The 70732-nt window shown below is 44.8% G+C and overlaps 3 protein-coding genes across 4 annotated transcripts in view; 1 reads left to right on the top strand and 2 right to left on the bottom strand.

The window, feature by feature from the left end:
• Positions 1 to 4797, top strand: part of GPR83 (G protein-coupled receptor 83) — a 5055-nt gene extending 258 nt beyond the window's left edge. The window contains exons 1-4 of the mRNA XM_052671233.1: positions 1 to 698; positions 1041 to 1166; positions 2118 to 2251; positions 2628 to 4797. The exon at positions 1 to 698 is cut by the window's left edge and continues 258 nt beyond it. Of these exons, the coding sequence (XP_052527193.1) occupies positions 312 to 698; positions 1041 to 1166; positions 2118 to 2251; positions 2628 to 3252 (1272 nt within the window). The 5' untranslated portion in view covers positions 1 to 311 and the 3' untranslated portion in view covers positions 3253 to 4797. The remainder of the gene's footprint in view (positions 699 to 1040; positions 1167 to 2117; positions 2252 to 2627) is intronic.
• Positions 4798 to 13306: 8509 nt separating this feature from the next.
• On the bottom strand, positions 13307 to 35742 carry PANX1 (pannexin 1). Of its 2 annotated transcripts, none has more exons than XM_052670097.1 (5): positions 35528 to 35742; positions 27332 to 27471; positions 19299 to 19522; positions 17726 to 18396; positions 13307 to 15882 (listed from the first exon to the last, which is right to left on the bottom strand). In XM_052670097.1, exons 1-5 carry the CDS (start codon positions 35706 to 35708, stop codon positions 15797 to 15799), a joined length of 1302 nt encoding a protein of 433 aa, XP_052526057.1. In that variant the 5' UTR covers positions 35709 to 35742; the 3' UTR covers positions 13307 to 15796. The 2 variants fall into 2 exon arrangements, with proteins under 2 accessions (XP_052526057.1, XP_052526065.1); XM_052670105.1 differs by lacking the exon at positions 35528 to 35742 and adding an exon at positions 34098 to 34248.
• A 3029-nt stretch (positions 35743 to 38771) lies between these two features.
• HEPHL1 (hephaestin like 1) lies at positions 38772 to 69448 on the bottom strand. Its single transcript, XM_052670585.1, has 20 exons — positions 69063 to 69448; positions 60480 to 60724; positions 59355 to 59567; positions 57505 to 57684; positions 56034 to 56288; positions 55055 to 55223; positions 54227 to 54366; positions 53923 to 54054; positions 51661 to 51872; positions 51075 to 51225; positions 49780 to 49992; positions 48415 to 48628; positions 47157 to 47296; positions 46182 to 46322; positions 43764 to 43870; positions 43128 to 43350; positions 42316 to 42455; positions 41574 to 41733; positions 40470 to 40550; positions 38772 to 40392 (listed from the first exon to the last, which is right to left on the bottom strand). Exons 1-20 carry the CDS (start codon positions 69230 to 69232, stop codon positions 40190 to 40192), a joined length of 3489 nt encoding a protein of 1162 aa, XP_052526545.1. The 5' UTR covers positions 69233 to 69448; the 3' UTR covers positions 38772 to 40189.
• Positions 69449 to 70732: the final 1284 nt, after the last annotated feature.

The raw sequence follows: 70732 nt of genomic DNA, 5'->3' as shown, positions 1-70732 counted from the left end.
TGCAGCTGTGATTGTCTTGGAGTGACGCCTGAGGGGAGTGTAATTGTGCAGAACTGCAGCACGTCAGAGCAGAAATAATGCTATGCAGCCCAATGGGCAGGAATGCTGGCTGGGAGCTTGTGCGAAGACACAGAGCTCCTCTGGAGGAGAAAAGTGATGAGGAGCTGAGCGGGAGAGAGAGGAGCCCCGCTCCCCTGGCTATGCCAGTGCATCACTGGCAGCAACGTGTGCCCCTGTAGAGCCACTGCTGCCCGGCCACAGCACTGCCCTGAGTTATTTCCCCTGGGGAAGCACGCAGCAGCCTGCCAGAGATGTTCTCCTGTTTCGTTTGGCTCTCCCTCCCCTACTTCGTGAACACCTTCCCGACCTCAGGAAAGTTCCCCCTCAACAGAAGTCTTGAGGAGATGTTGGAAATCCCAAACATCTCGGGGTTCTTTCCATGGGATAACGACACGCTGGCCGACTGGCAGAGCTTTGTGGGCAGGAGCCGGCACGGAGCAGACTCGCAGCATGTGGCGGCCAAAGCTCTGCTCATCGCGGCGTATTCCATCATCATCATCTTCTCCCTCTTCGGCAACGTCCTGGTCTGCCACGTCATCATCAAGAGCAAACGCCTGCGTTCCGCCACCAGTCTGTTCATCGTCAACCTGGCCGTGGCTGACATCATGATCACGCTTCTCAACACGCCTTTTACACTGGTAAGATGGGGGCAGAGGCCTTTCTTGCTGGGGGGGCTGTGTCTGCAGCTCGGTGCATTGGGGTGACCTGCTGGGACACGGAGAATGTGCCATAAAGACACTGAAGTAGTTTTAGTAGCCTCAGCAGTCTGGCAACGATTCAAGGCAGAAAGAAACTGCAATTTTAAGGCATTTTTACACAGCAGAAGTAGTCTTGTGCCGGAGGTGGAATCATAGGTGTTAGAAGGGACCTCTGGAGCTCATCTGGTGCATCCCCCTGCTAAGGCAGGTTCCCCACGGGAGATTGCTCATTTAATAAGCATGTGGTTACAGGCACAAGTGCTAATGTCATTCTGATTCCAGGCTCGTTTTGTGAACAGCACGTGGATATTTGGGAAGGGGATGTGCCATGTCAGTAGGTTCGCGCAGTACTGCTCGCTCCACGTTTCTGCTCTGACCCTCACAGCCATTGCCGTGGACAGGCACCAGGTGAGAACTCACTGGAGCACAGAGCAGGAAAGCTTGGAAGGGTGTGATTAAAATGAGAGAGTGTGATCCCATGTCCTTCCCTTCTCAGCTCTCAGATTAATGTAAGATGCATGAAGGGCTGACAGTGTGGTGGAGCAGCTCTTTGCTGTTAGATGAGAACAGCTCCACACCTGCAGTGAGGTGGGACGTGTGCACTCCCATCTGGGGACAGGAACTCTGCAGATGGTCATCCAGTCGCACTCAGGCCAAGATGAAGTCATAATGTCTGATAGGAATTCACACAGGCAGCTGTCCCCTGTGGGAGGCTTCTTTGGCCCCAGTGCTGTGGGTGTGGGGATGTCCTGCTTGGTGTCAGGCAGCCCTGGGACATTTCACTCCACGTGAGATGCAGAGGGTTGGTGTTTGTCATGAGCAGGGCAGAGCTGCTGCTGCTGCTGCTGCTGCTAGAGGGATCAGGTCTGGGAGCAGTCACGTGTTACCAGGTTGGATTCACCCCAAACACACACAAAGCAGGCTGCTGGTGGTGATATTTTTCACTTGCTAACATCTAGCTGTTCCCATTATCAGAAATATTCCGAGGAGCTCTTGCTACTTCACAACCCCATGGACCTCTGGTCACTGAGGCAAACTATGCCTCCATCCTTAATTTGCTTTTAAGCAAACAGAATCTGGGAATGAATACGTGTGTAAAGCCCACTGATGCCCTGTTTTTGTCACTCAGACTAAAATAACAATGTTCGAGGGTTGGACTGGGATCTGCCTTTCCTTACTCCTGGGTTATTTCAGATACTCATGTGCAACTTGTAGGCAGTGAGAGCTGAGAGGAGGCAGCATGGTTTGCATGCTGAATGTCCGTGCCTAGTAATAGATATAAGAATGGAAGCCTGCAAAAAATTGATACAATTATTTCCTGAAATGACACGAGCCTGAATGTTAGTTTGTTTTGAACAGGTCATAATGCACCCTCTGAAACCTCGCTTACCTATGGCAAAAGGCATTATCTACGTCTCTGTAATTTGGGTCATGGCAGCTTGTTTTTCCCTCCCACATGCTATCTACCAAAAACTCTTTACTTTTGAATACAGGTAAGGATGATTTTCCTATGTTGGTGTATTTTCCTCTAGTCTCACTGGAGGCCAAGTTCCCGATGGCTACGCATTGGAATTTTCTATTGAAAGCCCTGAACACACATTGAGGTTACCCAGAAAGGGGGCTAGTTTGTAATTTACATCAATTTCCATTTGTGATGGCTGACATCCTCTTCTATTTTATTTTATTTTTTTAATATTTATTCTATCACCCTAATCATACAAATTAGAACACGAAGTTCAGGAACTGTCCTTCTATTTAGGACACTTCTATTAATAGTCGTTCTATTTCTATACGTTGGCATTTGGGTGGGCTTTGAGGTCCCTTCCAACCCAAACTGTTCTGAGGTTCTGGCTATTTCTCCCTTTGCAGTGAGGAAGTCACTCGGTGCCTGTGCATCCCAGATTTCCCCGAGCCAGCTGACCTCTTCTGGAAGTACCTCGACTTAACGACCTTCGTTTTGCTCTACGTCCTGCCGCTGCTGATCATCTCCGCTGCCTACACGACAGTGGCCAAGAAGCTCTGGCTGCGCAATGTCATTGGGGATGTCACCACCGAGCAGTACTTCGCCCTTCGCAAAAAAAATAAGAAGACTATAAAGATGTTGATGCTCGTTGTCATCCTCTTTGCCATCTGCTGGTTTCCCTTAAATTGCTACGTCGTCCTGCTCTCCAGCCAAACCATCCGCTCCAACAATGCCCTTTACTTCGCCTTTCACTGGCTTGCAATGAGCAGCACCTGCTACAACCCCTTCATCTACTGCTGGCTCAATGACAGCTTCCGGGCAGAACTGAAGGCTTTGCTCAACATCTGCAGAAAACCTCCAAGCCTTGCAGAACAGAGGCTTCCCTCCACGGTCCCTTCCTACCGAGTGGCGTGGCCTGAAAACAGCCTCTTCAAGAGGCTGCAAGTCTCTCATGTCCCTGCCTCAGCCTCCATCAGCCACTTAGGAAAGATGGACATCTCTGCAGTTGAGCCCATAGTAGCTGTGAGCTAAATGGTGGCCCTGGGAGATGGATACAGACCACACATAGATTTGACTGGATCTAGGCAAGTGGGAGGATATGGAATCCTGGCCTAAGCAGAGACTGTGCCAACTCCTGTGGTTGTACTGAAAAGCCCAGCTCAACAGCTGGTAGTGTGAAACTGATGTTAATGGCATGGAGACTCCAAAGGGAAGAAAGCAAAGCCTTGCCAGGAATGAGCTTGCTTTCTGTGTTGGTCAAGCTGACTTTGGGTCTGCTGGCAGGAGGGATTCTCTGCATGTGTCTCTATTATTTGCATGACCGAGTCTTTACCGCTGGGTCCATTTTTGTGCTTTGCTGGTATTTAAACACTCAAGCAGCAGTCTGACATTAAGCCTCCATCCTTTTAGTCTCTCAGTAGCAGCACACAGACAACACAGACAAGTAGATATACAGAGACAGAGGTTGCTGGTTTTAATTTTTTTCTCCCATTTGTGAAAATATTTTCAGAGAGGTGGAAGGATTATAAACAGCCATTGGAAATTAGAGCTGTCTTTTACATCACAAGCACTCTTCCTAAGGTAGGGTTGAAGAAAATGTGATGGCTATTTGTGTAAATAGATTGGCAAACAACAACCTGTTAGCTCTGCGTCAGTTGCCAGCGCTAAATCACACAGAACTGTACCTTCATGAAACAGGCATGAATATTCATAAAGCTTTAATTCAAATAGAGACCTAAAGCCTGAGAACTTTAAACATATTGTCCATGATTGGAGCACTGATGGTTAATTTGAGTTGGGATTGGGACCTATTAATCAGAGAATCATAGAATGGTTTGTGTTGGAAGGAACCTTGAAAGGCCATTGAGTCCAACTCCTCTGCAGTGAGGAGAAACACCTACAGCTTCATTTGGTGCTCAGAGCCCCATCCAGCCTGGATGAGGTGCTTTTGTTCAGAGCATCTCTATGCTGTTACCAGGTGGTGACTGAAGAATCCTGCAGTGTGACTTCTTACCTTATTAGTGTTGCTCTCTTCCCCTGTAAAGCACCTGGGAATTTCTCAGATCAGACACGTGGGATATTTCATCCCAGCTAAGATGTTCCCAGTGATGATCCCAACTGAGCTCACTGGAACCAGTTCATAAATAAACTTCTGTAATGATATCTGTGATAGCAAGTAACAAAAGAGGAAGATTTTTGCAAGATAACATTTAGTGCATTTAAAGATTGGTGAGATGTGTCTTTCATGAACAGCCATTAAGAAATTGATATGACTGCAGCTCTCTGGTGTAGATTGCGGAACTTAATGTTCTTAGCAAAAAAATATTAGAATCTGAACAAGACAAACAAAAGAGCATTCAAAAAAACATTGCCTTGAATTGCACAGGGAAACAGTCACTTTTCCTGTGCTGCAGCAATTAGCCCTTGATGTCACATGGCAGTGCCTGTTCCAAGTTCAGCTTATGATGGCCAGCAGAGAAGTGAGAAAAAGCTTTGTTATTAATGACTAAAAGTAGAAAGAAAAAAAAAAGGAGAGAGAAAAAATACTATTCCCCAGTGTCCTCTAATAAAACTTACTCTGAAATCATTTTAAGTCTTGTGTGGGTTTTTCACACCCAAGTGCTTCAGGGGCTGTTGCCATTCTTTATCATAGAATCCTTAATGTTGGAAAAGACCTCTAAGATCACCATGTCCAACCACCATCCCATCCCACTGTGGCCACACACCACATCCCTCAGTGCCACGTCTCCATGTTTCTTGAGCTCCTCCAGGGGCAGTAAATCCCCACCTCCCTGGGCAGCCTGTGCCAGTGCCTCACCACACTTTCTGAGAAGAAATTTTTCCCATTCACTCCATTAGTGCTCGCGACAAAAGGTCCCCAATTTGCAGAGCCCTTCAGCCACCCTTCACATCCTGTGGCAGCAGATTCAGATAAATAAAGCTTTGGGTATCACTAAGTCTGGTATTTGGCAGGGACAGGGGGACGTGTCAGTGGGCATGGTGGGGAAGGGTTGGCAGTTGGACTAGATGATCTTAAAGGTCTTTTCCATCATTAATGATTCTATGACCCTTCGTCCTCTAGACTTGCTGAAGGTCCAGAGCTCCATCTGAGGGAGCTTCTGCTGTGAGAGGAATTGCAGGTTTAGTCTTGATCAGAGCTGATGAGCAGTGATGAGTGGACAAGCAGTAGAGCGATGCAAGTGATGCTCTGCCACCCTTGTGCTTAAATGCAGCTTTGCCAAGCTGGAACTGTTTGGGCTGAGTCGTGTTTTATGTCAGAAGTCTCTTCTTCCCATTCACTAAGTATAATGGAGTTAGCTCCTTCCCTGACAGGGACTCTGGCGGGTCTGAGCAGGGCTCCCACAGCTACAGGATTCTGTGTGGAAAACCCTTCTTCAGGCTCTGTCTATGCCCTTCTGGGTCCAGGCGCAGAGAGGCTGTAAGAAGCACCGGTGCTGATTTCATTACAAAGTCTTGGAGGGACAGACCTGGCAAAAAGAAAAGTGGGTTGGGCAGATGATGGCCAGTGAACCTGAACAGCCTGATCTGGGCCTGAGCTGGTGCGCAGGTCCAGCAATTTTGGAAAGAGAGAACCTAAGCAGACAGGGAAGGAGCAAGCACACAGGTGAAGCTCTAGAAACTATGCCCTTCTAAACTGTACGTAATACACTGAGCTACAAAGTCCTTTATGTGCTACAGGGCAATTTCTGATCAGCATTGTCTTCATTTTCCTTATATCTGATTTGGGATTCTAGATGAACATCTTGCATTCATTGCTGCTGCTGAAATCAGCAGGGGTTGTGCTCTGAGCACATGAAGTACGGTAGAATGCAAAGTATTCCAGAAACATTGTGTCCTGGGCAATTTGAATCAGGCTTCTAGGCTTCATGAGGAATATCATACCTCGGTTCTGTTGCAGATCAGAAGGTTCTTTTAAAATGTAAATGAAGTCATGAATAAAGTCATTACACAGCATTCATGTGCTCCCTGGATGAGTGTGGAGAGACAGTCTGAGTTATGAGAAAATAAGATAAATGTGCAATGTGGAGATTATCTTTCATTTTTTCCTTTGTGCACTTTTGCCTGCTGCAGCTATGCTTTGTGCTGTATGTTGGTTTTATTTATGGGCAATGCTTTGGAATAACCATAGAATCACAGAATGGCCTGGGTTGAAAAGGACCTCAAAGTTTCAAGCCCCCTGCCCTGGGCACAGTTGCCAAGCACTAGACCAGGCTGCCCAGAGCCACATCCAGCATGGAACCATCAGAGAGATGGTTTGGTAGCTGGCTTTTGATGGGCAGATTATCAAGAGGAAGCCTGACAGGGACTCTGGTGTGAGAAGAGGTGGTTGCTCTGGGCACCATGAGGATGCTCTTGGAAGGCTCTTCTTCTCCATTGGTAATGTAAAGCATCATAGTCCGTTGTGGGGCATTATGGAAGGTCTTGTAGCTTTATCTGACTTTCTAAGCAAGTTGATTTTTCCCAGTTCCACATACATTCCCAAGTGCTATGTTCAGGTGACCTGGCCAGGATCTCTCCTGTGGCACATTGCTCCAGAGATGCTGCCTACAGGCTCCTTGCTATACTTCTTGGGTGCCTTTTGGTTGACAAGAACTAGATTTCCTAACTCATGCAAAGCCACACCTGCTTTCTTCCCTTGTTTTCAGTATTTTTCTAGTTACCAAATGTCCTCCTGTTGGGGTGAAGGAGGAGAAATGCTACATGTGACATGCTATGACCCTCTGGCCATTCTGCTGTGGTCCTGTGGCCAACTGAACACTGGTCTTCCCCTGGCAGCTACCCTGTGCTGGGGCCATGTCTCTACCCCAAGGTAAGAGCTCTGACTGTTGTCAGTCATGTCTTTGGTTATCCGTAGAGATCTTTCTTTAAAGTCTGGCTCTATTTCCTTTGGAGCTTTCAGACATGTTCATTCCTACATCATTCCATATCCATCTCCATATTTGCACTGTAAGTCTCTACAGGCTCATTTTTAAAGCTGTTTTAATCCACATTTGTGCAGTGTCAGTTTGTGGTTCACCACATCCACCAAGCCTTGGAGAAGTCTATAAGAAAACCCCTCTGCTTCTTACAAGATCAATCACAGCCAAGGGGCAAGACCAGGCTGGAAAGGGCCATGGACATAGCAGGGGGTTGGAATTGGATGACTCAAACCATTCTGTTATTGTATGATTATAGGATCATTTTTTGACTAGAGAATGCATCTGTAAAATGAATCAATTAAGGTCACACAGGTAAAGTTAGTGCTGGCATCTCTGGGTGGGTAGGAAGGGCAACTGATATCATCTACCTGGACTTGTGAAATGGTCTTGTACTACATCTTATCTCTAAATTGGAGAGATATGGATTTGAAGGCTGGACAATTTGCTGGATAAATAGTTGGTTGGATGTCACAGCCAGAGGGCTGTCATCAATGGCTATATGGCTGTATGTCCGGGTGGGGGCTGGCTGTGAGTGGTGTTCCCAGAGGACCACCTTGGAACCAGTGCTCTTCAGTGTAGAATCAAAGAATCATACAATCCTTAGAGTTGGATCTTTATCAATGACATACACAGTGGGAGGGAGTGCTCCCTCAGCAGGTTTGCTGATGACACCAACCTGAGTGGTGCAGTTGATACAATAGAAGGAGGGGACGACGTCCAGAGGGACCTGGGCAGACTCAAGAAGTGAGAACATGAGAACCTCATAAGGTTCAGCAAGGCTTTGAGGAAGGTATTGTGGTTGTGTTGGGCAATCCCAGATATATGAGAGAAGAACTCCCTGAGAGAAGCCCTACAGAGAAAGAATCGGGGATTCTAGTGGACAAAAAAATGGACATGAACCAGCAGCGTGCGCTTGCAGCCCAGAAGGTCAACTGTGTTCTGGGCTGCGTCAACAGAGGGGTGGCAGCAGGGAGAGACAGAGGGATTGTTCCCATCTACTCAGCCCTTGAGATGCCCCATCTGCAGTACTGTGCCAGGCCTGGCGCCCCAGTACAGGAAATATGTGGAGCAGTTGGAGCCCATCCAGAGGAGGGCCACAAAGATGATCAAAAGCCTGGAGCGCCTCTCCAATGGAGACGGGGCTTGTTCAGCTTGGAGAAGAGAAGGCTGCGGGGAGACTTCATTGCGGCCTTCCAGTACTTGAAAGGAGCATACAAGCAGGAGGGACTGACTTTTTACACAGTGTAATGGTGATAGAGACGAGGGGAATGGCTTCTGACTAAGAGAGGAGATTTAGATTAGATGTTAGGAAGGAATTCTTTACTCAGATGGTGGTGAGGCCCTGGCTCAGCTGCCCTGAGAACTTTGAGTGGCTGCCTCTGCAATTTTCATTATTTCTGAAGATTGCTATTTGTATTCAAAAGCAAAATCATTCCTACTGGCAATACTTTTTCTTTCTTCTTGTAACTCCTAAAAATATTCCAGGACAGCTGGCCTATGAAAATTATCTTAAGATCTGTGAATTCATAAGTATTAATTCACTCTTTCTAACAGTAATTTATTAATTTCCTTCACGTAGAATTAGGCAGAGACCTTGAAAGGGACCAAAGATGATGCCAGCCTGTGTCTGGCAGCTTGTGCTGTTCTGAACAGTTCTCAGGGGAGAATAAAGCCTTTCTTGCACTTGATGTCATGTGAGGTTTTCCCCTTCCAGCTTTCATTCTTACTTCTGTCCCTCTCCTCTCTGTCCTTAAGGCAATCAAGGGAAATGTCTGCTGAATGGGGACTTCAAGGCAGCACTTTATTGTCACAATCCCAAATGATACAAGAATTACTCAAGATTCTGTGCCACTGCTGGACCTTCTCATTTTCTTCCTGCTCCAACTGCAGCAGGACATGGTGCTGCTCAGCATCGGTGCTCTGAAGGCAGAACATTCCCCACCTTCCTAAGCATTTAAGCTGAACTGATGCAAGTGAATGTGATGATGACTTTTTCAAAGCGCAGAATATTCACAAAGCCTGTGATAGGTATAAGGAAGCCAAGACTCTTGAATCACAGAATCACAGAATTGTAGGAGTTGGAAGAACCTCTGGAGATCATGGAGTCCATCCTTCTCACTACATTAGGTTCCCTACAGCAGGTTGCCCTGGAAAGTTTGACCCCAGAACATCGCTAGGGAAAATGTTACAGATTTCCCCTGTATGAAATGAATTTCAGCTTCTTTTGGCATTCTGTCTGACTGCAGGGCAGCCCTTCCTGGTGCAGGAAGTGCGTGTGTTCTCCTCTCTATTGATGGAGAGCAGAAGAGGACTGCTAAAAACAGCAATTGGAACCTGGGGAACATTAATGCTATTATCTCAGAAATGGCATCAAGTGCTATCTTCAAACTGTCTTTACTTCCACTTCTCTTACAGAAAAAATACCACAAGTTTCCAGAGACTTGAAAATCTCGTGTTTCTGGTGATTAGAAACCACCTCCTAATATCTTTAATGAATGCCTTTAGCTAGCTACTACTAGCTAACACAGATGTGACTTTTATCTCGGGATCTCAAAGCACTTCCCAAAGGTTGATCCCCTTGTCCACATTTCTGTGCCACACCATCCTTCAGTTACTGAGGACCTTAAGCATTTGCACTGAGCCATACCAGATAAGTTTCAATGCTGTTTTCTGTGCTCATTTGGGTACTGCAAGCACAGCCATCACTCTGGCCACACAATCCACTGGCAGGTCTTCCTGCTGAAGTTAGTCTGTAATGGACTTAGAAGAAGCAGTAAGTATCTACTTTAAGCACCTGGCTAGTAGAAATATGTCATAAGAGTCTCAGGAATATCTGATCCCTCAAAACACACTGACCTGTCTCTGGCACACAGATAAAGCCCCAGAAAAGCAGATCCTACTGTTCCCCAGGAGACTGACTCTGTTACTCAGAGGTGCTTTTTTCATCAACCTTTTGAGGGCAGGTGGCTAAGCACAGCAGCCCCTTCTTCTGACAGTTTGGTAGCCTGCAGCCGAGCCACTAGCTGGGATGCTTGTGCCAACGGAGGCATGAATCACTAAAACAGCTCTCAGAGGCCTGTCTGCAAGAACTTGTCCCAGCCTTGGTAGCTGTCACCTCCCCAAAGCCCCCCGTGCATTGTGACTTACAGTCAGAATGGCTGAGGTCAGATGGACCTCTGTGTCCATCTTGTCCAACCTCAGCTCCAGCAGGGACACCGAGAGCAGGGTGCCCAGTGCCATGTCAAAGAAGCTTTGGAAGATCTTCAGGAAGGGAGACTTTCAAAATCCCTCTGGGTATGGTTCTGGACAACTCATAACTTGCTCTTGTCATTTGCTCTCTTATTTACCCATCTTCTTTGTTATACTCATGGGAATGAAGCCAAGATTCTCACACGTGTTCCCCTACAGCCCTGCTGTTGAAGCCTAGCAGAAGGGCAGCTCATGTTCCTGCCAGGGGCACAACAGGGTGGGTAGATGGAGGTGAGGTGGCAGGGGCAGTTAATACTTTGTCTTTGCTGCTCCAGATGCCCAATCTTATGTCATAGAGTCATAGAATTACCGAATTGGAAAAGACCGCCAAGATTAACTAGTCCAACCATCCACCTACCACCAATATTGCCACACTAACCACCTTCCTTAGTATCACATATAGATGGACCTGGATGAAGTGCTGCTGATCTGAAACGAAACAGCAGTTGTGGGAAGCATTTCCTACAGCTGTTTTTGGCATTAGGCACCACACATATTTCCCTGCCCTCCACTGACTGACTTTATTAGGCTGTTTTCTGAAGACTTACTTTAATCCTCTGCCTATGGTTGCTGCATATTAATGAAACAGTGTTTGTCAAGGCTGACAAGTCATACAATTCTTCCGCCTCTCTCTTCTCTCAAGTGGGCAGAGGTTGCTGTTACCTACATCTGTCCCCTTCAAAAATTCAGCAGCAAATCAGGCCTGCACTAGCAAACAGTAAATTGACCACAGAATACTACTAAAGGATTAGAAAAAAGCATTTGGATTTAGCCAGGCTGTGGTTTGGGTACTGAGAGTGTGGGACCACCTCATGCCTCAGCCTTACAAATACTCTCACTGCCATCAAACCTCATCACTCTTGGACAGAAGTTCCTACTTCCGAAGTGCCAAAATCCCATCACTAGGTAACTTGTATTTTCTGTAACAACAAGCAATCAAAGAAACAAAGCTCTACAAATACTAAGCATTCAGTGCTTTTGCGTGTCTAAATTCTAAATTTCCTTTAGTTTGCATTCAGCTCTGGACGTGTTTGGTTGTGCTCTTTGGCAGCTGGTGTGTCTATGCACACTGTGCACTGAGCTGCCCTGCGGAGTTCATAAAAGAGAACAAAACAGGCACTGAAACAGAGTCTTTCTCCAGATAGCAGTGAAACCCACTTTGTCTGTTTTAAGAGAAGGCTGGAATTACAGTGAGAGCATTCACTGGACCTCGGTCTGAAAGGCTGCTGAAAGACTACAGTTCTGTGCTTCTGTGATGCTGCAGTTCTGTGCACCTCCTGCTGCTTGGCTCACACCTAGTGTTGTCCTACTGGTAGCCACTGTTGACCACTGTGACAGAAAGAATACCAGGGTAGACTGTGTTCATCGTGACTGTCCGTTCAATGCTCTCCGTAAGGCCTGGCTGCTGAGACATGGGCTGCAAGACCTGTGGTTGGTAAAAGTGCTCTTGGTCTAGAACCAATTCAGTTCAGGACATTTTTCTTCCTCATACCATGCTAAATCCATAGGGAAAAAAAAGGCTTATTGCTCTCTTTGTTTCACTTAGATGAATAATTCATCATCCCCTGAGCTGGCCATGGATTGAACAATAAGCTCATACATACAATAGAAAAGATAAAATAATCCAGGAGATGATTAGGTGTGAGGAAAACACTCGTGTAGTGATGACAACAATTCACTGAAGGGAATGAACTCTAAATTCATTAAAAGTGGAATTACAAACTCCCTTAAGTTGGCCCTATGGCACAGCCTTTTCAAATCAGACTCCAGGCCTGGACATATGCGTGGCATCAAAACTCCTGAAGAAAGTCCTGCTGAAAAACCACTCACCATTCTCAGTAAGAGAAACAAATCATGTACCTAAAATCCATCCTTTGTTCTGGAAGTGACTGATAAGAAGTTTTAAAACACCCTAAGAAGCTAAGGGCTACTGAGTGGTGTCAGAAGGCACAAAGAGGAGCTGGTGAGCAACTCTCCCACTTCAGGAGAATTATTTGATATCAAAATGATGTAGAGAGAACACTCAAAGGATGGCAGAAAGCAAACTTAAATTTCAACTTCTAACTTCCTAATATTTTTTTAAAAAGACAGATGGACGTAAATGTTTCTAGAAAGAATGTAGTGATGAACACACTAAAGATGGGCCCTTAATATCTAAATAGGAATATTGCTCATCTTTCCAAGAAAGTAAAATACAGTGGGAGCAGTGCTACTAAATTAAAGTAGAACTGAACAGGCAGTTGCTGCAATGCATCTTACAACAACCAGATGCACCTGAAGAGGGACATGTTCTGTGGACATGGCCAGTGGGCAAGGTGGTCATGGGTGGAATGTTGGACTAGATGATCTTAGAGGTCTCTTCCAACCTTGATGATCCTACGATTCTAAGAGCTCAAGCGTGCTGAGAAAGCGGCCAATTTTTAGACAGTAAATTGCTACACAGAGTAGCTATCTTGTGCTGATGTTTCATTGACAGTTTTTTACAGTTAAATAGATTCTGAACCAAAATTATCAAAGCAAAATTTTCTACGAGAACAAAACGAAATGAACACTTTAACTGCCGTGCAAAGAGTTTGCGCAGGTTGTGGCACTGGGCTGCTCATACTGCACTGAGGTTGGTCAGATGTTCTTTAAGTTCTTTACTATGAGAGTGGTGAGGTGCTGGAACAGCTGCCCAGAGAGGCTGTGGATGCCCTGTCCCTGGAGGTGTTCAAGGCCAGGTTGGATGGAGCCCTGGGCAGCCTGGTCTAGTATTAAGTGGGGAGGTTGGTGGCCCTGCATGTGGCAGGGGGTTGCAGCTTGATGATCCTTGAGGTCCCTTCCAACCCAAGCCATTCTATGGTTCTGATTCTGATTCTATGAGACGCTGACATAGAATCCTCAGCCATTTACACTGCTGTAGTTCACAAATTAATTTTATTTAAATAACCAAGAATGGATACATGCTTTGTTGAAAACCTTGGAAGACAACAAGAGACTCACTGCAGTAAGTCATACTATTAAACACAAAAAGAGTTAGTACAAGGTACCGTTCATAAACATGAAACACATTACCTTCAGGAGCTTCATGTTTTAAAGACTAAGAGCTCATTACTTATACTACACAGTTCAAACACACCCTCATCACTAAACCTTAGTATTGCACTACTGCTTCTCTGAAAACATCCAAAGCACAAGGGGTAGACAACCAAAGGAGTTTCTCTGAATGACGGCAGCGCAGGGATCTGCACTGGGATCAGCAAAGCAGTCAGTAGCTCATGGCCATCTGTGAGCTCATCTTAGTCCTTCAGGAGTATTTGCACGCTTTTCTCTCTGAAACGCAGACTTGGCAGAGGCGGTGACATCAGGGAACCTTATGGAAGGCATCCATGAGATTGCCCCTGAGAATACAATTGATGTGGATGGACCTGGTTGTGCCAATCCACGTTAGGTTGCGCATCCAACCAACACACCACACTGCTGCAGATGGTGCACCTGCAGTACCCACACACAACAGGCATCAGCACAGCCAGAGACAGTTCAGAAAAGGTCAGAGTGGTTGTGGGTTTGCTGGGAGAAATAAGCAGCAGCTCAGGCCGTACCCAACATACACCCATTTCTTGCCAGTAATGCTGTACACATTAGGACTGCAGCTGTGCTACAATCCTATATAAAGAGTTAGCACAATATTATGACTTCAAGACTTCCTTTCAAATAAAGTTCCTCTTAGCTGGAAATCATATCATAACCAACCTGTTCTTGTAAAACCAACACAATGTGTGTTATAGCAGCACTTGGGATCCACTTGTCTAGCAAGAGCAGCCAATTCAAGCAGGTGCATTATCTCTTTGAAATCTGCTGCAGCACATCAACAGTTCATTGCAAAGGCTGTAACACTGATTCTTCTTTTATTCCTCATTCTCAGCACAGAGAATGCTAGCAGGCAAGAACAAAAGACATCGATGAACTGGAAAATGGAAGGCAATAGCAAATAGCAATAACAGGCCTTAAAAAGACAACCAAAGGAGGTGACAGACAAGAGACTTCAATTACAACAACACAGACAATGCACAGAACGAGTGCACTCATAGCATCTGTGAAAGATATGCACTGTCACCATGACCATCACACCCCCACCCACCTAACCCTGTGCCCAAAATTCAAGACAGAGTTCATATTTATGTTAACAGAAGGTAAAGGACCTGAGCAGAGCAGGATGACAATGCTAGATTCCCCAAACCATACAGTAACAAGCAGGGACACTTTTCCAATTAACAAATACTCCTCTTTCCTTTGTCCAAACCACTTCGGCTTCTTATCTTTAATTTCAATTCAGTCATGGGACATGAGGGGGGAGCAACCTTTCTTTGTGTGCACATCCCTGTCACCTTGCCTATGGGGAGCTTAGTTCTGCTAAGGCACGCAGCTGCCACTCCAGTACAATAAGAATGTCTTCTCAGGTGGGTTTTGGAAAACAGCACAGACAGTTTTGCATCTGATACCACAAACACATTGAAACCCGTCCCAAATATACAAACACAAAAAAGATTTTCTAGAGATCATTACAAAATGGAGCCAACTTCTCTGATCTTCAGTCTAAACTCCCAGAAGGATATGTTAGTCCCAGAAGGAAACAACTGACAACAGAAATGAGCCCAACATTTAGCTTATGTATCATTACAGTTTGTATAAAAAATGTTAAGACATTATTTTATGAATACATTGAAAAATCAAAATCCCTAAAATCTGCAGTACCCCCTTACACTGTGACTGCAGATCCTTTTTCCATCAGTGCCTAGAGAATAATCCCACACTTCACTGCTCAGATGACTCAAGACATCTTGGGCTGAACAGAGCAACCCCTATTTTTCCACAGCAAAGACCAGTGACCAGCCACCACCTGGTACATGCTTAACCAGATTCAACAAACAAACAAACAAACAACCCCTTCAATAGGGGAGAAAGCCCTCACGTGCCTCATTGAGATGGCCAAGCCCAGTGGAGCAGCATGTCACAACACAGCACAGCCATCTCTTTTTGACGTGTGCAGGGCTGTTTCCCACCTCTATACAGAATAGTGCCCTTTTCCAATGCTGGCTTCGTGTGCATTGAGTGCATTTCACTTGTACTCACAATGGGGGTTTCTTTTTTTGTACTTCTTGGTTCTTGCGGCTTTTTTTTTCTTTTTTTCCTTAAAGAAATAATGAAAGTCTACAGCAGGGTTTTTCGGGTATGTGACGACGCCTGTTATTCAACAAGCAGTCTGTAAACTGGTCTGTCCTCTGAGGAGCTGTCAGGTTCCCAGGACAGTTGAAGAGCAGAGCAGCACCTTGTGTTCAGCACAGTGAAGGCAGAGGAAAGCCCTCTTGCAGCAGCACGAAGCTCCTGCATGTGGTGGCTGGAAGGCATCAGCATGAAGAGTCAATAAGTCTTTGGCGAAGCTTTTTATCTTCTTTCTGGCCCAAGTGGTCACTTGCATCACGGTCTGGCAAAACTAAGCAGAAAGTTAACTTTTAGAAGTGACAAGCCATCAAATCACTCAACATTCTTGTTTGCAGAACTGCAGCAATGCAAAGATGGGGCAAAAAGAACAGAGGCAAGCTCTAATCAGTGTTGCCCAGTGCCAGGACAAGAGGCAATGGGCACAAACTACAACACAGGATGTTTGTTCACTCTGAACAGGAAAATTTCTCTGCTGTGCAGGTGATGGAGCATTGGCACAGGCTGCCCAGTGGCTGTGGGCTCTCCTCCTTGGAGATCTCCAAAAGCCACCTGGACACGGCTCTGGGGACCCTGCTCTGGGTGCCCCTGCTGGAGCAGGGGTTGGGCCCATGGATCCTCTTCTAACATCAGCCATTCTGTGATTCTATGATGCCCCATCCTCTTATCCCAGACCCTGGCCAGCATCTACTCCTGTGCATTTCAAAGTCAACATCTACCACAACTTTGTTAACATTAATCAATTAAATTAAAGCTAATTAAAACAAGACATCACTAGCGACAGATGAAAAGATGGGGAGAAATGGGAGAATCCATCAGTCAGAACAAAAGGGCTCTGCCAGCCAGAGTGGGTCACCACGTAGCAGCCTCTCTCTGTAACATGTTTTAACATATCTTCAAGCATCAGTTTGATCCGCTCTAAACACAAGGAAACTTGAAGCCTCTGAAGTGTTTTTGTGAAATGAAAATAGTTTCAAAAGTTCTGCTTTTCAGTAAAAGTGAGTCAGATTTTCCTTAGCTTCTTCAGGTCATTAAGCAGACACCTCAACCTTGGGCTCCTAAACCCTGGTAGCAAAACGACCCACCTGTATCTTCAAGAAGGGTCACATTTAAAAGGAAAAGTACGTTCTACCAGAAGTACTCCAACTTCCTCCTCTGGAACTAAGTGTTCCTTGTACAGGTTGAAATAATCTTCACTGTTCCTTCTTATTTCCCCTGTTGTATAAATCCACTTCTCCAAACCTCAGCCCAAGAAGTGCTTGACCAAAGCACAGAGGAACAGTTACCCTGTGGATGCTGCTGCTTCTTTTTTTGTATTAAATGCGGGGGCAAGGTAAACTGAAAAGAAAGTAGACTTCAGGTTTTTGTGCTGCTGAATGTTTCAAAGCATCTTCACTTCTACAAGTGAAGGACTTTGTGAGGAGGCAGACCATGGGTCTGAACTGTTTCACTGGGAGGTAGGTGCTGGTGTCCTGCTGCTTCTGCAAGGACATCTGTGACAGTGGCCAAGTTTACATTAAATGGGAAGAAGGATTTGCCACCCTTTTTGCCTCTCTCTGGATATCTGGCTTCTCTTCAATAACTTGGCACTGGATTAGAATCACATTTAAAATACACTACATTAAAAAACAAACAAACAAAAAAACCCTTTTATTTTAGCACAGAATATAACCCCACATCTTCTATAACAATTGCTCAGAGCCAGTCACGACTAGACGATGATGGGACTATTCAGAGCACAAGTGCACCAATCCAGATCCTGATTCACCATTTTGGCAAAAACCACTTTGCAGATGATCTGCCTTTCTCTCTGCTTAATGAACAAAACACACTCGCTGGCCTCACTTCCTTCTTTTGTCAGTTTCTATTCCTCTGCCAGCAGCTTTTCTGAATATTTTTTTACATTAATCTAAATCTTTTGCTATACTGCACTCATCACATGTAGATGAAGTCGTAGCAGTTATACTGCAGACGACACAGAAAAGTGTAAGCAGGTCCATTTTCTTGTAGAACACATGAAAGTGTTTTTGATAGAATACACACCTAGGTGTGACTGGCTTTGTTTGGTTTGGGCTTTTTTCCTTGTTCTCTTTTAAAGAAAGCTTAGGCCAGCTTACCTTGTAGCTCTGTTGCATCTTTTTCCAACTCTTCCACAGCTGTTTCCTCCGGCTTCCCTGGCACAGCCGTCCTTGGCTTCCCATCAACAGCATCTGTCTTAATTGTGCCAAGGTTTATCAAAAGTTGCATGACATCAAACTTCTCGGAAACCGCAATGTTCTCCAGCACTTTGAGGCATTTATATGATTTCAGTTCGCTCACGTTTTCCTCAAGAAAGAGGATGTAAAGGCTTAAGTCATCTAAGCTCTTGGACTTCAGCTTCAGAACGTCGAAAGTCGGCAGGATTTCGTACACTTTGAGAATGCCCGAATTCCAGCGGAAGGGAACAAACATCGCGTACACCACCAGCGGCATCACGAGCAGATAGACGATCAGGTTAATGTAGCTGAGCACCTTGAAGACACCAACAGCAATCAGCTTGCACTGAACCACTTCTGGAACAGTTGTGTCGTTCTTTAAGATCCCTGTTTTGATGGTGCAGAGAAACTCGTCGCTCAAAGAGGAGAGGCTGATGTAGTAGCCCAGGTAGAGGCAGGCAATGAAAATAATCACGAGAGTGAGCAAACGGCAGAAAATGTATTTGATGATTAAGCATTTGGAATTCTTCTTTGTCTTCAAGTACTGCTCCACAATCGGGTATTTAAAGTGGCTTTCGGAGATTTCCCACAAGCTACAAGAGAGAGAAGAAAAAAACTGAGTCACACAGACTGGATGACGCACCTATCTTAAATTTCTGATCAGCCTTATCCTTGAAAGCAGACACGAGGTTGGGTTTTCTCCTATTGGGGTGAGTCAGCAGTAGATCTATTACAGCCAGTGAAAAGCTACCAGCAGTTACATGAAGAATAATGACAATCTTACACAGAAAAGCCACTTAAGAGCTCAGACGTTGGAAAACAGAAAAAGGGTATTTCCCTTACAGCAAAAAAAACTTTCTTGTTCCTTGCAATATGAAACAGGCATAATGTGTACATCCACAAGGCAAAACACACTCTCAGGAACTCACTCAGTTTACAGTGCACTCCTTTGCCTTTCCCTTGCCAAGGCAGCGCGCCGCTTTGCTCAGAAGGTTTGCTTTTTTGCTTATGTTGTTTGATTTTCTTTCTTTCTTTGGTGGGGGCTGTGGTGTAGGTTTTGTTTATTGGTTTTGCTATTGTGTTTGTTTTTTAATTTGCTTTACCCAGAAACTCTGCAGATCTAAAAGGGCAGGAGACAAGGAACAGGCTCTGCCTCACATTGACAAGTGAGAACTGCAGCTCCTCCTATTTTCTTATCTCAGTGGGTAAAACTAATTAACGCCTGTTACAATGAAAAAAAGAAAAACAGGACAATTAATAATTGGAAATTATTGGAAATCAAACGTTTTCTTTGTTCAAAAAAAAAAAAAAAAATTGCAAGTTCCAGCTCCAAGTTCTCACTGTAATGATTTCCAATGTCTTTTTATTTAATCAATTTAAAAAGGTGTTGAGCCACTACTGAATCTTTCACAACAAATATCTCAGTGAGGGCAGGTGCCACATCTGCTCAGAGCTTAAGGAGAACAGCAAAGAAAGCCAAGCTGCAGTGTCCTACCTCTGTGTTAAGTTTTCATTAGCAGCTGGAATGAAGTCAGCGGGGTCTCTGGGGTCTCCGCTACGGACACTATTTGCAGCTTTGATTGCTCTGTTATAGGCTTTGTCAAGTTCTTCCATGATAAATTTCAGGTCTGAAGAGAGGTGAGGTGCTGCTGTGAAGCGCCAGAACAGACATGGTAGGTACAGCAGGATGGCCACGAGCAGAAGGATGTATGGGAAGAACTGAAGGGAGAAGAAAAGTTCAGATTAGGCCCCACCTGAGTATAAAATAAGCCAGCCATCATCCCCCATAAGCATTCCACATAAGCCCATTACACTCCCAAGAACCTTCTTTAAATGTTTCTACTAAACTGACTTTTCGTTACCAGGGACACACAGGGCAGTCAATTCCCTCTTCATTCAGCTCCAGTAACCACAGTGCTGCTTAGAGCTTTTAAAGAAAACAACACACACCACCATGAAAAAGCAAAATAAAGTTACCATGATCCTGACAATTGTCCCCATTGCTTAGGGAAAGGACTGAAGAAAGCATAAAGCACAACAGCCTCAATCTTTCCTTCTTCTATTCATCACCAAGTAGCAGCTTTTCCACCATAAAATTAAATCTCCAACTCCCTCCAGCTTCTGGAGAGAACCTATTATCTACCTGCTGTGACTTCCTATTCAAGGTGTATATTCATACGTAACAGTACACTTACAGAGCCATGATGTACAGTTTAGTTGGACAAGCCATTACTATAGGATTCTGAGCAATTTGACTGCCCTTCAATTCATTATATTAAACTGTTGATAGTTTCACTGAACTCAAATCGAGCTTTAGTTCCTATGGAATTTTAAATTAGTTGTGATGAAGAAATTTGGATTTGGCTTAAGCTATCTTCAGTGCTATAGCTGCACACATGCACGTCCAGTGGAAAAGCTAAAGGGGAATTTTAGAGACAAGTTGGGCTGGAATCATTAGTCATTAAGTGGGACAGTTCTGCTTACATCAGTGGATCAACAGATATTTACAAGATGGAAATCTGGACCTAATATTAGCTTGTGTTTGCATTAAGCAGGAGAGATTAATGTTTCGTATGCACAAAATAATTAATCTGATGTTGCTGAGCATCTATCCAGGAATGCTGCTTCTAATATCATTCACCAATGAATCATCATCATTAATGCTAGGGTTGTATATGATACATTAGCAGGGAAATGAAAACTGACTACTTAAAGGAGCTTCATTCAGCATTTGGAGACCATAAAGTGAACTAGATTTTGGGATGTGCACACTGTCTGCATAGCAGTCACACTGGAAATATGTGACACTATGAAATACATGACTGTAAGATACAGCCATGAAAAGTATTAAATAGCCACAGAAAGCAAAGAATGAATGAAATTATGAATGAAGGTGCAGCCCCAAAGTTGCACTGTCCCAGTCCCTGGGTCTTTCTTTACCTGGACAAAGGCTCTGGTGGCACATTCTGCACTTACGTTGCAAGTAACAGTTGTGATGCTCTGCCCCAGACCTCCTCCAAGCCCACCCACCTCCCTGCCCTCATACAACCTTCTCTCCTTGCATTTTCTCCTTCCCTGACTGCTTTACCACTTTTTATTCACCTACAGCCATCATATTACTGGGATGCATACAAAGGCATGTCACTAAATTCCCCTCACAAGGTTCTTAAAACTCCCAAAGCTGCAGCAGACGGAAGCATGAAGAAACTCCATGAAACTCTTTTCCAAATGGTCACAAAACCAGAGCAGGAGCACAACCATTAGCCCAGCTCTTTTGGTTTGGAAAGAAAGCCTGTGCTTGTCAGTCCTTCCACAGCACTTGATGCTTCACTCCATCCTTCATTGATTCTGGCTCCTTTTAAAAAGGAAGGACATTTGTTCCATTTGTTAACAGCAGGCTTACATAACTAGCCAATTGTTCTGAATCATTACATTTTGGGGTCCTGAACCAACAGGCAGAAGTGAAAATGCAAAGTCATTCAGCACGAGTCCTAGGTTTTAGAACAACAGACTTGGATTACCCAGCTCATCTGACTGCGTTCAGAGTCACGCACAAAGACTTCTCATTTTATGAAATGGACACTGTGGCATTCACACATGGATGTGCATGAGCTATATGCCCCTTTTTATATATTTACTTCAAAGGCAATGAAAAAAGGGGAACTGTTGCTCCAGTCCTGTATTAATCAGACAAAACAGGAAGTAGCACTGACCTTGAGAGCTCTGCAGACAGAGAAAGTTACTTCCCTAAAAGTAAAACTCAGTTTTACTTTGCTGTTTATCAAGTTCCTTTCCAAAGGCAAATTCACAATGTTGGATTTAAAGCAGTAAATGACATGGCACAACACAGAAAGTGGAACATACACATTAGAACAGGTAAAATGGTGTGACATGTTCTTTTCTGAACTTCATTAGTGAACTGCAGTAAGGGCTATAATACCTGGAGGCCCTTAGCTTCCATCTCCACCCAGTGCAAGAGGAAAACAAAAAGAAAAGCAAAGGCCCAACAAGTCTGGCACTCAAAGCCAGAGTAAAGGAGCTTCAGCTACATTGCTCCAAGTTTGGGAGGTGCTCAGCATAGGCAATGTTTGATTATTTGCCAGGATTTGGACTTGATCATCCTTATGGGTCCTTTCCAACTCAGGATGTTCTGGATTATGATTCCACACAAGAGTAATGCATGCACCAGAGACTCACAACTAGATCTTCCTACATGTTTTCTGCCAAGGACATTTGAGCTCCAATGGAAGTACCTTCCCTTGTTGGTCACCTAGTCTGATAGCAGCCTTTGTCAAACCATGTGCTCCCAAGGAAGCCCAGCACTACAAAGCCAAGCACTCAATTCCCTCATCCTGTACTGCTGCAGCTCATTTAACTCCACTAATCTTGAGCACTGCATGCTTTACAGACTGTACCCTAACTCCTCCTCAAAGCCAAGAGCACCTCAAACTTGAGCAGGATGTACAGAAGAGTCAGGATGTAGAGCCACGATCCCCCATTTCAGCACAGAATGTGGTTCATGTGGTTTTCAGTCTTTACTTGCAAGAGCAGCCATGAGGGTTAGCTCTAAACAAATCAGCTATGCACACCAAAATGCTTACACTCATAGACGTGTGCTGTTTTCTTACATCCCCAGTGAGAACTAGGTTGAGCACTTTTAAATCAATACTGTGAATGGAGAAGACAAATAACCCTCATGTATGGAGTAGGAACTCTAGAAATCTATTCAGAAAATGCAAAGTCATGACTATTTATTCAAGTGTCTGCAACTGATTCTCCCATGAAATTTACCTGCACAAACTGAGTGCATGTTTTCCAAAATGTTTTACTGGGAGTTGTGAGCACTTTGGTTCAGATGAATTTTCAGAATGGCATAAACTATCCTCACTACATTTCAGTTCCCAGTGCACATACACAGTCTACAGTGATAGATCTAGTGCTGCAAATATCACAATGAATTCCAAATACTCTCTTGACATGGTTTTTGCCATCTTTTATTGAAAGGTCCTCCACAAAACATATCCACCTGAACAACTGGAAGCTACTGCTTAGCAACATGCTATGGCCACAGCTCCAAATAACAGCAATTAGCCAAGTACAGTCCAGATCAGCTGCCCAACGTCCAGCACACACTGTCACAGCTGTCTACAGGAGTCTTCCCAGGCTTTAAAGAAGCTGGAAAGTAGAAGATCCCAGGCTATTTCTAAGGTCTCTGTTCTCTGCCCTACTAAACACCCTTCTGAGTTTCTTGAGGTTGACTTGCCTTCTTGAAGACATATGGTTCAGTCCCTTTGAACTAATCACTGAGAACTCACGAGACACAAGAAGTGTCTGAGTAATGATTTTGTATACACAGATGAGATGATTGAACCAAAGGACTGTCTTTTAAAAATGCATCACCTTCACACTTTCCTGAAAATAAGGGAAAAATCAGACAAAAACCTAAAAGAGTCCATTACATACACCCAGAGAAGTGGATGGTCCATTGTTGGAGACATTCAGGATCACACTGGTCAGGGCTCCAAGCACCTGGTCTAGCTGTAGGTGTCTCTGTTCATGGCAGATGAGTTGGACTAGATAGCCTTAAAGGGTCCCTTCCCAACGATTCTATGGTTCTATGATATAGCATCCTCAGCTTCAACCATACTAAGATAGTGTAAGTACAGCTGTGACAGGCAAGTTGAAAGGGCTTCTTAATGACTTCTTCATATGCTCAAATACTGTCTTGAGATTCAAAGAAAAAACAGCTGCCAAAAGTGCAGTGATCTATTTGATAGGACTTGAGACTTGGATAAAGGCAGTGAGCGGAAGGTGAGAACCACCTCTGTGAAATTACAGGAAAAAACATTTTCTCATTTTGCAGCATCTTCAGTCCTTATTTATTTTGGGCAAACACTACTGAAATGGTTGCAAGCATTCAGACTTGTACTATGGTTAATAGTGGCAAAACACTAAGTCAATCACAGAACCATAGGATGGTTTGGGTTGGAAGGGAACTTAAAGCCCACCCAGCCCCAACCCCTGCCATGGGCTGATTGCCCCCCACCAGCTCAGCTGCCCAGGGCCCATCCAGCCTGGCCTTGAGCACCTCCAGGGATGGGATAGCACAGCTCTCTGGGCAGCTGTGCCAGGGCCTCATCACCTCTGATCACCTCCTCACAGTAATAACACTCTCTGAACAATAACACAAAGCTGTTAAACTGCCCGGGTCTGAAAGACAGCCTTGAGAAAATTGACAGGCATACGGTAATACAAAACAAAGAAGGAAGCACTGAAGCACTTCTACTGATGTAGGATCAAAATATTTTTCATTAAACATAAGATAAGATAATGATAAGATAATAAGATAACAATGAAGTATCAGCTTCTTCAGCCCCAAATTCCTACATGCCAACAGGAAGAGTTCAAGCAAACGAAGCATGCCTCAAACTGGCTGACAGCAACAAATTCTTCCAGAACCAAAGCTATTAAGCTCCCTCTGGATACAACCCTATTCCTATTGCATGAGATGTTTCACCAGCTTTCAGAGCAGAAGCATCAGCTGTAAATGACTCATCATTCTAAAGGTTGCCACGTGGTTGAGAGACTGTCCTGCCTCCAGAACCGAAAGTGAATTTCAAACCATGCACGACCTTTTTTATTCCTCCTGTTATTCGCTCTCTGCTACAGTACAGCTTAAAAGCTGTTTTTCCAGATTCAAATAGTGAGGCTAATGAGACTAAACTAGCTATAACACCACACAAAGAATGGTTCGGAAATGTATCTGTATCCTATTTTCCTTGCACTCTAATTGCTCTGGGTGGGGCTTTATAGGTGAAAGATGAGGAATCCTCAGTCAGCTGGGAAGCTGTTACCAACCTGGTAACAACTGTGATGGTAATCCTATCAACAACTCACTAAAGGACCTCAGGAGGGTTTGTATATCTAAGACAAGCAATTCAGAAAGCAACCCATGGGTCCACAGTACATCTCAGTTCTATTACTTTCCCCACACCTTGCTCAGTTGCTATGTATGGTGCCTACCAATAGCCACTAAGATAATGCTCATTGGTCTCCCGTTTGTACCTGTATAAACCTCTCTGTATACGATGCATTAAAAGGCTTCACAGAACAGTCTTCTCCTTGACTAGACTGGCCGCTCACAGAGGCCAAAAGCTTGTTTCCATTCCAGTTCAAAACAAAGTTATGTTTTATCAAAACTGACCATCATCTTTAGAGATGAGAAGCAAACTGCACAAAGGGAGCAAATATGAGGGCTGCCTCTTACTTTATTATGTTGGCCCATGACCACAGAGACAAGTGTTGGTGGGATGGCAGTAGAGGCTGAACCTTTCCATCAGTATCCCATTACTGTGTGACAGATGGCAGCAGAGGGGCAGTCTGACAAAATAGTGTCTGACATGGAAGTGTGGATGAAGCAAAGGTGCGTCACTGAATTCCTCCATGCAGAAAGAATTGTTCCCACTGACATTTATTGATGCTTGCTGAAACTTTTTGGAGACAAAACAGTGGATGCAAACACAGTGAGGCAGTTGGTGGTGAGTTTCAGCAGTGGCAACAGCAGGTCACCTCTTAAGGTGATAACGCCCTCAATAATATGCTTTAGCTTTTGCAAACTCTGAAGTTGTCAGGCAACTGGACTTAATGGTCTCTGTAGGTCCTTCCAACTAACCATTCCCTTCCATCCCATCCCATCCCACTGGCTGCCCTCCAAGCAGCATATGCAGTTTTGACAGCTGCTCCACTGGCAGGGCTGGGGGCCAAGCATGAGCACAGAGCTTAGGTCCAGGCACCCTGGCCCAGACACAAGCTGTGACTCAGCTGTTTGGAGGCGCTGCTCACTGCCAGCCTGCAGGGCTTCAAAAGGAAACATCACATACCACCTGCCATAGAGGAACTGTGGCACTAAGAGCCTTGCAGAGATTCCTGAGACAGCGCCAGTCAGCAGATTAACATGGGCTGTGTCATGTCAGTATGACACAAAGGCTTATTTGCCATAGCTGGCAAACTAAGAGATTTGCAGCTGCAATTGCCAGCTATCAGCTGTAGCATAAAGTTCAATTAAAAGAGACAGGTAACAAGAAGTCATTTCCTTGATAGAGGGAGGGAGCAAAGCGTCCAGCTCTGCAGGCCGAGGCCCCTCCTGCCCAAGCAGACTGATGTCCCAGCAGCTTCAGTCTCCGCAGGCCTGGCTGAAGTGAGCTAGGGCACTCATTGAGCAATGATGAGTTCAGTTTGGAAGCCAACAACTCTGGCTTTAATACTCATGAAATGAAGGACCTCTAGGTCCAGGTTATGAGTGGAGCTCACTGAGGAAGGCAGTAGAAAACCCTTATGGCCAGGGCTCTGGGGCAAGAAATGAATCAGAGGGAGCCCTGAACTGTCTGTCCGAGGAGATCCAACCAGCTGACTGGACAATAAAAGCTGAGGCATTGGTTGTGCCAGCAGAGCCCAGAAAAACAGGCACTGCAGGTCCCAGAGCCAAGCTGCCTCTAACACCAGGTCCTCATCCCATGGCCACTGGGGTGATTTGCTGGGACACAAAACTGTGGCTTGAATGTGGTAATAAGGTAATAAAACAGCAGCACACAACAAAATCCACACATCCACAGAGCTCCTGCTGTATTTCTGACTTCACCATCAGCACTGCCCAAGCATTTAAGTCAGAATCTGCAACTCATGTCAAAACTCAGTAAACCCCTTTGAGGCATCTCAGGTATCTCAGAACCCACTGCACTTTGCAGCCACAGAATAGGCCCCTTGCTGGGAACTCCTAATGATGCTGCTTTGCTTGCAGCAGTGAAAGGCTTAATTGGAACAACCTGAGAAGCTCAGAAAAGCTTCTCAGAAAAGCACACTGAAACATGTTGGTGCCTATTATATATTTCACCTCTCCCAAAATCCATATCTGCCCTGCATCCAACTTTCTCCAACTGGCCAAGTATAATACAGTAAAAATATTTGATATTTTTATTATCTTGCTTTCAGAAATTAAGGTTTTGATACAGCATTAAGTCAGCTGCTATGTCTTGTATCCTGAAGTTAAAGCAGTTCTTTAAAGACATGTTGGGCACCCAGCTCCAGGGCAACACATCAACATTACTCTTTTGTCAGCTAACTGGTGACATTTGTTATCCTATAAAAACAGATCCTTTACTTATAAGCAGAAAATGTCTCTTCCAGCTCTACCCCTTTGGAAGTAAAAAAAAGAAAACACTCTGTCTGAAAACAGAAAGTCAAGTCAAAGCCAGGGATAACACCAGAGAAGAATCATAGAATCACAGCATCCACAGAATGGTTTGGGCTGGCTGGAAGGGATATTATAGATCATCCAGCTCTGAACCCTGCCGGGACAGGGACACCTTCTAATAGATTACTTTGGCCAGAGTCCTATCCAATCTGGCCTTGAGCATCTCCAGGGATGGGGCATCCACAACTTCTTTGGGCAAAAGAGGAGGAATGAGAAAGGGAATGTAAAGGCAGGCTTCTACATGTGGCCACTGTTTCCATGAGGAGACCTGTACGTACTTTATGGAGCCAGAGGGGAATGTTCTCCAGGTTGTTGTAGGCTGGCTGCTTTTGCTGCACTGCTGCCCAGCAATAGGAGTCCACGTAGGCAGCCTGGCGCCAGGAGAAGGAGCTGGGGGCAAAGCAGCTTATCTGGGCACCTGGAAAACAGAGCAGAAGGGATCATGCACTCAAAAGATGAAAGAAAATAAATCAAACTTAGGAAAAGAAAAAGAAAAAAAAAAGCTCATACTTGTGATTTTGCTGCATCCAAAGCTATTACATTGACAGTAGGAAGTATAGCAGCACTGAGAATCACTGAATTCCCACAGAACTGCATCCAGAACTCCCACTGGGACTCTCTAATGTCTCTTAAATGTTGAAACAGATGCTAGAAACATCCATCTTTTAGGACTACTTCCACAATTCTAGGGGAAGGACTGTTACCTCTCAGAACCCTCTTCCTCAGATTGGCCAAAGGAGAGCCAACAGATGAAAAGTGTGACCACATGAGGCTGGTTTCCCAAGGAAGCAGCTACCACAGCACACCATCTTAGTCCCAAGTGCTCAACCCTCACATGTACTGAAAGAAGACCTCAAATATCATTCCCCCAGCCCTGCAGTCCATGCAGTAATGCAAAGGCAGGTGTGTCCCACACTTATTCTGCCTCTGAGCATGAGTTTTGACTTTGGGTTCATGTTAGCCCTGCTGTAACTCCTAGCAGAGCAGGAGTGGTCCCCAGGCTCTTCCAAGGGTCTCCAGGTTCATTCTCCCCAGCACAGGGCCAGGCACACCACAGCCATCTCTGCTCACTCCCAGCACTTCTCCAGCCTCTGGCACTTAAATGTAAGATTGAGGCACTAAGTGGCAGCCAGAACAGCCTCAGCCCTGGAGTCAAATTCTGCTCTGACCAGGCAGCAGCTAAGTCTTCCTGAAATGTGTATCAAAGAGGAAAAGTGGTTATTTGATGTGGAGCATCAGTAGCCCCCTTAGGTGAGAGACAGTAACACAGGACAAGGGGTTTTGCTTTTCCTTTGGAAGCTGTGACAGCCACAGCAAAATGTAAAGTTTTCAGTGGACTTTCCTAGATGCTGAAACACAACAGCTGTTTCACCAAATGTTTACACAAAGTGGAGGTCACCCTTCCTTGAGGACCTCTATGCCAAGAACAGCCTCCGACGCCTCCTCCAGCACAACACAAATGTCAAAAGAGCAAAAAAGGGAAATACTGCTACTTTTTTGTTTCCTTTTCTCAAAGTTATTGGTAGATGGCATCACTTTATGCTTTATGAGAGTATGTTTCTGTACAAGACTGTCGAGCCTCTTTGCTAGTTTAGCCTCTAGAGAACAAGAACTGCTTCTGTAACAGAAGATGACTGCACTAGCCTTGTAACTTGTACAGCCTTTTCACAATGTAGCACAGTTAAGGGGCATTATAAATGAAAGCTTTTCCCTATGACTCACTATTACAATTATTTCTGAGGCTGTAGTATCATAATGATGGGGTCTGATCTGTCACAAGCCTCCCTTATGGAAAACAAGTTGCTGTTTATCAGCCCAGAGCTCACGTGGCTTAACTAACTTGGCACAACACGAGCTCTTGCACTCTCCCAAAGCTTCAGAAGTTTCTGCTTTGCAGAGAAATTCTCATTACCTGTGGAAGAAATAACCTGCAGAGAAGAAGGAAAAAAAAAAGGAGAAAAGAAGGATGCAATTGGAGTGCCTCTGTCCTTGATGGGCACCATTTATACTCTGCTTTCCCTAACAAACCCCCTGCTGCTGGCTGAGTGCAGCAGGAAACAAGCGGCCCTTTCATGGGGTACATGAGCAACAGAAGTGTTCAGCAAGATGCTTTGTCCTGTCTGTGTCTAGCATCTGCAAAAAGAACAACATGCAGAGTGTTCATTCTCATGAATGGGTGCAAAATCACTGCAAGTGAGAGGGCCCTTAAATCAGTGATGCACAAGGCAGCCTCCAAAGTGGTGCAGACACAACTTCCTACCAGAACAGGCACAGCAATCCCAGGGCAGCAAGCTCAGCTCTTCAGATCCCCACACTTCAGCCCAGACTTAGGAGACCTTCAGACCTTCAGCCAGGAGTCCAGCAGGTCAGAAACAGACAACAGCAGGAGATGGGGACTCTCCAGTTACCACCCCGCTGTTCAATTAACTTAGTGCAGTTCTGCTTGTAAATTCTTGTTAATATAAGTACATCTTTGCACTAATCATGGTGCAAAGAGATTACATCTTTGGGCATTATCTTCACCAAACACAGATTACTCAATGCATCTGAAAGTCAACATGATTTTACACCCTTTTTTCTCCTCCTTTTCCCCTCCAGAGGGGCACACAGGCACCTCTGTGTGACCTCAGCTGAAGAGCAGCAACTTGAGCTGTCACCTTGCCCAGCTCCACGTAGCTTCATGCCCACCTTGCCAACAGCAGCCAGTGTCTCCTCTGTGCCTGGAAAACCCATTCTTTTTTTGCAGCTGGTGCCTCTCCAACTCCTATCCAGCACAGGACAGCCCACAGGTGGAGGTCCTGCCCTGGTGACATCGTTTCATCTCCCAAAGAAAATCCCTGATTGAAAGGACAGAGTCCCAGTTCAGCAGGTGACTGCCTTGCTGGCAAGCAAAGTGACACCCCAGGCTGTGCCTCATCCCTCACCAAGGCAGGTACCAGCAGGAAGCACTGGTTTTGTTCCCAGCAGCCCAACACCTCTCTTCCCACCAAGGCATCTAATTAAGAAACTAAAAGACATTGCTTCCAAGAATCAACATTAACCACACACTGAAGTGCTTTTCCTGAACTGAGGTCAGGTAGGTTGTAGCTAAACAGATTAAACCTTCAGCGAGTAATTACTGCTTCCTACTGCACCACAATCATTGGGAAGAGATTTGCATAGGCTCAAATGAAAACTCAGCCATTAATTACTACCATGTCGAATTGGGCAAAATGAACCAGCCATGATATTCAAATACCTGATTTTATCCAGCAAGAATTAGCGACACTGGCAGCCACAAACAGGAAAATCAAGCAACATGTACACAACGTACAGACTGCCAGGCACCATCCAACACACACTCTTCTCACCAATATTAAAAGACAACCTCACACTTAAAAATATAAAAAAAAAAGATGTCCCAATGCATGCCAAAGGAGAAGAAACTGGATGTGTGGGTTTGCATGCATGTATTAAGAGCAGACCAGAAAGAATGTGTTTATTAGATTTATAGATGCCTCTTATGGACCAAAGTGGCACACCAGGTGAAGGATACTCACTGTGTTCAAGAAGGAATTGTGGAGGGAGCTACAGCAGGAAAGGAACAACTGTTTGCCAAGGCTGACTTTAGCAATGGGGAAGCAGAACATAAAGCCCAGGTGATGCCATACTCAAACAGAGGAGCCACCAGGTGTCTGTCCCACTCCATGGGGCTGGGAGCTGTTCCTCAGGGAACTCTCAAAACCAGGCAGGGGGAAAAGAGCTAGGTGAGGTGTTGACCAGGAAGGCCTTCAGAGTGACAGGTCTGTTTAATAACTGGGGGAAAAAAAACCCTTCCCAATGACATTCCCACCAACGAGACACAAAAAACATAAGAAGTTTCTCTTCACCCAAAGGAGAAACATCTCAGAGCTGATGCAATGAACCTTTGGCTCCACTGCTACTTCGCTGTTACTGCAATCCTCTGGCAATGTCAGAGGGCCACAGCGCTTTAAAACAAGTTTTGGTCCCCAAAACAGCTTTCCATTATTTCTGTAGGAAATGAAAGCCTGGCTCTGTAGAAGTTGAGCAGAAAAGATTCTCCTCATTGATAGATGAAGATGTTCACCCAAAGGCAATTTGGACTTGCCAGTGAAGCAACATTGCTGCAGGTTTGGGTTGGAAGCTCTTGGCACAGGTTTGTCCCTGACAGCAGGTACTTCTGATCTTCACTGAGGGCTCTTCATGTGCCAAAGAGTAGCACGGCATGTGCTGCCATGGAAAAACAATAATCAGCAAATTGCTGGAACATCCAGGGTGACATGAGCCAGCAGTGTGCACTTACGGCCTGGAAGACCCACTGTATCCTGGGCTGCATCAACAGAGGCCAGCAGGGCAATGGAGGTGATCATCCCTCTACTCTGCCTTTCTGGGACCCCATCTGGAGTACTCCGTTGGTCCCCAGCACAAGAAGGACATGGAGCTCTTGGAGCAGGTCCAGAAGAGGCGACAAAGATGCTCAGAGGGCTGGAGCACCTTCCCTATGAAGAAAGGCTTGGACAGTGGGTGCTTGTTCAGCCTGGAGAAGAGAAGGCTCCAGGGAGACCTCACTGCAGACTTCTGGTACCTGAATGGAGCCTACAAACAGGAGGGAGACCAACTTTTTGCGCAGTCTGATAGTGATGGAACAAGGGTGAATGACTTTAATCTAAAAGAGGCGAAACTTAGTTTAGCTGTTAAGGAGAAATTCTTCAGTCTGAAGGCGATGAAGTTGAAAGAGTTTGGGGAGGGTGAGAAGCACTGCTCCACAGTCAGTCCTCTCATGAACTCTCCCAGTTTCAACAAATAAAAGCACGAGGCACAGCCCGCATCCCAGCACGCAGCCTGCTTCAGAAGCCCTGGGGAATGTCCTCTGGGCTCCCAGCCAGCAGCTGCCACAGTCATAGTCTTTGGCCTAATGACACCCAATCTAACCTAGCTATCACAGAAGTCACAAGGTCAGATTGTTTCCCAAAACCCAACCCCATGACTTGTGAACATGAAAGCAGACACACTAGCAGGAAGGGCCAGCAAGGGCCTAGCAGCAGAGGCAAGGAGTCCAGTCCAAAAGATAAGGCTAATCCCCTTCATACCCCCTGTTCTACTGTCCAAGGCATCCTAAAGTCTACATACAGCCTCCTGGCAGAGACGAGAACTAAAACAAACAAGGAAAAAAATATCCTCCCAGAAACTAGGTGGGATATGAGCAGCACACAGAAGTTTGTCACCAGTTGGAAAACCCAAGGCAATCACTGGGAGCATTAATCCCGTGGTATGCATGGCACAGGGTAGGGCCTCCTCACCTATGGGCACCTCCAGCACAGCAAGGTGGGGGCGACCTGAGATCATTAGGGACAATAATACTCATTCAGAGCTACAAATTTTCATTTTGACAGACACATACCACTGCTGTAGGCTGGTCTATGGTCAGGCACTTCCCAACCTGTCACAACTGATAAGCTCACAGTGCTACCCAAACCTTCATGTTGGTTATACCCAAGTTTAAGTGTCTTTACTTAGCACATGATGGTTTCCTGGTCCTGGGAAGCTTTCCCAGGGGTTTGTTATGTCATATAATAAGCATAGATGTTATAAGGAGGATAAAGTCATGCTAGCAATACATGAGCCATACATAGAATCATAAAATCATTTGAGTTGGAAAGCACCTTTATTAAAGGCCATCGAGTCCAACCTCCCTGCAGTGGACAGGGACACCTACAGTTCGATCAGGTACTCAGAGTCCTGTCCAGCTTGACCCTAAATGTCTTCAAGGATGGGGCATCCACCATCTCTCTGGGCAACTTGCACCAGTACTCATCACACTTAGCATAAAAAACTTTTTTCTTATATCCAGTGTAAGTCTCCCTCTTCTAGTTTGAAACCATTTCCCCTTGTCCTATCACAACAGACCCTGCTGAAGAGTCTATCCCCTTCTTTCTTATAGCCCCTTTAGATAATGAGAGGCTGCCCTCCAGTCTCCCTAGAACTTGCTTTTCTCCAGGCTGAACAGCTCCAGCTCTCTCTGCCTGTTTCTATTTCCTCTCTACCCAACATGCTTGGGGATTGCCTTGTCCTGGAAAGGTCTGGATGTGCCACTTTCCTCCATGCAGTTCCACAAAGCCCTCTGTGCTCCGAGATGCAGCAGCTATCACAGCACTTGCTGTGAGGCAGAGGGCTCTGGAGACTTCTCTTTGCCCTTCTCCACACAGTGAGGCTGACAAAGCCCTAAGAAGTGGCACTGAAAGAGATTTCAACTGCCCATGTCTCAGTGACAGAGTAGTACCTGACCACCCGTAGTGTATTCACCTTAAAAACTGCTGAATGCCATAGGAAACAATGTAAAGTAGTCATGTAACACATGCACACAACGCTGCTCGAATCCTCACAACCATACGATTATTTCCCAATTCCCAGTAGAAAACAATATCAAACACATACAGAGCATAACTAAAAACAAACTCAGGCAAGTTTTCCCCTTCCCTGCAGGATGCAGACAAACAGAGCAGGGGCCACGTGCCTACTGACCCGCAGGGCTCCCTGACGGAGCACAGTGGATGTTACCGTGCCTCCTGCACAGAAACCCTTTGCAATGCACAAACTGACTCTCAACTGCGATCTGAAATTTCTATCAAAACAAGAAGTTACTTGGTAGCATCAGAAAACCTTTGTAAAGGTATTAATCATTTCTCATAACCAACAGCAAACACAGGTGGGATTAAAACTGCAGTTATAGGCCCCTGTGCTGCAACTGAGCACCAAACAGCAGGAAGGCAACAGCTGAAGCTGCCAAGGTACTTCAGGTGGGAAGAATGTAATTATCACAATAGAAATAGGATCTGAGCACTTATTTTTGCAAAGTGCATGCAATTTTTGTATGCAGAGGAAGAGATATTTCCATGTTGTGACTCACACATTGCTTTCACAACCACTCCAGATTTGGGGTTGCCCTTTCTCAGACTCAAAACAGACCTACCATTTTCTCTCAGTTTAGCAGCCCTGAGTTAAAAAGCACAACTACATCAGGAAGCATTTGAAACAAATACTTACTTTCCATTTCAACACTGGCTCCACACCAGTGCCCAGGGAAATGCCAAGACCCAATGCATCCCTCAAAACACCTTAAAAAGAAAAGCTCCTGCCCGGCAGTCAGCGCAGCATGGGGCACAGGCAGCACGCAGAGCAACTATCACTTTCTGTATGGAAACCACGTGGGTAGCTTTGCTCACACCGGGGCCTGCCAGCACACGGTTGGGCTTTTTCTTTTTGAAACACAGGAACTGGCTTTCAAGCTTCAGGTTTTCTTCTGGGTTCTCAAGATCACAAGTAAAAAAAATAGAGATACATGGTGTATCCCTGGTGTGCAAAACACAGCGCATACTTTAATTTGTGCTTTGTGAGTCTGCTGTAGTCACAGAATCAATTTGAAGCATTTTCATATTGAAAGGTACTGTATGCTGTATATGCCATGCACCAGGGCCCAAACATTCGGTTAGTGAAAATGAGACCTTTGCTCATCCAAAAGAAAGGAAACTTTCACCAAACTTAGCAATTCAGCTGCAGGTTGGAGCTTCGCATAGAGGAGGAAAGTAACTTTAAACTAAAAGAGGGGAGATTTTGGTTAGATGTTATGTATAAAGAATTTCTTCCTAGAATGGTGAGGCCCTGGCACAGCTGCCCAGAGAGCTGTGGTGCCCCATCCCTGGAGGTGCTCAAGGCCAGGTTGGATGAGCCCTGGGCATCCTGAGCTGATGGAGGCAACCAGCCCATGGCAGGGGTTGGGTGGGCTTTAAGTTCCCTTCCAACCCAAACCATTCTGTGTTTAATGATTCTCTGAAAAATGAAAGAAATACTACTGCAGGGCTCGGCAGAGACCTTGGTGGGCAGGCGTTGCTTCCAACTGAGCTGGGCACAGTGATTTCAGAGAGGAAAATGGAGGAAGAACAGATCCCTGCATGAGCTACTTTGTGCACCTGCACAGCCCCTAAATTGAAAGCCTTCTTTCTCGTTGCTTCAAGAAGACAAGTGCACTTGTCGTAGCTGATGTGAAATGAAAAGGTTCGCCTTTCAGTCTCTGATTGACCAAAGTACCACGGGACATGGCTGTCCTCAGCACTTCTGCTTGGTTGTTTCCAAGTTCTGGGTCAAAGCCACATCCACTGAAACATGGCATTAGATGGTGGGAGCACCTTACCTATTATGCAGTTTGAGATCTGATTAGTGCCATACACGATGTTTTTCATAGAATCACGGAATCATTAAGGTTGGAAAAGACCACTAAGCTCACCACGTCCAACCCCAGCCCACGGCTCTCAGCGCCGTATCCCCACGGCTCTCGATCACCTCCAAGCACACTCCGCCCCGACCCCGAGCGGACCCCCGGTGCCGAGCCCCTCCCCAAACCCCGGCGCTCGCAGCGCTGCCCCCGCCCCGCCCAAGCCTTTGTGTGCAGCGGGGAGGGGGCGGCGGGGGGCGGTTACCGATGGAGACCTCCTGGGCGAAGGCGAGGGAGATGAGCAGCAGCGGCAGCCCCACGGCGATGCAGGTGACGATCTTGTCCAGCGCCAGCTCCAGCCGCAGCCCCTTGTAACGTGTCTCGGGCGGCTCCTTCAGCAAGAAGTCCGAGAAGACATACTCGGTGGCGATGTGTGCGATGGCCATGGCGGGCTCGGCACGGCACGGCACGGCACGGCACGGCGCGCTCGGCACTGCTCGGCGCGGTGCGGCTCCGCCCGGCTCGGCGCAACTCCGCCCAGCAGCGCCCGCAGCGCCCGGCCCTGCGCCGCCCCCTCGTGGCTGCTGCCCGCCGTGCTGCTGGCGTGGGCTCGTCGAGCCCTGCCGCGCCTGTCGTATCGCTGGGCACCGCTGGAGCCTGACTTCTAATTCGTACAGCCCGGTCAGGCGTTTGTACGCACTGATATCGAGCACTGTGTGACACAACATAAGGAGGACGTGAAACCATGAAAGGGTGTCCAAAGGACGGCTGCAAGGATGGGGAAGGGTCTGAGGATGAGACCTATGAGGGGCCGCTGAGCTCAGCCCAGAGCAGAGCAGGCTGAGGGGAGGCCTGATGGCAGCTGCAGCTCCTCACAGGGAGTGGAGGCAGCGCTGAGCTCTGCTCTGTGTGACAGCGACAGGGAACGGCATGGAGATGTGACAGGGGAGGACAGCTGGGGGTGAGAGAAGGTCTGCACCACAGGGCGATGGGCATGGAACAGCCTGCGCAGAGCTGTGGGCACGGCCCCGAGCTGCTGGAGCTCAGGAGGCATTTGGACAGTGCTCTCAGGCATTCGTTTGGGTTTTGGGTAGTGCTGAGTGGAATCTGGAGTTGGACTAACGATCCTCATGGGTCCCTTCCAACTTAGGCTATTCTGTGATTCCACGATAAGATCCCTCACAGTTGCTTCCCTTCTCCAGCTATCAGCTTCTCCTTGGCCAAGAGATGCTCCACGCCATGCACAGTAGTGTTTCCTCCAGCCAAAGTGTTTCATCTCCACTGCCACATCTCAAGTTGTTTTTGCAGGACTCATTTCTAATAACCTTCAGCTGGCTTTGCCCCCTCCTTTAGATTTTTTTCCTTTTTTATTTCTGTTAGCCCGAGTTCCCACAGCCCTCAGTCCAGGGGTTACAGAGGTGATCATCCTCTGGCTATGGCTTTCTGTACTGCTTCTGCCCAAAGACACGGCCCGTTCTCTTCTCCTCCCAGCTCTCTCTTTGCAAAACCTGTGCTATCTGTTTTCAATTGTCCTTTCTATTTTTTCCAAGCCCTGATCCAACAAAATCATTCCTCACACAGAAATAGTTCTGCAACTCCAATTCCCTTTCTTGTTCTTTCTGGGTCGTTGTTTGATGGCATCCTTCCCTGGATGGGGCCGGTGCTGTGACTCATGCTGTATTCAGGATGCAGGTGCCCCAGACGTCTGTGTCACAGTGCCATGATGCTTTCTGGCTTGTTCTGTCCTTAATTCCTAACAGTCTCTGATATCCACTTTCCTTTCTGCCCAGCTAACTTTGTCTTTGAACTATCATAGCTAAGGTTCCATTTTTGACATGCATAGACAGTGTGGTGCTTATAGAGCTGGGACTGCTTTTTTTCAGCTATCATTAGCTTATGAGAAGGTTTTTATCACTCCGAACCACTGTGTACTTTTGCAGGTTTTTACACTCTGCATCATTTTTCTTGCTGCATGCACTTGTATCTGTCACTTAACTCAGGCACCCTTTTTCTTTGCCCAGAGAGTTGTGGTGCCCCATCCCTGGAGGTGCTCAAGGCCAGGTTGGATGTGTCCTGGGCATCCTGAGCTGATGGAGGCAACCAGCCCATGGCAAGGGTTGGAACTGGCTTTAAGGTCTTTTTCAACTCAAACCATTCTGTGATTCTATGATTTTTTTCACATCACTTGCAGAAAGCAGTGAAGCGCAGAGGTCCTTGTATCCCATGGGTGATTTCCACCTTGCTGTCTGTCCACTTATCCCTGTCTTTTAACCAGTTAACCATCAAGGGCCTTTCCTCTCACCCTACAGTGACTTTGTTTCTTTGAGAAGCTTTAGTTAACTTTGACTTCCCAGATGTTTTATGGAGATGTAAGCAGGCTATTGTTCAAAACCATCAATAAAGCACAATTTCCTTTGAGGGAAAAAAAAAGAAAATGAAGGTTTATTCTGCCATCATCTGTTTGGCTCTTTTGATCACTTTTTCTATGGTTTTGGAATAGTAACTGCCAGCTTCAGTGTGGGTCTCAGGGCTGCTCACAAAGCCTGGTCCACACTGACCTTGAATGTATGCAGGGTTGGGGCATCTACCACCTCTGCAACTTGTGCCAGTGCTACACATCACTTAATGTAAAAAATGCTTTCTTTACAACCAGTCTGAATCTCCCCTCTTTCAGTTGGAAAACGTTTTCCCTTGTCCTGTCACAACAGACCTGCTGAAGAGCCTGTGCCCTTCTTTCTTACAGCCCCTTTAGATACTGACAGGCCACTCTCAGGTTTCCCCGCAGCCTTCTCTTCTCAAAGCTGAACAGCCACAGCTCTCAGCCTGTCTTTGTAGAAAAGATGTTCCACCCTTGGACCCTCCTCTGGACGCGCTCCAACAGCTCCACGTCTCTGCTATATTGAGGACTCCACATCTGGACTCAGTGCTCCAGGTGAGGCCCCACAGCACAGAGCAGAGGGGCAGGATCACCTCCCTCGCCTGCTGGCTGTGCTGTGCTGGCTGCAGCCCAGGACACGGTTGGCTCTCTGGGCTGCGAAGGCACATTGCTGAGGTTGTTGTGACCCACTTGCAGATCCTGCACTTGGCTCTGTCGAACCTCATAAGGTTCAATACGGCCACTGTTCGAGCCTGTCTAGGTCTCTCTGGATGGCATCCTGTCCATTGGGCACGTTGACTGCACCGCATTTGCTTGATTTGCTCTGCATTCCTGCTGGTGCTTAAGCCCATCACAGATGCTCCCCTTCATTGAAGACACTTTCCACAACTCCTCAATGCAAGGTATGCCTCTTCCTGCATGAGGCAGGCAGGTAAGGCTAAATGCTGTGCTTTATGCTCTCTGTGATGCCTTCTGGTCTCTGTGACAGCCTCTGTCAACCGGGCAAACTGTGATGATGTCCGAAGGCCTCGAGGGCCTCTGGAGGCTTCATTCTTGATTCCCAGCCACCATTCATCTGAGAAGTGTGCCAAGTGAAACAAGCTGTGCCAGAAGGTTTGTACAAATAACCAGATCTTTATTAGCCTTGTCATCATTTTGGCTGGCTACTATGGAAAAAAATATATTTATGATTCTTTTTCTAAAATGTCAGACCCTTTAGCTACTCTGAAAGGAAAAGTATCAAATAATTTCCTTTATTAACTGTGAATGTTTAAGTGGAAGGCTTTAATTTTTGTATGTAGATAGAGAGCAAATGTTCTGTGCAGTGCTTTTGGACAGAAACATCTCAATCAATGTTTACAAAATAGAAAGATAACAGGGTATGGGGGTATCTATTTTTATCAGCTCAAGGGATTTAGAAAATGAGTGTGGAAGTGTTTATTGCTATTGCCCTGTGTGGGCTCACAGGAGCAGTTCTACCTCATGTGCATGCTCTTAAATAACTGGAGAAAACAAGGAATCAAGAATCAACTGATAAGCACCCAGGAAAAACTTCTTCATCTCAAATACCTGGGCATCGACCCAGGACATCACTAGGCTGCAGTAGGAGGGATGGGCAGCAAAATTCCCTGCATTTGAATGAACTTCAAAATACAGAACGGGGGAAAAAAAAATAGAAAAGAACAGCAAAGTGGATTTACATTCAAAATCAGCTTTGGATCAACAGTTTCACAGATGTGTTTGTTCTGAAGTTCCTCTGCAAGAGCTGTAGCTGACGTGAGCAGCTGGCTGGCAAGAGTGAGTGCTATGTAATTAGACATGAGTTATAAACATTCAAGTAGTATTAAACATGGCCTGATTCTGCCTGTCTTTTCTGCAAAGCACAGATATCAGCATCCCAGTTAAAGTTTGGGAATGAAGCACTGCTGAATGCAGAGAAGAGTTACAGAATCAGGACCACAATGAGCAGCAATCACAAAGTATAACTTCATTGGGGCTGCTCAGGGCTAGATTTTTAAAGGGATTAACAAATCTGTTGCAGATGCTGAGCTTCATCAGGTGATAAAGTATATTGGTAGGTACTTAAATGCCTTTAAAAATCTGTCCCCAGTGCACAGCTTCCTCATTTAACAGGACAAAGGGAACAAAAAAAAAGGGAAAATCAGTTAAATGCTGATGAATTCATTGATGCAGACTCTGGTGTAAGACTGGCTTCCCTTTGGGAAACCTCAGGGACTTGCAAACTTACACCTGTGTCTTCAGGAGCTGGATGCTAAAGCAGCGTGCGCCCCGTGGTTCTGCACAGAGCACATGGGTGCAATGCTGCCTGCTCCATCCTCCCATGGGAACGTTGGCCAAGAGGTGTGGTGCCTCGGGCACAGCTGGGTGGTGGTGGGGGTGGGGATGGCAATGGGTGACGTGGCCCTTTCCTGCAGTTCTCAGGAGTGCTGGCAATGGGATGGGACTTTCAGAGTGTGTCTTGTTCTAGTTGTAGCAGCAGCATTTTGTGAAACCCGGCACGGCTCTGTGGATGGTGCTGAAAGTGGGGATTTACAGGGAATCTGCTAGAAGTGCACTTTTGTCATTCAGAGCCTGATATTGGATCCTGCTTCCTTGGTGGGTGATGAGGGAGAGGAAGGCCAATGTGGTCAACAGCAGAATGAGTCCGACGGAAACAAAGGCTGCCAGCATCAGGCTGGCTTCCCCAGGAGTCAAAGTTTTGCCAAAGATGTTGGCTCCTTGGCTGTCAGGATCTGTGCAAAGAGAAGTGCTTTGTGAGGAATCCACATGAACATGGAAAGTTTGAAATGATGTTGTAAAAAATCCATACCCTTTGTGGTGGTCCTATTTTGTGCAGTAGTTGTACCATAAGCTGCGGTCGTCAGTCCTTCTTCTGAAGGGGCTTCCAGCTCTGTGCAGAGAGAGAAAAAATGCAGTGGAGTTGAAAACCTTGAAAAACAGTGGAAAAGTAGCACTGGTTTTCCCAGGTTCCTTCTACCTTCATAATCGAACAGAAATCCTGATTACATCAGCACAATGATAAATACATTGCTCCAGGCAGCTCTGTGGACTAAGTCCACTTTGTCTACAAGGATCTGTTGCTTCACTTCTGCATTTGCTTATTCATTTGAAATTTCAAAGCCAGAAGGGATAAAATGCATAAAGTAAATTCACCTTGTCTAAGGAAGGAGGATTGGGGCTACGTATGGCATTACATTTCTCATTCTGCCCTGCCAGGGTTACAGGTACAAGGCATGCCTGCTGAGGCTGTGCAGTCCCTGCACAGGGATGTGGGAAACATCGACTGTGCTGCCTGAGGCAGGAGATGCTGGACCTGGGTGTTTTGTGAAATTCTGTGACATGGAGGTGCTCACAAAGCGCTTTTGACCTCACTTACAAGTGGTGGAAGGGATCAGCGGCTCTTAGAAAGTTTGCCAACTTAATCAAAGGAACACCTCTTTCTTGGGCTGCATGAACAACCAAGAAAGTGGAGCATCTTATAGCCCAGCTGATCTCTGCCTGTGCAAGAAGGAACGAGAGCATTCCTGTGAGCCAAAGTTGACTGCAGGAAGGAACCAGCCCCGTGCCTGTCTTACGGCAGGACTAAAAGACAGCTTTGCAGTTGCCTTCTGCACCACCTGTGGATGACTCATGGTCTGCAGGCTGTCAGTGCCTCCAGGGAGGCTCTGTTGAAGCACCAACTGCTTTCACGTTGCAGAATGCAGCATAGCTATCTGTTCCTTGCCACGTCTTTCAGGCACCCCCATATGATGCTCATATGATGGGCAGTTGCCCAGGGCAGCATGCTGTGATTTCCAGGTGCTTCCCTGGAATGTGTGCAGTGCTGACAACTGTGTCGCCTTACTTCCCTGCCTTTCACCCACATCACTGTGATACCACTTCAGAGCCCTAGGGCGTATTTCTGCCACTGCACCTGATTTATTGATGGTGTAGGTCGTTTCCATGCCAGCGTGTATGTGGTCAGCTACGTGGCAGTGCAGAAGCCACGTTCCGGGGTTTTCTGCTACAAGTTCAACAGTTTGGAAAGTCCCAGGAAAAAGGTCATATACATCTCCTCTGTGGCTTTTGTCTGTCTGTGGCAAGGCAAAAGCAGCATTGTAAGTGTCCTGCCTTACTGCATCCAAATACCCCCCAGGCACTGAAATATTCCAATTAGACTTTTCACTCTTTGAGGAAGATAAAAGGCTTCTTGTCAGCCTTATAGCTGGGAGCTGAAGCTCCCAGGAGAATACCTACATTGTATCAATTAATTAATTAGCAAAAGGGGTGTCCTCCTAGAGACTTCAGGTAGTGATTGAGCTCAGGTACTGCCCTCTGAAAAACATATTTTTCTGATAGTCCTCCCAGTGCCAAGCTGTCACAACATCAGACTGTTCTGTGAACTGCTCTCCTCCCTCCGTCTTCCCTTACAGCTGTGGGTAAGCATGCATCTCAGCCCACATGACCATTTCCTCTAATAGTGACATCTAATAGGTTCAGACATGTAGAAGCATTGCAAGGAACCCTTTGATTTTGTGTCTCCTTTACAGGCATATCTCCCACTGCTCTCAGTATCAGCAGGGCTATGTGCTCACATTGCAAAAATAGCCCACAACTTGGACTTTATTTTTCAGGAATTTCCCATTACACTGTTAAATGTGATTTATTTTACCAACCTTGAAGATGAAGGTTTGTGCATGGAAATGGACTGTATGTACATCTACTTCATTACCCATTCCTATCAAATACCAGTTTGTCGTATCGCCTTCATTCATGGTTAGACCCAGGAGACTGTTATAAATCTTCCCATTGATTGCTGGAAGAATGACAAAATAAGAGTGATTAATAACTGGCTATGAAATGGGTGATGATAACCATCAGGCACCATCTGTACTTTCTCTCCAAGGAGAATGGGTGCCCAGCACATGTTCCAGGTCAAGGGCTCTCTGTAGTGACTGCAGGGAGACTGTCATGTTTTTGATTCACCTAAGGGCATAGCAGCAACCATTTAGTTGTCTCGAGAAGCACCAGGTAGTGTTTTCACCTGTTGAGATCGATCTCCTGAACAAACTGGGGTTTTGCTGATAAGCCTCATGGAAGAAGAGGGAACAGTAATCGCCTAAAATGGGTAGAATCTGTAGAAGCAGAAGTTTGCTTTGCCAGGGCTGTTCCTGCCCCCATGTGTTCTGTTCTGTCTGGCTCCTGGGCTGATTGCTTCTACAGACACAAATTTAAAACGTCATCCTTGCATTCCTACAAGTCAACAAGGAAGGCAGCTCCCAAATGACAAGGGAATTTTGGCAGGGCAGCCTCTCCCCACAAGGATAAGACTGAACTAGCTTGCCTTGGCTGGGCCTCATGAAATCTTTTTGTTTCCAGTGCTGCAATTTATGAAGGTGTCACATGGTTGGATAGTTGCAAACTAAGCCAACATCTTCCTAAAAGTAAACCTCTATCATCTTGGCTGCTGCCACCAAGTCCTACATACCATGCTTGTTGTTGCCTTCCACAAAGTTCTTAGTGGAATTAAAATCATCAGGACTCTTGTGAAGGTATGTTTCAATATTCTCTTTTAAATACCAGGATTTGTTTTCGTCGAACACCATAAACAGAAGAGTAAATTCACGATCAATGTCTTTTCTCAGGCCATTTTCATCTAGAATTCCTTTTCTGCAAACTACAAGAGGGCCAATCAGACCACTGTATGTGTCCTGAAATGACATAAAAATGTGTTACAGATTTTCTAGTTTATTCAGTAATGAAATAAACACAAATAGGCAACACATTAAATAAAGATAGAATATCTGAGGAAAAAAGTGAGAAAAAAATCATGACTTCATCTGCTTAAGCATGCCTTTCTTGTTACATTTGAGTCCCAAGTTTTGAAGTGCCTTCACCCCAAATGCCTTCAACTATTCTTTAAGGAGGGAATCACATTACCATAGTGTATCCCTGAGGATTTCAGTAGATTAAAATAACCAAGACACATGCAAGTGTTAGCAAAGATGACAAAGCATCCAGCTCAGTAAACCTCTTCTCCAACTTGTGCTCCTTGTGGAAACATCTTGCAAGATGGGATACTCTATCTAAAACAACCAACCGTAATAACAACCTTCTTGGTTACCTTTACAAAATTTGCTGTTGAATAGTAAACCCAAGTGATACAGTTGGGATCTGTTTTCCCAGGGCCAGATCGCTCTGGGACATTCCATCTGTAGGTGTTTATTTCCCCTGAAACAAAGAAAAATTTTAGTAAGAACAGCTGCATGTCAGAAGCTTTGAGTAGCGTGTAACTGATAGCTGTTGCCTCCCCATCAAAAAATGATCTGCATCAAAGCTTCCCATGAAAGCATGCAGGAATGGCATGTGCTCATGTTTCTGCATTCCAGAAGGTTGGTTCCAGTGGTGTAAAAAAAGGCAGTATCACCTCCAAAAGGAGATCTGCAGATGGTGCTGGGAGCAGTAACGCCTCATAGAGGGAATCTGTTCAGAGATTCAGCTTCTCAGCCTTCACCCTGGGCAAATTGGTAGATAAATGGTACTGGAGGTCAGTGCTTTAGGTCTGTTGAAATTGCAGGGAGCCAGGCTCCAGAAAATATTTCCTGGACTTTCTCAGCTGAAAGGGGCACCACAACACAGCCACTGCCATCAGGTCTTTGGAGAAGGTGCAGCACTATATTGGCTCTTGTCTGGGAGAGGAGAGCTGATTAACTGCTCTGACTGGGAATGCCAGGAAGGGCCCTTCCCTCTTCCCACTAAGCCACTGTTCCTCTGCAGTTGCTGAAGAGCCCCCGTTCCTTCCCCAGATCCATCACCTCTCTCACGTCCTTCCTGAGGGTGAGCAGGGATTCACTGATCTCTGATTCTTAAAAACAATCTGATGAGGAAATGACTTGTTTGGATGAGGCTCAGTTCTCTGCATTGAACACAAACACGTCTGTTTTCAGATGAACTGACTATGCTATGTGCTCCCATTTGCTAGGAATTTATTTTTTTTCTGGTGCTCCAGCAAATAAAGGTCAGGAGGACAAGAAGTGGTCAACACCTTGTCCTTCTAAGTGCCAGACAAATGCTGAACAACTTATTTCCTAGAAGTTTCCAGGGCGACAAAACCTGAGAAAAAACTGGTAACACAGAATCATAGAATCACCACGTTGGCAAAGACCTCCAAGATCATCCAGTCCAACCATCCACCTATCATCAGTAGTTCTCACTAAACCACGTCCTTCAACATGCCACAAGCCAGGGTAAAACAGAGAAATCCTGGAACTGTTGACCATTGCCTCAGTACAGCCACAGCCCAACAGCTGCCAAGGCTGTGGGCACTGGAGCAAAAGAGAGTTTTCAACCTTAAATGGTCATGAATTGACTGAACTAGCTTTGTGTCACAGAGCCACTGCACAGTTTTGGTGGGTGGTTCAGGGACATGGTTTAGCAGAGGGCTGTTAGGGTGGTACAACTGGTTGCAGTTGGACTTGATGATCTTTAAGGTCTTTTCCAAAGTGAGCAATTCTATGATTCTGTGATTATGATTCATGCAATAGTGGCCACTACTGTATGGCAATAACTAAAGACACAAATAGCACTATATATAGGATAGGCCTATATAGGATGGGTCTCCAAATGTAAATTAAGCAATATCATTTATTCTTACAGCAAAAGAGCCTTTTGTGCATTACAGCACAGGCTTATTGACATAGCGGAGAACAAAAAGGCTTTCAAGGTGTACCACTACACTAACAGAACAGAAAACTAACAAGAAACTCATCAGCCTTAGAGCCATTCAGCCATTCTTGCCATGGGGACATACACCACTTCTATTAGTCCCAGTGATGACTTGTTTGGCTTAAATAGGACTGGATGGGCTCTGTGTAGCTCAGGGTGAGCAGCCAGCCAGGACCTGTAGGTGCAGGTGGGGGTGCTGAACAACCTAGGAATTATTCGGGCTTTGAGAGATTTGTTCTCCTTGTTAACTGCTGCTTGCAAAAGCTTGAGCAAAAGCCTGCGCTGCAGTCTGGCTGACAGAACTCCTTTTGCAGACACCTTCCCTAAGCCATCCCAAGCCTGCTCCCATGTGGATACGGGAGATATTACAGCAACGCGCGCAGCACAACGCCTCCACTCAACAAACCCTGTGAGCAGAAACAGGCAGAGCTAAATACTGCCAACTGTAACTCTACCCCCGACTTTCTCCATTTCTGGAACATTTTCAGAGCATCGTCCTGGCGCTAAACACTTTCAGGCTTTCCTGACCATGACTATGGGCTTTCTAATGCATTTTGGAACTTACCCAGGGAAACTATGTTCCTGTTTCTACCCTGATAGGAACAAAGGCTCATTTTGTGCCTGAACGTGCTCACCTGATCAAGAACCTACACACACAGCAGCACAGAGAACTGCATCTGAATAAAAGCTAAGTATAATTTGCCTGGAAGAACACATAAGTGTGAATAAGCTTGAAGAAGGGAATATCATTCATATGTCAACATAATTTTTATGTATGGCTTTGTAGCTGAAAGAAAAACAATGAGCACAGCCTTACCTGGGAGGGTGATTGGTGCCTCAGTTTGTTCCTCACAACCCACTTCTTCTACTCCATGTGCACTTACTGAATAAGGCCTGCTGGCTTTGTTCTTAAACACAATCAGCACAGAGTCACCCACCTCGGCATGAAGCAATGGCCCTAAATGGAAACAGAAGAAGCCAGTGATTAATGTCTCTTTTCTGAATTGCAATCATCTTCCAATAGCTCGGCCTTGGAAAGGAGTCTTGGTTTTTCCTGGAGCCCTCAGGCTCTTCTATTCTTCCAGTGAAGCCATCAAAACTGGTCTGCTATCTCTGCCACTGAAAAACTCCATATATAGACATAATTTCTTTTTTCTTTTTAGACAGTAAGAGAGATAATTCACTCTGGAAACAGGTCTCTGAGCAGTTTGTTTTTCAGGAAAACTTATATAGTGGATAGTTTTCAGCAGCTTTTGACAGGTGCTTATCTAATATCAAACTATTTCTTCAGTTTTGCTCTTCAAAAATAAAAAGGAGATGTCAAATATATTCCTATACAGAAGTAGCATTTATATGGAGTTGACTATTTTATGATTGGTTGTTGCCCACTTCTCATCCCATAGAAAACATGAGCTGATGGTTATTTTATGGCATACACAAATCTTGCCCAATTCCAGATACAAATCTATCCCCTTGTTGAATTATCTATCTACAATGCTTTCCCCATATTACACGCTCTGATGTTAAGGTGCATCCTGTAAGGTCCATTTTTGCATCTTCACTGTTAGGATTCTTTCAGAAACTCTATACTTCATATCTGAGAATAAATCATCCAACTTTAAGTGTAAGAAAGCATTCTTACACTCAGCACTTATGCAAGCTTGATTTAAATCATCAATAGCTTGGAATCAGTGCTATCTCTTTTCCGTGTTAACAAAGCTGGAAAAACTCTTTGTTTTTAAGCTACCCTCTCACTCATCATGTCAGTCTATGAGCCACGAGAGCTACTTGCCCAGGATTTCCAAGTGTTCCTCTTCTTCTGTCCTCTCTTTGCGCTGCGTAAAGTTGCCATTTGTATACTCCCTATAAACCACTTTCTTGTATTTTGTACCAATTAGATCTTCCCCTTGGCTGAGAAAAATGTGCCCGTAGCTGCAAAATAAAAAGGGAAAAATTTAAAGCACAAAGCTCACCTGTCTAAATACTCATTATAGTGCTCATTATAGTGTTATACATAATAGATATGACAGGAACGTATGGCTTGGTCCAACATGACGATTTACGCAAAGCCCTGTGTGCTGCAGGAGCTTTTAAACAGCAAGTAATAACAGTGATAATCCTCCCTAAATGCACACTGTCTTCAAAGCCAAGGACATACTGCACTCACCACAAACATCTGGGAACACAAATCCTTCAGCACAGCCAACAGAACAGCTTCAAGCTACGAGTGGCTTTTGTCACTCACCCCAGTGCATCTGTACCCCAACAAAAGGCACTGTCTTTCCCTGCACGCCTGAATCATGGCTTGGGTTGGAAGGGACCCCAAGGATCACCAAATTCCAGCTCCCTGCCATAGGCAGGGTTGCCAACTGCTAGATCAAGTACTAGATCAGATTGCCCTGGGCCCCATCCATCCTGGCCATGAACACCTCCAGGAATGGGGCATCCACCACTGGGCAACCTGTTCAGCACCTCACTGCTCTTAGTAAAAACTTCCCCTGACATCTCACGTAATTCTTCCCTCCTTTAGTTTAAATCTGTTCCCCCTTGTCCTATCACTATGTACCTAGGAAGAAGTTGACTTCCCTCATGTTTAGAAGCTCCCTTTAAATACTGGGAGGCATGTTATCACAATGCCTGCTTTCACTATTTTTGATATGGGTGAGATCAGGGAATGCTAGGAAGATAACCACAGCCTGACCTATCACCACAGGTAAGAGAAGGTTGCTTTACCCTGGAGAGATTTCCTTTCCCCTCCTGCACCTGCTGGAGGATGCTCTTTGAACCTCCCGCACCTGTTGCTGAGGCGGGTTCTAGCACTGCCTGGCCGCCAGGGGGCACTGGCGAGCTGTCCTGATCATGGCTGCTCCTCCCCGAGCTCCCCCTGCCGCCGAGCTCCCACTGCATCGCGTACGAGCTGAAAATGCCCAGCAGAGTGCAGTAAACAGCACCCTTTTGACAGTAGTGGATTTAATATGCTCTTCAGTCCCTTACCTCGGCTGGCTAGCAGTGCTGCGCCCCACACCCACCAAACTTCTTGTTTTGCGTACCTTTCCTCGTTGCTGCTGATGTTGTAAATCTTTGGTGCTGAGCTCTTATTTGAGGCATAGTCCCACTCCACCTCCTCTGCAGCGATGTAGTAGAGCCTGACGGCACTGCGCTGCTGCTGGGCTCGGCTGGCATTGCGGCAGCTGCTGACCTCGTAGAGGTGTTTCATCCCCCCGACAAAGTGATCGAAAGTCCTGCAAACCACTTTGAATGTGCCTAGGAAGGAAAGTTCTTGAGATGGAGGTGACTGTGAAAGCAAGTAACCTGGCAAATTGACTTCTCTGCTTTGTTCATCTCTGGTCTGTCCTCCAAAAAAGTGAACCCTAATCTGGGATGCTGTATAGAAAGCCAGGTGAGGGGTAGTTTATATCACTTTTGCAAAACTAAGATGGCTGAAGGGGAAACTAGTTGGTAATGCGGGCATCAATCGTCTCCTTTAGTCATCATATAGACTGTGGCCATGAGATATCTCAGAGTGGGCACCCGGGAGTCCTACGTGTTCCTCACCAACCCCAGTTAAGGTATGGATGAGCAGAGTGTGTGTTTCAGTTATGCATGCTCAGCTCAGTGGGCCAAGATTAGAGGCATAATCCTATCTAGTCTGGATCTCAGTCCACTTATTCTATTTCTAGGGTAGGAGTAGAGGAAAAGGTAAAGTAACATGCTGTTAAGAAAAATCACAGGTGGTGGTAACTGTAAAGATCTGATCATTCACTTCTGTCTGCTTGTGGCCAGTAGAGGGTTAGTTGTCAAAGAATAATGGGCTCCCAGACTCTGTTATTCAACATAATTCCTAGAGTGCAGTTTTCTGATGGACAGTGGAATGTATAGAATACACACAAGGAAGGAACCTGCTGCCTTATAGAGCTCTACTCTTTCATGTACATATATATTTCATTTTCAGCACCTTGCCAGAAAAGCAGTTCTGCCTGAATTCTCAGCCGCGCTGAGTCCCCAAAGTCCAGATAGAATCACAGAATGGCTGAGGTGGGAAGGGACCTCTGGTCCATCTGCCCCAACCCCTGCTTCAGCAGGGACACCCAGAGCAGGATGCCCAGGGCCGTGTCCAGGTGGCTTTGGAAGGTCTCCAAGGAGGAAACCACAGCTTCTGGGCAGCCTGTGCTGGCTGCTCTATTATCCGTGCAGCACAGAATCACTTTCTGGTGTTCAGAGAGAACCAACTGTTATGCAGTTTGTGCCCATTGCCTCTTGTCGTGGCACTGAGCACCAGTGACAAAGCCTGGCCCCATCTTCACTGCCTATCCCCACTCTTTCTCTCTCCCTCACACTTCCCATCTCTCTGGTTGTTCTTTAGGCTGCCTGATTTCTGTGAGTGCCAGAACACCAAGATAAGCACAGGGACATACCTACACGGTCTGGCTGCATCAGTGCTGTCCCTGATAAATGAGGAAACAAGGCCAGGCCATCCCTCGTTGTCCCTCTTAGGTCGATGTTGTTTCCTTGAAATTGAACTCCGTGCATGTCATAGTGACTTCCCATTCCAATGAGGTGCCAGGAGACCTTGTCATCCTTGCACATGGCCAAGCCTGGCAGGTTACCAAACAAGTAACCATTGACAGCTAGAGGAGAAGAAAAGAGCCTGGTTAGTGGCTCAGCACAGAGCTTCCCATCACCTCTGTGGCAAGAAGTTTGCAACTGAGCAAGTCATAACATTAATTAAAGGGGCATTCTGTGAAGCAAAGGTAGCAGCAGATGACACCACATTAATGTTTAAATACTGTTCTTACAAGCTCTTAGCTCCTACATTTCTCTTAGCCTATAAAATCTTGTAATAATCCTTTGCAGGGATTTAGAGATTCTCCTCCAAACTTTCCAGAGTGCTTCACAGTTGCTGGTTAAGTATATAAATCAGGTGCCTCCTTTTCAGTCTGGAGAAAGTATAAGCAAATAATCAAGGACATAGAGTGGGACATAGTTCTGATGCAGCTTTCCCAGAAGTCAGTGATACTGACTTCTGATTTCCGCCTTTACTCCCAAAATATCTCTCTTTTAAATTTCGTCATCAGATGCCACCTCATCTCATAGCTGGAAACACTGTACCTGCAGTGCCTGCACACATTTCGCTCAGTAGTTCACTGTTCACTATCAGTACATATTCTTGATTCTCTCAGTACAACCAAATCACAGGTTATGTGAGTTGCTCAAGTCTGTCATGTCAGGAATAATGTTGAGGATATCTGTGCTGAAGTCAGACATTTACGTACAGAAGAGATGTTTTAAACCATGACTGGACATTTCCTTAGTCTTCACCCCTCCTCTGCTGGAGTGGTCGCTGCCCAAGTGGAGCTGGCAGAGCAGAGAGGATGACTTCATTGCTGGAGTCAGTGCCAAGCCCTATAGCTACACTGGAATCACCAGTAAACATCAGCTTCTTCCGCAGCTGATATGTGACTCTGGCATTATACCTTCTTACACACCCAAGGCTACACTCCATTCCCTTTCTCCAGCTGTAGTTGATAGGCAGTTGCAGTCCTTGTTAATGTGTCAAGGATTCAACAACCAAAGGACATCAGGAACCAGCCATATACTGACTGACAACTTTCCACCTCACCCTCCGAGGCACTGCAGTCAGCTATGAATGAGGACAAATTTTGCCGTTGATGATTGAAGAAAAGATATCATTAACAGATACATTTCATACCATGCATTTTGTTGGATTCCTTGAAATCTGCGTCATTTTCATCTACTTTTGAAGGGTCTCCAGTAAAAGCTTCAATATTCTTGTTCAGATACCAGCTGTCATTTTCATCAAAGATTGAAAAGAGGAGGTAGAATTCTCTGTCTATTCCCTTCTGTAGCCAAGGAGAAAGCCAACACACTAAAATGAGTCTGCAAAGAATTATCCTAGTGAAAAATTATCTTTCTTTTATAACAAAAGTATACATATATATATACAAAAAGCTGCAACTGCTTTCTTACTATGTCCTTTTAGAACATTTGTATTTGTACTCTTCCATGAGCCAGAAGAAAAAAGAAATCCAGTGGGGTTGGAAAGATGCAGTCATTGCTAATGAATGCATGGAAAAGATGGAAATAAGGGATAAGGGATAAGTCTGAGTGCTGGGGAATACCAGTTTCACCTTCCTATCCACCCCATAGGTCAGCTTTTACCCTGAGGAATGACATTTCTTCAAACTCTTAAATTTGAACTGGGAACAGTGCAAATCCATTCTCTCCACAGCCCACCACCCTGCTGTTTCGGAGAAGCCATTCTCCATTTTGGGCACCTGCATTCCATCCTCATTCAGTGAGTTCTTCCGACAGACCAGCAAAGGCCCCACCAGGCCAGAGTTGGTGTCCTTGACAGCATCAGTGGCTGAGTAGTACAGGTAGGTGAGGCATGGTGGGTCACTCTCACTCGGACCTCCATTTTCAGGCACTCTCCATTTGTACGTGAAGGTTTCACCTGGCTTAACATGGGCTCCTGGCTTCATATATCCTGTAGAAAGTAGAGAAAAACAAACGTTATGGGAACAGAATACAACTGTTGGGTGGGAGTCAGACATAGCCTCTGGTTTCTGCAGACAGGTTCAAGCACTATCCTATAGATAGGTGATTTCTACCATAGGGACATCTCCCAGAGCCCCGTGCCACAGAAACACATGGAGCCATTCCTCGCCGAACAAGTTTGACACAGACACTGATATAAAGCTATTTGAATTATCTGGATTTGATCAGACTAAACATGCAGAGCTCATCTTTTCTTTTAATTGGCTTCCTCTAATGTCTGTAGCTTACCTGCCCTATCGTGAGATTCATCTGAGGTGCAACCGCAGACTCTGAGTTCTCATTAAGCACCAACAAAGCAATTACATCAGCAAGTGGAGCTAAAGCTGTGACTGCTTAGAAATTCAAAGCAAATCCTGTAATTGTTTCTTCTTGATTTTGCAGCAACGCACAGGAAGCTCTGTTAGAGCCTCCAAAGAGAGGTTGGTGTTACTTTTTTCAGAAATTAATTCTGGCGATTGTATGCTGTCCTATATCCTATCCACCTGCACAGGGTGGATGGAGCATCACTCATGTAGTGTAGCCACATTAAGAGAGTGCTGGTGTCCACACAGAGAGCACTGTTATGAAGAAATAAATCTGGCATAAAATCTTCCTCTCCAAAGACCCAGAGGTGAACCAGTCACACTACTGCTTAATGGTCAGATTTGGTTTCATTCTGCTCCACACCAAAGGGTGCAATACCAAGGGACACTGTTAACACAGGGTTTAAACAGAAGCACAACAGAACTACAAGGAGAGAGAAAAAGCTGCCTTTCCATTAGGGAACTATATCTGGTGTGGATGGCATTAGACTACAGTGACTTCAAGGCTGAAATCAACCTAGATATTTTAGCATACAGCAGAGCCTGCTAGAAAGTGGGCTGTGTTGCACAGTCAACAACTGGAGACAAAAGAATTAGATTCAAGCCTTTTGTGTGATTTTATGACTTCGTGCGCTGACCTAATTCTCTTGGCACAGTTCTCCAAAGAAGGATTATATCGTGGGAGTTTCTTTTGGATGTGTTGCGGTGGAAGCAAAACAATTTAGACAACAAGAAAACTAACTTTCTCTTCAATGCTGCAAATGCAGCAAACACATTTCCACGGTATTATCTCTATACGTGCTATGGTTGGGATTCAACTCATCTAACACAAGCTCTCTAAATCTTGGATATGTGTTCTGACCCTAATCTAGTCTCCTTTTGTAGTCAGCAGAGACTGAGACATCTCCAGAGGAGACCTACTGTCTCCTGAAATAAGTGTTCAAAGTAAATGAACCTTTGCACCTTCTGAAGGGGCTGTTTCTTGCCTCTGAGTGCAGGAGTCTCCTACCAATTAGACATGACACAGTACATTTAATGGTTAAATTTTGATTATAAAGATCCTATCTTTGCACAAAATGAGAGGAAGCCTTTGATAAATGTTCTGCTCCAGTATTTATGTATTTAAGAGGATCAGTAATGATCAGAGGATCGTTACTGCTTCACATTCTGGGTCAATCAGATAAAAGATGCCTGGATGTTGACTATCCTGGGAACGAAGGAAGTAATATACCTGACCTGGGTTAGAAGATCAGATGTGAAGCAGTTGAGACCTGTGGATAGCTATATGCAAAAACTCAGCAAGATCATCTTGGCATCATCATGCCAGATCCAATGCAACAGTATTTTGGAACATGCCCAGAGTTCAGCCACTAGCTGGGGATGTATACTGTTAGATAAGAAATAATGTGAATTGGCTTGGGCTTCTGGCTTGTACTCAGCATTAACGGATGGACCTCAGCTAATTTCAGCCACCTTGCTGGGCACATGTCCAAGGGAAAGAATCAGTACAGAGGCAGACTACGGGGTTCCTCGTGGCATTTAGGGAAGACATAAAGTAACCAAATCATCCCTTCTATGCCTTACTATCCACAAAAAGGGCAAAGCTACAGAGTAACAGAAGATCTATAGATCTATGCATTTTGAATGTGACAATGCCACACTGCAGTAAAAACTTACCATCTAAGTAGGGTGCACCTTCTGACAGTTTGCTGAAGCTTACACCATGGGCCATAATGCTATAGCTCCTTCTGGCTTTGTTGGCAAAAGTAACTAGCACTGTATCTCCCACTTCAGCTTTTATAACGGGACCTTAAAGAGAGAAGGCAAGGGAAGGTATTAGAAGACCTGCCAATAGATGTATTTCCATCTAAACAAGACGAAGCTGGCTGGCAACTGAATCCATTAATTTCCCCTCTGGAACCAAGGGGATTTCTGCTTTCAAATCCAATGGAATTGCAGGGTGGGAAAATATTAACTGTACCAAGTATTCCCAGGTGTTTCGTGTTCTCTGGCTGAATCTTCCTTTTACTGAACGTTGCGTCGGTATATTCCACATAGCGAACCTTCCAGTATAGCCCTCCTATTCTGTCAATCCCTTGTGTAAAATATATTGCAGATTCACTGTGGAATTAACAAATTGAATGGGTTAATTAACTGGACGTTCAGGCAGAAACCTCAATTCGGGATGAATATATCACCCCAGCCATGGGAGAAATGATCTCCCAAGTCATTAGTTTGCATACACTTTTTCTCATACAGCTCTCTAGAGGAGATATTACTGACCTGAATTACAGCTATATATTAGTTAACAAATGGGCATTCACTGTGCATTAGACTTTAGAGTGTTCAGCTTAGAACAAGTGCTATGTCAACTTACCTCTAACTACCTTGGGGCAAGACATGTGCCACTGCTTGCTCTCAATGGGTTTCTAATCTTTAGTTTTCCTGGGCTGCAATACAATTCATCTCCATCAGCAATCCTGAGGGGGTAATTTGCCATTATGGCACTCTGTGATACACTCATTTCAAATGTGAAAGCTGCCTGAGGAATCTCAACATAAGGGCTTGCTTACATCACCAGGGCTCACTTTCTCCACAGACATAATTGTGGAGAGAGATAAGTGCTTCCAGAAGGCAACTACTAAGCATCGCAGTTACAGATCCAATTTCTCAACAAGGATGTTTAAATCCTCCCTGCCCTATCCAATTAAAATTAATAACAGTGCAGGCCCTAGCCCTGGTGAATCACAGTGGGATGTCATCCAACTCTTGAAATAAAAGCACGGCAGGAGAAGATGAGAAAGCTTACCTGCCAGTGGCATTTAAGCCCTGCCCAGTGAATTTATCGTAACCGTCAGGTCCATAATTCCAGAGCACTTCTTCAGCAGCAATATAGTATCTTCTTGTGTGACTGAGTGGTGAAGGTCGAGACAGGTTTTTTTGGCAGACCTGTACATCATACAGTGCCTCCATGCCACCTGAGAGGAAAAAGAATCTGGAGACAGTCCTTGGCCAGCTGCGCAGTCAGTAATCTCATGGATACAAATGCATATTCAGAACCCTCTAGGCAGGAGCTACATGGGCTGGAAAACATGACTAGGATCATTTGTGTAAATTTCTATTTCTAGACACTTCCTCCTTCTACAGGCTTCTCATGCAAGCAGTACATCATCCCACTGCTGAAAACTGCTGAAATCCATGACACACTTTTGTGGGATTATTTACTCAATTCCCCAATCTGGGTAAGGATGCAAAGGGATTTGGGGGACTGCAGTGCCTGCTGAAATGTGCAACGTGGTATCACCTCATCTGGACTCCCATTGAAAAAGCTGGTTCATTACAGCACTGAAGATGTTTGTTGTTTGCCAAAATCAAGTCTCTTTGCATAATACAAATCCCACTGAATGCAATGTGCAAGTTCTTAAAAGTAGAAATGACCACAACTCATGACTGTTTCTGATATCATAATTACACATTGCCTGCTGCTGCCACCCTAGTTTATGCTTTCAGGCTCTTGCACCATACAAATATATCGTCATCATCATCATCAAATTGCTTCATGTAGAGGTTTCTTACCAATCCATATTTACAACTTTGGCCCAACATACATAATTTACCCTGGAAACTGAACTCATGCTATATTTGTGGTGAAGCACTTCTGAAAGTGTCAGTTAGTCAGAAATGTCAAATCTCACTTCCAATGGAAACATCTCTGCTTTCTTTTTCTAGAGCAACAGAGGCTGAAATTTCTGTACCTGAAAAGATCAGGGATATCAGCTACACCATACCTCGTAAATGCTCGTTAACTTGGCACGTTATCAGCCACCTCCCAGGGCTCCCAGGAGTCATCTCTGCTGTGATGAACGTTGCTGCAAACAAACCGATGACATCTGCCCTCTGGTCTCTGTTAGTGAACGTGTGGCCATAGAAATATGCAGCGTGGATATCTATTTCACTTCCCATGCCAAACAAGTGCCAGGACATGGGAGTGTCAGCACACATCTCCAAGCCAGGGAGATTTCCATAAATATAACCATTAATTGCTAAAAACAAAAGTAGAAGATTTTAAGAGAGGGAAAAGAGAAGTGCCAAATGCATTTGACTTCATTTCTGAAGACAATTCTTTCCTGACCCAGAAAAGAAACTACAGATGCCCACACTCATTTCTGGATGTCAGGGGAAATTCTTTACAGAGCGAGTGGTGAGGTGCTGGAACAGCTGCCCAGAGGGGCTGTGGATGCCCCATCCCTGGAGGTGTTCAAGGCCAGGTTGGATGGGGCCCTGGGCAGCCAGTATTAAATGGGGAGGTTGGTGGCCCTGCATGTAGCGGGGGGTTGGAGATCATGATCCTTGAGGTCCCTTCCAACCCTGGCCATTCTGTGATTCTGTGATTTCCTAGCTGAATAAAATATTCACAGGCTCCCATTTTTTAACAGCCAGCATACAGCTCTGGATGATCAATCTGCCTATTTTCTCTGGTTGGGTCTACGAAAAACTTCCTGGGCCATATCAAGATATTACAAAGGCCCAGTCAGCAGCAAGAAGGCCTGATAATGAAGTTAATTTTTTCTGCTGGCACTTAAGATGTCTGGAATATATTCTCTTTAATTCTGAGTCACAAGTACACTGTTGTACATCTGGCTCAGGCAACATAAATTAAAAAATCATCTTATCAGTCAAATCAGTTTAGTCAGCTTTGCCTTCTTGAGCTTCCACACCTGACAACGTATCAGGACATTAGAAGAATGCGATTCACATTCTGCAAAATAATTTAGCTCCTTGGTTCCATGGAATGACTGATTTAGCTTCTTAGCCCAAATTTCCAAATAGCACAAAGTAAGTACTCTTACTGAATTCTGAAGGGCAGAAATAGCAGTACCAGCTAGCCCACCAGTCTTCAGGTCTTTTGAGAGCTAGAATTGTTGGACTCTTCCAATATATGCATCTCAAAGTACTCTTCAGCTTTCTTTCCACTTTTCACAGCTCATTAAGTGGTCACCAAAAATTTTACATCTGTTGCCCAAGGTAACATGCTAAACAAGTGTCAGAGCTGGATATGAAAGCCAAATCTCCTTACTGCAAAGCATTGTGTTGTGTTATGTTTAGGGAAAGGCTTTTATCAACACAGTAGTTCAACATCTCAATCTGTTTTGTACTGACACAGATAAGGAAGAGGCATCATAAGAGACAGAAAGTCCTAGTGATATGAAGAGCCTGATTACTGCTGTAAGTCACCATTTGCTCAAGAGTCCTGCTCACCATGCATTCGGTTGCTGGTCTGGAAACCTTCATCCTCTTTGTTAACTGTGGCTGGTTCTAAGCAGAAGGTATTTATATTCTCATCGAGGTACCAGCTGACATTTTCATCTATAATGCTAAACATCAGGGCAAAAGCATTAGCAGCACCAGTCCTTTCTATTGAGGTCTCATCTGCAGTTCCTAAATCGCAAACGAAAAGGAAAGTGCTAAAAAAAGCCTTGGAGGGGATTGAATTTTAAAATGACAGTAGCTTTGGAGCATTCAAGGAAATACAGCAGTCTGCCCATGGTCAGGTTGAATCTTACCTGACTTTACCCCTTCGAGACAGCTTAGTTCCACCTCCCAAACATTTGAGTAGATGGGTGCATCCAGTAGGTAGCTTATCTCATCTAAGTCATATTGAGCTGCTATTTAATGAGTTTGACACAAGCTTAAGTAGCTGCCAAAAGCGGTGGTCCCCATTTCCCAATCTTTGTCCCACTGCTTCCAACCCTGCCCCTTAGTATTACCATCCATGTGCCAATGCAGTAAGGCAGATCAGAAGCCCAACCCAGCTGGTCAGAAATCAGAGAGGTAAGTGACGGCCTGCGTTCCTGTTGCATTGAAGCAGCTTGTGAGGTATGCCCTCAGAACAGGTAAGTACATGTGGCTTACTCTCCATGGATTAGCAAGGAAAGCTAGACAGTTAACTAGGATTAGATATTTATATTTTAATAGGTTTAAGATGGGATGAGTACAATCTATCCAGGCTAAGCTGAGAATCACTATCTGAGGACCACAGAAGTGGCAACACTGAATAGCTTATTATTAACCACTGACAGCTTTATATTTCATCTACTTGTCCTGTCTGTCTCTGAAAACCTGAAAACTTTCTGCTTCCCTCGTGTTGCCTGGGATGGGACCCCAGAGCCTCTCAATCCACCCATCACCATCAGAGGGAGGAGGACTGAGGCAATTGGCATTATGTAGATAACCACCTTGACAAAGTCGAGACTGAACATGCAGATAAGCCAGGTTTTCAGGCTGGGACTGTTTTGAGCATGTTATCTCCTAGCTTCATGTATTATCCTACAGTCTTTGGATCAGTTTCACCTTCTCAGGAAGTGCTGTATGTTCCCCAGGATAAAAAAAGTCTGAGACATTTTATTGTCAATTATTGGGAAATCAGGTCCTCTCCACATTTAAGCCTTTTCCTGGACATATAACCATTGTTTCAGGTATATGTTCTGTACTTTTGTAAAATTAGAGCTGGTTTTGTACTACAGGAGATACTGGAAAGGTGGAAAATTTACATGTGTCCCAAATTGAGAAGGGGCGATTGCTCACCTGACAGATAGAGTTAGTACATGGCTATTGCAATAAAGTACAAGGGACAGGATGTCCCCTCAGCTGTTTAGGGCACATTCCCATGTGGCTGTGATATAAAACCAATATGCAAAACTCCACAAGAAAAAAAAAATGACAAGTATGTAAACGCCAATGTAGAAGTCACCCCCCAACTCTAATTTCACTTCCTGGGCCAGGAGTCTCTTGATTATCCTGAAATGATCCCAGTTAGGGCACATTTATTTCTGGTGTCAGTCGTGACCAGCTGGCCACAGAGCACGCTGTAGTACCTCCCCAGCTGAGGGAAATCTCTTGTGAAACTGAAGGGGAGCAGAAGGGGATTGTCCCAGAGCCATACCTACCCTGGGATGCTCCTGGAATGGCCCAGCTATTCCTTGCCCCTTTTTATGGGCTATGTAGGGATAGATTCTAGACCATCATGTTTATACCTGTAAGCAAAAATGACTGTTAAGATGCCAAGCTTGGCACAGGGGCTTGCTTTATCAGTGCTTCTAGCTCAGTACCTTTTTTACAAACCAGCAGTGGCCCAATTAAACCAGATGCAATATCTCTTGGGGTGTCAATGTGAGAATGGTAAATCCAAGTCAAGCAGTTTGAGTCTGCCAAAGTTGGGGAATAACTTTTCCTTACTGGCCATGTGTAGGTGTAATTTCCACCAGGAACAACAAAATCATCCTCTTTGCTTTTACCACCAGTTCCATCAGGGTAAAGTGCTCCTAATAAATTTAAAAAGAAAGAAAGAAAGAAAGTTCTTAGCCTCACCTTAGCTGTTCTCCTTAAATAAACGTGTGATTTCTTCTATTTTATCACGGCTTTCAAAGACAAGAACTGCACTCACAAATTAAGAATCACTAAAAAATTGTGAAAATTTTCAGATGTTCTGGTAAAAAAGCCAAAACATGTTGACAGTTAAGATCAATTACTTGTCACTAGATGAAGCTTTACAATTCATATAAAAGACTTCAGCTTTTGTCTTTACTCTTATCAAACACATACACATTCTGTTTGTTAAGACTATATATCTTCTCACAGAATACTGATGAGAACAGTAAGTATGGGCAAATCATGGAATTGTTAAGGTTGGAAAGACTACTAAGATCATCCAGTCCAGCCATCAGCCCAGCCTGTGACAGCTCTAGAACTTGTCACTCAGTGATCTTTTTTCTTGGAAATCTCCAAAGATGGTGACTCCACCACCTCCACCACTCACACGTATGTAAGTTTTGGATTCTGAAAATGAAATCATGCATGTTACAAACCTACAAAGAGTAAAAACATTTACTTACAAGAGCTCTATCAATTGAAACAGGCTAGAAGAAGAAAGGAGGGAAAATACTTCAGTGACTAATAATTTGGGAAAATAATTCAGGAAAAAAGACCCACCTAACCTGTTTCAGTGTTGGATTTATCCTGGGCATCAAAGGTTTGTGGCCAAAAGTTTTAAGAAATTAGTATGTTCCTGGTTTTAGTCATCAGTTGGAACTACCAATGAGTTTATGAGAGGATGATCTAAAGTCCTCTGATGTCAATGGCCAGAACAATAAGTACTTGGACATACTTCTAGCCCTGACATTCACTACTCCAGGGGAAATGGAGAAGAAGAGAGAAAGGGACAAACCAGCTTTTACCTTCAGATTCCTTGTCGTAGAAGACCCCATGTGGATGCACTGAGTATGGCCGGGAAGCAAAGTTTTTCAAATGGATGATAAAGACATCCTCTTCTTCTGCCTTCAGGACTGGCCCAAGGAACCCCAGCCAGGCTGCCTTGGGGATTTCCTGGGAATATGTGTCATCTGTGTATTGCCTAAAAATAGCCTTTTTGTACACACGCCCAATCCGGTTGGCTCCTCTTGTTGCATACACACTTGCAAACCTAATGTTGAGAAGGGAAAATAATTCAGAGACAAAAACTCATTGGAGAGTTGATCAACTGATGCTTACAGTGCTGCTGAATGGTCCACTGAGGCATACCACACAGACTGACGTGTGAGGAGTCAATCTGGACAACACTATTGGCACCCATTCCCCTTTCTGTTCAGTAACAGACATCTACAGATCTGGTCTTTGGTGCAAGTGCTACAACTGCTTACTTGAGAACCAGGAACTCGGGCCTTTCTGTGGAGTTTTAGCACCTTCTCCCTCTTTTGAGAGGGTGAAAAATCACATCTAAATGCTTGACAATTCAGAAGGAGAAGAAAACCAAATTCTTTAAAGGTTTCTCTAAAGCCAGTAAGAGTGGTTGTAAATGATTAGTTTGGCAACCCAGAAGAGTAGCGTATTTTTGTATGAAATTAATAATTTCTACGTTCCAGAACCTATATCTTATAGCAACTTCAAGTGATGCACAGCACATCTTGTGGTTGGCTGTTAAATTCCTACTCCCTTTAATTCCTGAAATGCATTTGCAGTCTAAAATCATCTAGCTCCACGTTCCCACTGGTTCCCATCGTGCCCTTCCTCACATCAAAGAGGCCACACACCATCAGGAATTTCTTTCTTATGCAGGCACAAGTTTTAATTAATTGATTAAATGGCCTCCTACCTTTCCTCTGGACAAAACAAATGTGCTGACATTCTTTATGCCACAAGTTTTCCCTGACCCTCTTTTCTGAAAGCTTTCCAATATTTCTCTTTCTCTCTTGAAGTCAGAAACAAGAACTTCACATAATACACAAATAATATTCCAGCTAAAGCAGGACATACACCCAGTCAGTACTTCTTACGCAACCAGAAATTGGTTTTGCTCATCTAACTATAACTGGCAACCAATTTTAGACTATCTGTTATGATATTTAATCTTCTTTACTTCTCTCTAGAATGCATCTAACAAGTACAGTGCACACTCTCCATGTCCAAGTATCTTGCACAGTGTCTGGAGGACACCTCTTTGCCACACAAACATGGCTATTACACCTTTGTGGCCACTATCTAAACCAAATCCATGAAGCGATTCATATTTCAAGGTTTCCAAAAAGAATACTTTTACATTTGTTTATAACACAGACTCATCAAGAGCTATTTTGGTATAAATGAAAGCATTGCCACAACACTGCTGTGTCAGAAGTAGTTGCTTAGGACAAAGGAGAAGAGATAGAAGCTTCTCGGTCTGATCCATCCCTAAATAAGTTATGGTAGATATTAGTTAAGGAGAGAGTTGCTAATAAGTCTGGATTTTTAGCAAATCAGCAGCTCTGCAGTAACTGTGTGCATAGCAAGACTGGCACGTAACCTTGTGCTCACTGAGAAGATACCTTTCCTGCCTGGGGGAAGAGGTGCTACCTCAGAATAGTAGGTGGTAGTAGTAGTAGTACAATGTAAACATCCATGCTTTCTTACCTCATGGCAATGTATTCCTGCGGCTAGGCCCTAATTTGAATTATAAATAGCACTTATGGCTCTGGTTCTCTGGCCAGACAACATTGCATGCATAACTACAGACCCCTGGGATACATTGCCTGCTCTGCAGAAAAATTCTGTTCCAGAGAAGCTGTATGCTTTTGAACAGGCATGGCCACGCTTGACGTGAGTCTCACTCCTGTGAATGCATAGAACAAAGATTCCAAAACCCATTTAGAAATTTAAGTTCCAAGGAAATCACCCCAGAAAAACCTGTGAGCTCAGGTGCCAGAAACTTCCTTGTTGCCTAAAGCTGTGCTACAGGACTTCTTAGATAGCATGTCTATTGATCGGACCTGTGCCACTTAAAGACATCTAGGAGATGGGGGAAAAAAAAAGTCCTTTTAATGCCAGCTTTCTGAAAGGACATTCATTCAAATCCTCCATCCTTTCAGAGCTGCCAAGCCCACTGTCCATGTAACAGGTACCAGCCAGTCACAAGGCAGGTGATGCTCTTCTCTGCTGAACATCAAGGGATAAAACAGCCATGGAGCCAGAAAGGGATCACAGCACAGATGAAGCAACGACCTGACTCTGTTTAACAGTGGGTTTTAGTTAAACATTTTCCAAGAGTAAACGTCAAATCAATTTTGGGAGACAAATTCCCACATCCCAGTAATGCCTAAGCTATTGGTTCCAGATTCAGGCTCATCCATAACTCCCTTCCAGACCAACACTTTCCAAAGGGCAGAAGAGTTTACTGCTCAAAATGCCCTGATGATGCCCTGGACATTTCTTGGAGTGAAGACACTTCAGCCTCACTCCTTCTACACTCCAGGAAGGGGTAGAGTCCACTACTTCTGCTTACACAGATACAAGCATGTATTTTCAACATGTCCTTCTTGCCACCCTCAACAACCTGAGAGAGAGCACGATGGCTGCTGTAAGTTCCACTCTAAGTGTCTGGACTTCCCCATTTCCTCCCAGAGGATTTCCACAGTGCCCACCTCATCTTTTCAAGCACCTGGTAGCTCTGTGTATCTTTACACGTGTTGCTGTGCTGCACAATACAATGTTTAAAGTCCTTTTCAGAAAGACTGACTACACTGAAACTAATGCTATCAGCCATGAGAAGCTCATAGAAAAGATGCATGGGTTTGAGTGACTTCTCCTTTTCACCCCCATTTGTCTGGACCAATTGGTCACCATCATGTGAGCACACTGTGGGGCTGATAGCTCTACACAGTGCCACAGAGCAGACAGAGGATGGGTCAGAGGGTGCTGGCACTGGCTTGTTCCCAATGTCTTCTGCTACTCTTTCTGTAGGACACAGAATTTCACTCCTGTCCTTCTTTCTTTCATCTCAGTTTTTCACAATGTCTCTGCTGTTGTTGTTGGCACACCTTGAGTCCTTCCCATTTGCAGAGTATCTTAGAGAGATTTTCACTGCTATGGGACTTCATCTTGCATCTTTGACAACAGCATTCTCAAAGTTCATGCCCATCTCCTGATGGAATATGCTTCTTGGGGAAACAGTGTCCCATTTCAGCCACCTACTTAAACAACCCCTTTAGCTGTATCTCCTGTTTCATTCTTTCCCACTCACTGTCTTTCCAACATATTATTGTGGCAGCAACTTCTCCAAATGCTGTAACAGGTAAACAGATCCAAATCTCCAAAATTGCCTTCGCTTTTTACTTCAAGTGATTATGATGTGTCTGTTCTACTTGGTACCGCATGCCAAATGTCTCCTATTTCTCATTTGTCCTGTGCTTCAAGCAGACAAATCTCCCTGTTTCTTCATGATCTCCTGTTCACTAGAAATCATTTCATCTTCCTCATGGCTTCATGATATCAGTGCCTGAACCTCCTGAATGTCCTGTGTGGAAGTCCTTCTTTTGTTTCTGCATCTGATTTCATTTTGCCAGTTGACCATTCCCAGCCATTCTTAAGCTCCAAGAAAAGAGGGCAGTGCACGTGAGAGGGACAGGGAGTTATTAATAGCCAATGAACTCTCATTCCTTTAAATTAATATTATTGTAATTATAGTAAACCATTCCTCTGTAGTGATGAGTATTGAATCTCTTCCAAACAAGAGTGTCGTGTAGACTCAACTTCAATGAATTCAAGATGAGACATACAGATAATCTGCCATCTCAGGCGAAGACTGTGAGTTAAGTGTAGTCTCTACACCTATTTGTTTTATCACACAAAAAATGCATTTGACCTTACTTATGATACCTTTGATCTTTAGAAGTAAGGTGCTTCTGTACAGTAAGAGAGCTGCACACTATGCACAGTAGAACAAATAGAACAGTACATGGAGTCAGATTCCTCACAGTTCTGAAGCCTGCTGAGTTGGTTTGTCACTTTAATCCCCACTGAAAACGCTTCAAACAGCTGCCAGATACAGAGCCTTGAGTTTTCTCCTGCTGTTAACATGTGCAATAGCTGATGCATGCTCCTAGGTTTGACTGTGGGTAAACACCAACTTTCTTTTCCAGCTATTATTCCACTGAAGTCCCATAGATTTTGTGTTAGCAATACAAACTTTTTCCCTAAAATCCATTGTTTAAACTTTTTTTCTCTGCTGTCTTCACATACTCTACCACTGGGTTTATAAGAGATCTTTTCTCTGAAATCCCCCAGCTTTCTGAGGGATGGAGTATGTGAGGAGAGTGCCCAGGGTTCCAAACTGCCCCTGTCACGTTAACCTCTGGATCGTGCCTTCTGTTCAGCACAACCCTCTGCCAGGCAAGTTCAAGATCTGTGCCAGAGGGATGGCTGGTAGAGGGTTCAGTGGTACCTGCTCCCATCTGTTGACGGTGCCCTGATCACACAGCATCAAAAAGCAGGATGATTTTTGTGTCCTCAAACAACAGAGAAACCTTGTGATCAAGGGACATCTGAGACCTTATCTAACCCACAATTGCAGCTAGAGAGGTCAGTAAAACCCCAAAACCTTCAATGAAGCTCTGAAGCGTCACTGGTTAACTGTGGCTACAATGGTTTCTCTCTTACGATGATCTCTTTCTTCCATTGAATTCAATAATGAAACTCCCCCTAGACTTCACTAGAGCCAGGATTTCATCTTTAATACCCTTTGAATGTTGACTCTTTGCACATAGATTTTTTCTGCTGATGCAATTGGGTCATTTGGCCACATAATGACTCAGCCATGAGTTTAGCACCTGTGACGGCAGTTTTACTGTCATCCTCTGGGTGGGATCTCCTCACAGGCAAGTTGCACAAACTGTGTTTGACGTTGTGGTAACAAAAAATACCCGTTAGTGCTGGTGGATGCATGACTTAGCCCAGATAAATGCAGGCTTGGTGGCCTAAGGAGAAGGGATGAGGGGTTACATCAGGCAAAACTTAATGACCTCTATCACCAGCAGAACAAGATTTAAGTGTCTATCATATAAACTAGCACCAATTTAATTTAAGAGAGGTTATCAACCAAACTTTGATCCTGAGGGCTGAGCCATAGTACGAAGGGAAAGACTAATGTAAGTCAAACCACATCATCCCGTTGCATTTTTCTTTTGAAAGGCCATGGCCTTTATAGCTATTAAAGGGAGCAGGCAATATCTGAATTTGACTTCCCTCTGCAGTGATATCCATATCCTAACTCACAACATCTCACAGGGATCTGCAGCGTGTCTGGCAAAACAGATAGCACCTTGCATTCTGCACGTTGTATCCGCTATGGTTTAATTATGTCAGCTCCTTTCACCAGTTGTATCAGGTGGGACAGGATGCTGAACACCTCAGCTTGCCCATATTCAGTGGCTGTAATTTGGATCCAGCTGTAGTTTCCAAAGTTCCAAAGCAAATGTCACTTTGATGTTTGAAGGAAGAACTGAGAGTGTAATGCTTTAGTCTCATTCATAACAGCCCAAATTATGAGAGCTGATGGAACAGCTTAAGGCTTCAAGTGGACTAGACAGATGGCAGAGGCAGCAGCCTCATTATTCTCTTTACACAAGCACTGTTGCACAGCGAGATACACGAGCTTTGCAAGCAGCAGGCTGGCCCTTGAGCACTGCAGCAACACAGATCATCATGAAAATTAACATCCAAGCAGAATAGTGATGTTAACACAGGGCTGCGTTTGGGTTAATCAGCTCTGACGAGAGGCAGCCTTTTCCTCTCACACCCAGGGAGGTGCTGATGCAGCTCCACGGCTGCTGGCTCACTCAGCACCAGCAGGAACCCAGCAGCACTGCCTTGTGCCAGATCCTACTCCCCTAATTTTTAGACCCATGCCTCAGCCACAGGAGTCTCCTTTCTGTAAAGCAGCCTCATTGCTGCAAAGATCTAAAGACTGAGGGAGAACTCAGCTTTGGCACGGCAGCGTTGAAAATCATCTTATAATCTCACTATCTGATCCAGGTAATGTGACATTTTCCATTACGTGGTTGCTAACTCAGCACTTTTGTTAAGATGCAAAGAATAAGTGGTTTTGATTATATCTCTGTGGGCTAGCTGGAATCAAAGGGAACATCCCTTTTTGTATGTGCACCAGCACTTTTAGAGATAACCAGTTTGTCTGCAAGGTCTTCATCTGCACTTCCCTATCAATAAAACTGGGATAGTGCCCCATCAGATGGGTGCTGCAAGGATGCATCACGAGCTGAGAAGTGCTGGGCTCAGCGAGCCTGAGTGCTACTGTATGCAGAACACGGCTGGCTCAAAATGCATCCCTGCCTCGATCCAGGAGCTGATCCTTAAACTTCATTAATCCAACTGTGCTTTTCTTACTACCCATAGGAACCAGTTAATTAGCTGAAGGGTTAAGCCATTAGTATACACCTTTAAATTTACATTAGAAGCTACCCTAAAGAGTTGAATAGTCAAAAAAGGTGTTATTTGTTCACTTCTTCCACGTGTCTATACCAACCATTAATCTAGTATACAGCAGCTTTATTCTGGCCTAATGTAATACAGTTTACAAAGTAAACTAGTTACAGGAACCATTTTTTGCAGTAGAAGGCTTCATGTAGGGACTGAACCACAAGCAATCCCCAAGCTTGGGATGTAGAGTCCACCTTAAAATCCAGATTACATTTCCTCTGTGGGTAAACCCTTTGGAATTTGCATTCTCTAATTATTACATTACAACACTGACTGAAGACGCAAGCTATCATTTCTCCCTGTTGTGCCATGAAAAAGGCATTATATTAATGTCTCAGACTTTAAAGTAAATGTGCCACTTGGTGTCCAGGGATCTCAAAGCACAGACAGACTTAAAAGTACATTTTACAGAATAGCCTTTCCACAAAACGAGGGAGGATCTGTCAATAGCTGCCCTTCACTTAAAGCTCCTTCCTTTCCAGAGAGATCTTTCAATTTAGGGAGGGGAGAAAATTTTCCTGTGGCAAAAAGAGTGGGATGTGAGAAATTCCAGCATTTAACACAACTGAAAAACAACTTTTTTCAGCAAAGAACATTTTAATAGGCTGGGAAAAACGTATCAACCTGAATTCAGTCTAAAGGGTAACACATATTGACTTGGATGCTAACTGGGACCTCCAGTTGTTAGTAGAATAAGCATAAGATTTTTCTGAAAAATAAAACTCCTTCTTGCCTTCTTACAGTGGAAAAAATATTTACTTTATGAAATCTAGATAACAGTGATTCTGAATTTGCCAGCCACTAGAGAAAAGCTCTGCTTTGCCTGGGACTGTCAGAAAGGACATCCATGTCTAACTGATGGGATAAAATACGGTGCTTTCAATGTGCCTACAGACCTGGTATAGACACTGGACCTCCTCACTCACTCATAGCTCCCATCCCATCCCTAAGCTTAAACTCAGAGGAAAGATCTCAAATTGTGTTGCCAAAGATACTGATTAAACCTGAAAATACTCCTACGCATGTGTGAAGGCCACATGGTAGAAAGGCACTGAGGGCCTGTGCCATCTCCAATTCATGCTTAGGCCAGTTCTCCTGGCACAGTAAGGATATGCAGCCAACCCCGGCAGTGTGGCATGACAACTGATGCCTGCTTTGCTCTGAACTGAGGCACAGTTCATCACAGTGTTACCCATGCACTCCACTTTTAACACAGGCAGTTGCCAGGACTGCAGCGTGTCCATTCACAGTCGTACGTAAGTACTTGCTTAAACAGATATCCTAAATGGAGATCTCCACACCTGCACACACTGCAGATAATATTCTTGTATCACACTGCAACCAGTATACACATTTGAATTTTACAGTGTTGTACCAAACCTCCAAATTTTTCATCTCACCAAAAGCAAACTCAAAAGTGTTTGCCCACCAAACTCTCCTCTACATCTTATTGCCAAGATATGTGCTTGACTGTGGAATTTCACTTTGGACAACATGTCCCAGAAATGCTTGCCTCTCCATGAAATGCACACAGATGATTTTTAACCCCTTTGAACCTGTTCTAAAATCATCTCTTGTGTTTTCCAGAGAGACTGTGGGGTCTCTTCCTTTCTCCTCCTTGGAGATCTTCCAAAGCCACCTGGACATGGCCCTGGGCACCCTGCTCTGGCTGTCCCCAATGGAGCAGGTGTTGGGCCAGGTGGACCTGGACGTCCCTCAGCCATTTGGTGATCTTGTAACCCACTATGTGATGACTCTCTGACAAATATCAGTTACTTAATGTTGCCATCAAGTACACCAAAACTACCGCTTGGCTTAATCAGCCATGATGAAAGAGAATTCTTGCCTTGAAGACAAAATCCTGCCTATGAGAACATCAGTAATAGAACACAAAATGAAAAAAAAAATAAATAGAAAAAGTACATCTTAAGACATTCACAGTGACGTTAACCATGTTAGTCTATTTCACTTAGAACTGTCACTACCTCTCCAAAATACGAGAGCCCCCAGTGACTTACTTGTCCTCTAAGAGGTTCTGTCCCGTGATCAGATTCTTCCCAGACGGTGCATAGTCCCAGTTCTCTTCCACAATCCCAAGGTAATAGGTTCTGATTCTTGTTTCCACCACTGCAAACAGGTAGAAGAACCCAAGAGTACGAAGGCAGCCACCACCCCACAAGGGAGGCATTTGTAGTGATGGCAAGGCTGGCAGCAGGCAGGCAGCAGCAGGATGCACCACGGAGCGCTCACCCCTCCCTCCTGGCTCTTGACAAGTTATAAATAAGGAATGGACAGAGCAAAGCTCCTCCTTTCCAGCAGGTTAGGACTGGGATAGGTAGACAGCTCAGCTATGCAGAGCAGGGTTAGGGAGGAGGTTGCTGCCATAGCAGGACTCTTGCCAAGCCTTTGGTGAATACATAAATTGCTCACCTACCTGTCTAGGCTACAGCCAGTCAGTGTTTCTTGGAAGACACACTGGTTTTTTGGGGGGACTGGGACTGTTTTTTTTCCTCCCTTTTCCAAATTGATTGGTATGGCATATTGGAATAAGGGTTTTTTTGGTTTGTTTGTTGTTTTTTTGTCTCTTTGCCATCTCTGTCAACTTCTTCTTTTCTAAAAATTCTATTTTATTATTTTTAACTCTTTTGTCATGTCTGAGATTTATAAAGCTAGCATCTTGCTGCCTTCATTGGGTTTATTCAATGTCATAACATTTGTTTATAATTCAGCTTTATCAGAGAGAGAAAAAGGGAATTTGCCAGTACCTCTCACATTTCTAGGGTTTTCTAACCAATTTCTTAAGATGTCACGAAGTTTGGATGTCAGATTTGAAGTGACCAAAATGAGGGACATTTTTGCAAAGATTTCTGGAAATCAGCGCCTCTGTAAAATCCTTTTGTTTGGACAGTAAGAATTTAGGTACAAAGATGATCCCTATCTCAAACTTGCAAGTCAACACGCCCACATAGCTCTCTAGAAATTCCCTTCTTTTGTATTCTGACTCCTCTAGGAAGATATCATAGAATCATATTGATATTACCATCATCTTGGCAAAGACGAATGCAAGCCTATACAGGTATGAATCAATAGAATTTCCTAAACCATTTAGGTAATATTCCCAAGAAATCATTTAGGTGACAAGATCTTTGAAGTCATTAAGAGGGACATTAAATATTGCTCTTCTGGAATGTAGCATTACACTTGGAACTCATTTCCAGCTGTGACAGTTCTGAAATTCCCTTTCCACTCCAGAGCTATCTGATTTATTTCATTTGCAATTAATGGTTACCATTTGCTAAGGATGTCAGAGGCATCTCAGATGAATTTGGTGGCCACAAGTTTATCTAGATCAATAATAACCTATCTCTGCAATGTAAATGCTTTTTTATGTGACAGTTGCATGAGGTTCACCCTCTGGCACTCAACAATAACAGCTACACATACCTTCAGCAGCACCAGGCGCTTCTCTGTCACTGGCGTTGCTCTGAAGCCACATGTAGAATAACAAAAATGCAGCTGAAGTTCACAACAGCCCATAAGGACTCACCTCAAGTAAGACACAGTGCACAGACACCAGGAGGATCTGACCAAAGAAGATCACCATTTCTTCAGGTTACGCTTTGCATCTCTTCAGTGGGAAGCACTGACAGACCAATACATTTGGGTAGGGATGCAAACAACCACAAAT

The sequence above is a fragment of the Tympanuchus pallidicinctus genome, unplaced genomic scaffold (genome assembly GCF_026119805.1).
Source record: "Tympanuchus pallidicinctus isolate F22 unplaced genomic scaffold, pur_lepc_1.0 scaffold11, whole genome shotgun sequence".
Taxonomy (NCBI): Eukaryota; Metazoa; Chordata; class Aves; order Galliformes; family Phasianidae; genus Tympanuchus; species Tympanuchus pallidicinctus.
The sequence above is the reverse complement of the archived record's forward strand: the minus strand, read 5'-3'. Positions and strand labels throughout refer to the sequence as shown.

Coding starts and splice junctions, on each gene's coding strand:
- PANX1 (XM_052670097.1), bottom strand. CDS start 35,708: ATGGCCATCGCACACATCGCCACCGAGTATGTCTTCTCGGACTTCTTG. Junction 27,472..35,527: donor CGCCCAGGAGGTCTCCATCG/GTAACCGCCCCC, acceptor TCTGTTTTCCAG/GTGCCCAGATAAGCTGCTTT. Junction 15,883..17,725: donor AGATGCAACAGAGCTACAAG/GTAAGCTGGCCT, acceptor CTTTCTGCTTAG/TTTTGCCAGACCGTGATGCA.
- HEPHL1 (XM_052670585.1), bottom strand. CDS start 69,232: ATGCCTCCCTTGTGGGGTGGTGGCTGCCTTCGTACTCTTGGGTTCTTC. Junction 55,224..56,033: donor AGTTAACGAGCATTTACGAG/GTATGGTGTAGC, acceptor TTTTCCTCTCAG/GTGGCATGGAGGCACTGTAT. Junction 40,551..41,573: donor CTACACCATCAATAAATCAG/GTGCAGTGGCAG, acceptor CTCTCTGCACAG/AGCTGGAAGCCCCTTCAGAA.